We start from the raw sequence: 72,089 nt of genomic DNA, 5'->3' as shown, positions 1-72,089 counted from the left end.
GATATATCTCAAATGCATATAATAAAGCTCCAATTAATGAATTATTATTGCATGTTAAATTATCTCATAAATCTGATTCTTTTGCAAAAATTACAACTAAAGCACTCATTAACAATTAATAAGGAAAAAAACAATTAATAAGTTTCTTTTGTCTTTTCAATTCCAAACAAAAAGAAATTTCTAAATTGAAATAATAAAAATTATTAAATAAAAAATTTATGTTTTAGTACGTAGTCATTGACATAACCTAATAACTAATGATGCACATTTTTCCCATGGGGATGGACCCCCGCGTGGACCTGTCCCTGATGGGACGGGGACAAGGATAATTTTCAATCCCCGAATGTTAAATGAGGCGGGGATGGAGATAGCACTCCCCGCCCCGACGAGTTTGTATTTTATATCTTTCTGTGTGTGTTATTGTAGTATAATAGTAATTTTTTTAATATTTTAAATTTTATTATGATAATCTTTAATATTTTAAATAATAATTATTATGAAATATTTTAATTTATATATAATTTACAATTTTTATTTTAAATTTATTTTTTTAAATAAATTGATTTCCTGTGGAGATTTCCTGCCCCAATAGGGGATTTTTCACCCGCCCCCAACGGAGAATAAGCGGTGATAGGGCAGGGATGGAGGAACACTTCCCGCTAATTCTTCGCCCCGTGTGCATCGCTACTAATAACACTATATCTCTATCGTGAGTCCAAAATTCGAATCCACTCCATCTACCCTAATTCATGCATCTGTCATTATAACATATTATACCTTTCAAATATGTGGCGCATTGGATTGTTTGTAGATATAATATTCAAATATGATCTTTAATTTGTCCACTTTATAGGAAAACTAGTTATCAGGACAACATAGAAAGGGACAACAATAATCATTCTATCCCTATACACTATAAATTAATATAAGAAATAATGTGCAAGTATTTAGATGAATTTAGAATTTAGACACGATTTAAGCAACGCGTTTTCAATAAATTATTAATTTGATTATATTATTTAATTAAGATGATATTTCTTCTACTTAATTAGATCTCATACTAAATCAAAGGGAAGTCTGTATTGATTGTTTCTTATTTCTTGAAGATTCAGAGATTAATTAGTACCTTTGATCAACTTGTTTCTATTGGGATTTTCAGACAACCGGTTGTGAATTCTAGACATCCTTTAATGGATTAATTCCCGAGAAAATCTATATAAAAAATTATCAAAACAAGACCAAATTACAAAATGAGCTTTAAAAAAAGTATGTCCCACCAATTACTCTTGTTACATATACATGTACACACATCATTCTCTACAAGTTTTTTTTTTGTCCTATAAGATTTTTTCTCTCTTAATAATAAAAAGGTGTTTGCAAGATGATCATATATATATTTATGTGTTATAATATTTTGCAAAGCAACAACCTTTCTTGACATGGTATCGAATGTGTTGGGAATACTATTTTGCGAAGAAAAAGTGACATTAGAAAATAGGGCCAGGTATTTGGAAATATAACATTTTCTTTATAGTTATTTTGCAAAATAGCATCTTTTTTATATTTATTTGCAAAATAGTATTCCAGATACATTCACAATCCTGTCAAAAATTCTGAACGCATTATATGGAGACCATTTTGCAATAAAAATAAAAATAAATTAATAAACTAAAGAAAAACATTTTACAAAGTAACTTAAAAAAATGTCTATTTTCAACAATTACGTACTTTAAAAAAATATATCAATTTTGTCAAACATTTTTACCGGAGTAATTTTCTTACTATTGAAAGAATAACAATAATTTACAAAATGATATTAAAATAATATTCATTTTAGTGAATTACTGTAATAATAATCTTCAAGTTGTGTATAAAAATATAGGACTATTATGTGGTAGGGACTTCAAAAAGAACTCCATCGCTAGGGTTTTTTTTGTATTTCTAATTTGTAAATAATTTTTGGCGCAATTTTTTTATGATAGTGTATATTGTAGTTATTTAAATCATCTTGCAAATTTTTAGAAAATTCTGAATAATTTACAATGCCAAAAATCAAGTTTAAACATATTATTTTCCACACGCATAAAAAAAATTAGTCATACATATAATAATTTGTTTTTAAATTAATTTTTGGCACTGTAAATTATTTGAAATTTTCTAAAAATTTACAAAATACTCTAAATAACTACAATATACACAATCATAAAAAATAACACAAAGATTAATTATAAGTGAAGAATACAAAAAAGTTTTACCGATTATCCATAGTACTCTTTTTTAAGCTCTTACCAAACAAATTTACAAAAATATAAAAGTAATAACTTGTTCTTTAGCAGTATATATAATATTGCAATTATTAAAAATCATATAATTCATGACTAATATATTAGTTTTTAATTGATCAAAGAGGTGAAAGGAAGTTTCTCATGCACCAACACACATCGATAATCGTGCATTTATTTCTCTAGAACATAAAATACACTTATTCTTGCAATAAAGTAAACGCGTGCTCTTACATAGTCCAACTCAAAGCTTAAACAGCGAAAAAATACAAATATATATATATATATATAATAAATATTGATTGTGATTGATGATTTGAATGGCTTTCGATTTAAGATAATTATTTTTAAGTAGTACTATTTTTTTTATATGCACTTCACCTTTCACAAGGTTTCTCCATATACATATACATATATTGCTATATACACGTATTATAATGAGTAATATGTATACAAATATATTCATATATTGCAATATGTATATATTGCTATATACACGTATTATAATGAGTAATATGTATACATATACATATATTGCAATATGTATATATTGCTATATACACGTATTATAATGAGTAATAGTCGCAACGAAATAATAAGGTTTTTGGTGATAAGTTTTCACATCATATCTAGCTCAGATGCAAATAAAAACAATTTAGAGACGTAAAGAAAATGCAATTAATGAAACTCCAATTAAATTCATATATGTGCACGCTAACCCTAACCCTAGCTAGCAATATATATATATAAACTAATTATTTATTTATGTATATTCATGGTTGTTGAGTTAGGCCTTAATATATATGCCCTGAAAAGAATTTAATGCTTTTTTATTATAGCCAATTTAGAATAAAGATTGGTCCTTATTTGTCCATCGAACAGAGACATTTTGTTTCAAAACTATTTGTGTTAATAAACAATTTAGATTTTATTTAGACACATTTCTTTTGTCTTTCCTATCTCAACAGAAGAATTTAAGAATTAAAATAAATTTATTATAAAATAACAATTTATGTATATATGTTCAATGGTTCAATTTTAATTGATTATTATTCTCTTTCAACCTTTTAATTAGGTCTCTCTACATTTTGGATTAAATACCAATGCCCTATCTCATAATTCATATGACTATCATAAAATATTATACATCAATCATAAAGTTTAACAGCCTTTTTTTCACTTTGTTTAATGGTTAAATATTTATTTGAATTAAAAACATTATTAGAGATTTTGAAGGCAACCTTTCAAATATGTTACATTGATAAATTTATTTGTTTGTGTAGATATATTATTCAAATATGATCTCTAATACTAAAGCAAAAGAAATAGTCTTTAATTATCGATTGTTTCTTGAAGATTAAGAGATTTATTAGTACCTCGATCAACTTGTTTCCATTGGTCATCATGTAGTAGTTTTACATCATATCGCATTAAAGCAAAAATCTTTATTAATGGATTGTCAAAAGAAACTTATAGTTTTATTAATTATTGTTTCCATAAACTCTATAGCATATGACTATAGTATTCAGCCATGTGCTAATTATTTATTTATTTTTTTGGTTCTTATCTAATTATATATTATAATTCTCCAATTTTTTATTTTAGTAAATATATGAATAGAAATCATTACCACACAATTTTAGTATACATGTGCTAAATATATGAATATGAAATTCCGTATTTTAATATTATACCAAGTGATTTAAAATAAACAACTTAATTAAATGCAGAATACTGATTAAGTTGCTTAGACATATTCAAGTTTTGTTAACACTATTTATGCAACTGTTTAAACAGAAACAGAAAAACAGGTAAAAATTCAACACACAAATTTTTTTACGTAGTTCAGAAATCCTTTCAGATAACCTACATCCATGGGGCTACACCCAGAGAATAAACCAATTAGCAAAGAAATAATGTGTACAAAAGTATTGACGTAAACAATATAAGACTCCCTCTTAAACTATTGTCGCAATATTGTTGTACTAATCTCTACGAATCTAGTTTTGATGAAACGCTGATTTTCTTGCAATCCCTTCAAAGAATAACGAGTGCTCACTTCCTCTCGAAGTAAGACTTAGATAGAATCATCTCCCGAAGTTCCTTATGAACACGTTCACAATAGACACTACATGGTTACAATGGACTAGATAGATATCCACAAGTACACTCAGCACTTTCACAAAGATTAAGGTGAACAAACTTAATCTTTACAAATAAAATACTTTTCAAAATAACATAATGTTTACAAGTTTTCCAAATGAAAGAGGTGAGATTTCCAAAAGCCTTGGCAGGGTATTTATAGGTGTAGAAATCGTTCAAGGCCATCATTTTCTGAGATCTTTGTAATCAATTTGCAAATTCCTTTGATTTAGGAAATCAGCCAGCCAGATGAATTCTGTGTCGACAAATTAGGAAACTGATGAGTCAGCAACACCATCAAATTTATCTGGCAGAACGAACATAGTCATTTCCTTTGATCATGTTCATTTTCGAAACCTTCTTTATTCCAGAATGAACATAATCCCTGAAAATATTCTCACGATAATTGAAATACATATTTTTACCAAATAAAGTTTATTTGTGATAAATATGGTAAAAAATTGTATTCACACTAAAAGATATTTTCACACTAAAAAACAGCTAAATCAATTGATACTTAAATCATGAATCAATAAGGATATGCTACTGATTTTCCTCAATAACTTTAATTCCGGCCCCGCTGCTGTTCTCGGCCTTCGCCGTTCTCGACCTTCGCCGCTCTCGGCTCCTTTGTCGTTCATTTTACTATAATCACATATAGTACAACTCGAAATAATCATTCAAACATATAATAATTCAATTAAGGTTACACCCTAGCATGTAATGCAATATAGGGTCGTGCCTTGCAATAACACTATGGGCCCATGCAGTGATAATCCTATAATTAATTCCCAACATATATATTTATATATGCAAGCGGTTTGTTAGATAATGTTAGTGGTAGTGGAAATAAAGTGTGTGTGAGAGAGAGTGTGCAAGTAATTGACAGTTTTATGGTTAGTTATGTTTTATTAACATAATAAAGTATTTATATTAATAGTAATACATATTTAAAATTATTTAATTTATTTTATACATAGTTAATTTATTTGATCTTATACGAATACAAATTTTTACATGGATACGTATAGATGTATTATTATATATAAATTTAGATGATTAAAATATGGATATATAATTATCTTATAAAAAATTAATTATTAATATGTTCAAAATAAATATGATTTATTAAGTTTTTATATTTTATACTTTTAACTATCGATATTTTAGTAGAATAATATTAGTGGTTAGAATACTTATATTGCTACAAAATAATTAGTAGCAAAATATAATTAAAAAAATTAATTTTTTCTACCAAAAAACTAGTAGCTAAAGATTTGAGTTTTTCTATCAAAATAAAAAGGAAGCAATTAATATATAAAGTTAAAAAATTTATATTTTGGCACCCATATATTTAGCTACCAAAAGAAATTAGTAGCTAAAATTATTCATTAGCTACTAATAATTTTGGTAGTAAAAATAGTTGGTGTTCTACTTTTAGATTTTGCAACTGAATTCTTTTGCTACCATAATTTAGTAGCAAAATATAACTAATTGCTACCAAATATATTTGGTAGCTATAGTAGGTAAAAAATATTTTTCTTGTAGTGAGTAAGTATAGAATAGCATGGCAGGCTAAATATATCATATCCTATCATTTGTTTTAATTGTTGAGGTCATTGGTCAACACAACACATTATGTGGGATGTTAGGTGAGCAAAAGATTACAGCTGGAAAATGTTCATGATAAACTGAAAAAATTCAGTTATCCTATTGTTGTACTCAATAACTATGCCACATGTTCATCCTATACTATCAATATACTATTTTAAATAGACCCTACGCATAGGGTACATATTGGTACCATCATCCTACCTCTCTTCATCAAACCCTCATACTCATAAAATGAAGTTCAGTACTTGCAAATTTCGGCCAAAGCTATTTGCATGAATATTTTTGTTTAAATCTCATATATTCCTATTTAACTATTGTTGCATGTGCAATATAATGGATTGTGATTCATCAACAGAGTCGTGTAATCCCTCGGTTCTCCCTGACGTACAACGACCCCAACCACACCCGCCGGAGTGGGAAGAGTTCATTCATTATAGGATAACAACCCTGCCAGCGGAACCTATACAATACATCAACGATCTTCATGAGAAATTGGAGGTGAAGGCAAGCGAAATATTCTTTATAAATTTAAAGAATTTTAGGTTGGAACAAAGGACCCGTTCATTGAAAGATAGGATATCGCAATTGGAAGCCCAGGTGGAAGAGAAGACCAAGGAATTTGAAGATCATAGGTCGGGTTGTATCACGGCTGATTATCAACGGATGTCCCAGGCTATTGAAGTACTTAAGACAGAAGCCATTACCAGATACCAAGAGTTTCTGGATCTGAAAGTGAAGAAAATCATGGGTGGTGATGTGATAATGGATGGATGTCCGTGCTAAAGAGAGGACTATGTTGTTTCATGTACATGTGGTTCTTCCTTGTTCAAGTTAGATGTGCATTCAGATGCAGTTGGCAGGTTCACGCGACCGATTATATCAAAACTTGTTGTAAATCATAATCTATTCAGTTGAGTACGATTTTGTAACATATTTATCTTATTAGTTCTACCCATGTTGATGATCGACTCTATTGTAACATATTTATCTTAATTTAATAAACTGTCTTTTAGTTGCTTAAACAAAGTGTAAGTAATTATTCTTATACTTGTTCATTGCTCAGGTTCATGTGAATACATTTAGTTTTAGCCAAATGAGTAGCTACTACCAGCCTACTAAACGTAGGAGTCCACAAGCCACCTAATGCAGAAGCATCACTATACCATACACTGCTCAAGGAACTGACAGCCGACTAGACAGAGAATAGAGTTGGATGTTGACCCTTAAGTATGGTAGTTGCATTTTAGTCTATATCTTTTGCTGATGTTGGTGGTCTATCAAAAATGGTTTAGTAGCAGGATTAATTTAAATCGGCTTCGGTTAAACCATTGCGCTATGTTTACAAGGAAAATTTGTCAAATAATGCCAACTCCAATAAAGTGCTACCACACATGCATTAGTATTGGAAAAATAGAGAGGATACAGAAGGTGACATACCAAAAATATTGGATAATGACATACTAAGGTCAACTAAAAGAGAAAAGGTGATAACCCACATACACAACATTCAACTACTAGGTGATACATCTTAAGCTTTGGCTTCTTCCCTGTTGTCAGAACTCGATGTCCTCCAACTCTTGGAAGCAAAGACTCATAGTGTCTAATGTGTCCTGCATTCGACCAATGTTCTTGTAGTTCAATCCTTTCTTTTCAATTTTTGCACGGACGAATTGTGCGTTCTTCATAGCCTCATCAAACTTCTGAATCTCCTCACGAATGAAACGATCAACGTCCAATGCTTCTTTCTTCTCTGGTTCTTTGTACGCTGGTTTAGGAACAACCTCCCGGGGACCCAGGGTAGTTAAATTCATTCCTGGTGCCACTTCGGTCACTTGAAGGTTCAATGACTCGGGTACATGAAGAAGGTAGGCATTCCTGCTACTATCCCAGATTAATTTCACGCGTTCATCGGCCTTTGAGGCAGATTCAGACATGTTGACATCCTTCACCTCAGTTGAATCTTTGTTGGAGCTCGCCATGACGTTCTCCAATGGGAAAATCTTATATTAACCTCTCGGAGTCAGAAAGAAAATGGGAATGGGATGCTTGTGTTGTTTGCGTCCGTGCAGTTAGTGGGGATTGCAAGTTCTTTGGGCATTATATAGAGTACATCGCCAAAGAATAACTTTGTTAATAAAAACAATTCTGAATCATGGAAAAACATGTGTCACCACCTTTTCATTTAAAATTATTGGTGCTTGGAAAGTAATTTTTAGCTTAGCAACTTAATTTTGATTTAAACGGATGTGCCATATAGTCTTAAATATATATATATTATGTTAACCTCTAGTTTGGAGTACGTCCCATCATATAGATACTGAAAATATATATATGTAAGGTTAAATAGTTCATATGGTCGCATTATAATCAAGTATATGATAGTGAACTAGTTTATTAAAGGAAAGTATTAGGTGAACAAAAGATTTTTGTTTCAGTGTTCGATTTTCACTTTCTTATGGAATTCCGAATATTCCACCCATTATTATGGGTGAACTTATTAAGTGTAGTGAGTACTCCAACCAAATAGCCAAATAATGGATGGGGACCAATTTCTTCACTTCAGATACAACAAAATTATGGAAATACTAAAGACTGAAGTATCACTTGTCCATACCCTGAAGATATTGCGGGCCCACATCTTCAATACCCTACGTATTGGACAATAAATGATCATGTACTCCATTCTTCAAAATCTCACCTCCTCCATATTGATTTCTCAGTTAGTTTAACATATTTACCTTCAACTCTCTTTGCAGACGTTGGCAATGGATTCTGATTCATCAATTGACTCATGTAATATTGAGGTGTTCCCTGAGCTCAACCGACAACGTCTAGACCCGCCGGAGTAGGAAGAATTCAGTCACAACAGAGTAACAAACCTACCCCCAGAGCCTATACAGTACATCAATGATCTGCATCAGAAATTGGAGCAAAGGGAAAGCGAATTTTTTTTTATAAATTTCGATAATCGTATGTTGGAACAAAGAAACAATTTCCTGGAAGAGGGGATCACAGAATTGGAAGCAGAGGTGGAAGTTAAGACAAAAAAATTAGAGGAACTTCGGTCGGGTCTTCTCACGCCCGAGTATCAACAGATGTCCCGAGCAGTGGAGGAGCTTAAGAAGGAAGCGGTTAGTAAATACGAACAATATCTTCACATGAAAGTGAAGAATATAGTGGGACGTGATGTGCCAGTGGATCGACGAACATGCTGAAGCTATTCGAGAGAAATTGTAGAGCGTCTAGGTTGGTGACTCTTTGTTGAAGATTGAGAACGAGGGTAGTGGACTCGTTTATTTTTTTCATTTCAACTTCTAGTGAAAGTGAATGAGGAATCTATGTTAATGACTTAATTATTGAAGATACTACCCTTACTAATAATTTTTAATTATGTGTTCCAGAGACTTTAGTTATCGCAGATACATCCTTAATATTGACGAATGAGTATTTTTTTATGTAGTATTTTTAGTTTTGGTATTCAGTACAAAATATCTGTAGTCCAAATAAACTTGGATTAGCTTAATAGACATCATCGCTAGTTTTAGGTAAATGAACACCTATTACGACCCTACTGTCCATAGGTCTGTAGAAGTTACATAATTAATTGAAAATTACATAATTAATTGAAAACTTACATAAACATCGTGTGGTGCAATTTTAAATATTAACTGTTAATGGAACTGATTTCATAGATGAATAGTGGGTGGTACGATAATGTAAGTTAAGTGCCAAAAAACAATTACTCAATCACTGAAAGTGTGTGAGGAGTGATAGAGTTCTTTGTCTAAAAATATGGGCAACCAACGGGTAATCGCGTTAGGTTACTATTAAACATTGAAACATATAACATACACTTTTTCATATATGATTTAATTCACATGCTGACGTGAAGTGACTACTATCATCCTAGTTAGGCCCAATATTAGAACTAGTGGGAATATCACTATACCACTGATGGAATTGAAGATTTTTGTCTTCGGTGAAGCTCAATTGAGACGGCATGAGGTATAGCCACGGTTCTGCTTCAGTGGTTGGACTATTACAAGAAGGTTCGTAATCTTTTTCTATTGTGTGAGCTGCGGGATTAGATTTGCAAGTAGCCTTATTATGCCCTAACTGGTTGCAGTTGCGACACCTATTTTTCTTGGATCTCCCATTTTCTGTGTCCTTCTCTTTTGATTTTGACTTGTTTGTTTCCCTCCCCTTCGTTCTTACCACAGTTAGGTCTCGAATTCCTCTGTTGGCGGGGTGATCGCGGCTGTTAGTAGGAGCCACATTTGAAACTTGGTCTACAGATTGGACCTCCACTGACATTGACTTAAATTTTTGTTCCATACGTGACATTTCATTCATTGCCTCTTCAAAATTTTCATTATGTTTTGTGGCATAGTATCCCATTGCATTGAAACGCAAAGTTAAAGATCCCCATCTTGTACAAACTAGCACATCCGGTGGCACCGTTGAGTGGGATAAATTTTTTAACCCAATCGTGTTTTTCGCATCCTTCTTCCACCAGTCCTTATAAAGAGATTCAGGAATGCATGGTATGTTGAGGTGCTTCATAACTGCAAATATATGTCGACATGGAATTCCATCCGACTCGAACAACATACACGTACAGTTTATATGACCATCGACAATATGGTAGCGCACCCTACTTCGTACAAGTCCCTTTGGAAACCGCGTCAGTGAGTAGAACCTGAAGTCAATGGATACGTTGGTGGATTCCACTGAGTAAGCCAGGGCACTCGTGATCTGCTCCTCAACTTTTTTGTACATGTTCCTTGTCAAAATCGAAGCCACCTGTTCATAGTACTGTCAGAGGATGTTCGATGGTAATTGTGGCGTACTGTGGTTGCTGATGAATTCGTCTTCCCGTTCTGTGTGACGAATACTTTGTATGGCCTTGTCTACTTGGCCAACCAGATCTCTAAGTTTGAGTTTGCTCGTCAGGAAGTGGGACAAGTAGGAATTAATTGACTCTGATCTTTGAGTAGTTCTTAGTCCCCCAAAGAAATGCCCTCGTAGGAAACATTTTACCCAACTCCTCCTACTATTGTAGGTAGTTTTTGCCCATCGACTATCCTCAAATTCGAATTCTGAAACCATTCTATTCCATGTATCCTTGAAATCTTCCTCGGTACAGTATTGATAAAGTAGTTCATTGAACTTGGACTTGAATACAGGATGAGGCGCATTAATAGTTACATTATTCTGAAGATGCCAAGCACACAACCGGTGAACAGAAGTTGGGAAAACTTTTTGTATTGCTTTCGCCATAGCATGATCACCGTCGGTGACCACCACAGGAGGTGGTTTGTTTTTCATGCACTCTAGAAATTCCTCTAAAACTCAAGTATATGTCTCCTCGGTCTCGTCATATAGCAAAGCAACTGCAAAGACTATTGTCCTGTAATGGTGATTCAACCCGACAAAGATAAGCAGGGGCTTATTGTATGAGTTCTTCTTGTAGGTGGAGTCGAAAGCCATAATGTCCCCAAAACAAGCATAATCACGACGGGAAATTCAATCAGCCCAAAATAGGTCTGCCAACCTATTTTCTACATCAATTGTGTGTGTCTCAAAAAAGTCAGCATCAGAGCGGCCCATACATGCCAAGTACCCCAATGCTCCTTCAGCGTCAGTTTCTTCTTCATCTTGAACTAGTCTTTGCCGACCAATCCAATTGTAAAGATCCTTTTTCAGGAAGGGTACATACTCACGTCCTCCTCTTTCTTGTGCTAGGTGGTTGAATATGTGGCAAGTGCGTATACCTGATCGTCGCATAGACATTACCTGGGCTCCGATTGACTCTGGTATGGCTCGATTAGATCGCAAGAAGTGCAATTCCCTTTTCGAAGCTAATTCATGATTATGTTTCGGATTGAAGTCTTTCTCCACCCAAGTGTTTTCTGTCCTATCCAAGTTCACGTGTAGAAGTGCGAGACACCCCGTTCTTGTGATAGGTCTTGGTTTTTTCTTACGGTTTAGAAGGTTTGTCCACTTGTCGCGTCGAAAACCTTGGTTAGAGCAAACCCATTTACGTTGCCACGGGTTGTTTTCATGGTCACGTCGAACATCTTCCTTGCGAACACTAAACCCCATCCATTTCGATTATTCAGAAAAAAATTCTTCCCATTTATCGAGACTTTCGAGGTGTTTGCCTATGATGTCTTCTTTTGACAGATCATGTGGCTGCTTGTTGTAAATTTGAAGTTCTGCAAGTGTTGTGACCATTTTATTCTCCATATCTTACATTTGTATTTGTCTACCTGAGTAATTCAAAAAATTAATAATTGATATGGTAATCAGTTAGAATTTTTGGGGCGGTAAATACAACAAGCAGCAAGCTGCATTAGGTGGTTACTTTTGTTTTTCTTAATAATTAATAAAAAACCAAAAAGATGTAAATGAATACACTGACGAAATTTTTATTTTCATCTTCGTATATTTTGGCCAAATAACTTATTTTATTTAATTACATCATGGGACATGTTATATACAATATTATAATTCAAGGGTTTGACCTACCATTTCACTGCCTCAAAGAAAGAGTTATTTAAGTGTACATTAATTAACATTCAACTTAATATGGTGGATGACGTAAATATACTGCGTACTTATTTTATGGGAAAGTTGTCCTTATGTTTACAAGGCAAACATATCTTTTACTTGACCTTAGTGTAAAGTTATTGTAAAACAATAGAAATAAAGGTCCTTCTAATTTTTATAAAAATGACCATTTTCGGTGGTCATTTAGTTGATCTATATAGGCGGACCCCATTCTTAGTTATGTCACGTAAAATAAAAACAAGGGGTTTGAAAAAGAGAGTTCAATAACATAGTTGAGCCATGTACAGAATGCATAATATGAAATATACATTCATCAAACTTTTAAGGGCATTGATCAGTACGACCATATAATTAAGACACCGACTTCAAAAGACCTTCAATTGGTACTTCCATTACCGAAAACCATTGATTATGGTAATCTCAGTACCTGGAGGTGATAGATACTTAAGCTTATGTGAAAATGCTTACAAGCATTAATAAGAAAGGGGAAATGGACTTAAACATACTACAACATGAAGATGGGACTCATAGTAGTCCAATGTACTAAGGTACTAACACATAACAAAATGCAATACATGTAGAAAAGATTAGTCCAAGAAGATGATGTCTATGTCGTTTGGTGACTGGTTATTAGCTTCAACACATAACTCACTACTTAGTGCCTCTTGGCGTTTCACCATAGAACCAACATGGTCTATGATTTGGCGCTGCTGAAAAAGGAAAGAACTAATGTCCATTGAATCCATCCTTAAAGTGTTGCCTTTCTTAGCAACTACATTTTTTAAAGTTGTTAGCTTCTCAATCTTTAAGTCCTTTTTGAAGCAGTTTTTGCACTTCCCTCTAAACCTGGCCCTTGGTGTTTTCTTCCCTGCATGAGTTGGTGAGATTGTGTCCCCCAGACTTACTGAGGACTGATTTTGGTGGGGTGTGATTTCACTAGTTTGTGTGGATGGAAGTGGAGTGGGTATGGAATTAACAAGGAAGGGAATTGAAAATTGTTTGGTTGGTGATTCAATCTCTGTTTTCACTTTAACATCACCAGGGAATAGATTCACGCATAACTTAGAGGGTGACATGGTTTGGTAATGGTAGGAATGAAGATAGTAGTACGTGGGGGTATATTTTCTCTTAGACTGGTTCACTTAAGCAACTTATAAATACATATATACACATATATATAGTGAGCATTGTGAAAGATCCAGTGTGTTCACTAAATTCCCGCCAAAACACTACCTATGGATCTAGGAAACAGTGAATGAGAATAAATTGATTAACCCTTAATAATGGCCGATTCTTAAATTAACTCTACTAATGTATTGTTTTTAAAGATGTTATATGCAAAACAGATGAAAAGTTGTAATGATTTCGCACATTATCAAGTGGACACCTCACTTGTCGCCTAGGTCATGATTGAATAAAAGTATGGGAACAGTAAGAGAAACTCTGACCTGTATCTCAATGTGGTCCCATGCAATCTTCAATGTGGATATCGGCGACACTATTACAAACTGAGGCTATAATTTGGCGCCTTAACACTTAGTGGAGGGTGTACGGTAAATCATGGCAATAGAGTTTGAGAACATCCTGCAACAAGAGAGGAGGTGATTTTATGTATAAAAAACTAAGAGAGTAGTTCAATGCACTTGTGTCATGAATACGTCCTCCTCGTAGCTTAACATTTTTGCATATGCTCAAGATCAAACCATAGGTTTACTTAGAAAAACCGCAATGAAAATGGCATTTTCATCATACATTTAGTTAGCTAAAATTAAAAATATGATAACTAAAAAATGGAAAAGTATAAGAGTTAGCGAAAGTGTAAGGTTTGAAAAAAAAAAAGCGAAGCGAAGCCAACATAAGTAAGTGTTTTATGTAGCAATGGTTTTTTATGAAAGTTGGTGACATATACCTCTTAATTTATCTTCAACAACTTACAAGTAAAACTGAAGAATAAAAAACAATGGGGCTTCCTATCACACTGCATCAACTAAATCAGAGCAATGGGTTAAACTAGTGTTTTTTGAGATTGAGTTCACGCATGTGACACCTATATATACAATTTATCTTCGTCATTTAATGAGATGGTTGTTGTTTGTTGTGGCCTATTATGTGGCATTAATAATTCATTGAATTGGACAGGCTGATGTATTGGGTGCATTTATTTAAGTAAATAAGTTGAAAAATGTATTCTAAGTAATTTATATAAATTGTGTTAGATGCTATTTTGAGTAAGTAAACATGAAGAAAAAAAAACTTGATTCTTCATAACAAATAGTCACATTAAATACTTACAGTAGTTAAATGACATCATATATTAGGAAGAAGTAAGCATTCACCATGGACAAGGGTTGCAATGGTCTTGCACATCAAGGAAAAGAGTCTTCTGAACTCATTAAAACAGACCAGCAACAGTAGGAGTTGCGAACCCAAAAAGAACATTCTACTAGTGTGGTTGTTCGAGCCATGGACCCAAAATCAAATATAACACATACACACCACTACAACGTACGTAGTATAAAATTATAAATATGTAACTACTGCATGGGTGGCTTCTGACTTGGGACGATAGTTGTGTTCTTTGCCATGTACCCGGTACGGAGCTCCTCGATCGTGGCAACCATGGCTTGGAGGTCTTTTCTCCATTCACTTGCCATTTCCATGGACTTCTTCTGCATCACCCCTAAAGCCATTTCTAGCCCATGTATCTTTGAATTTAGCATAGAGTACTGCATGTTTGTGGCGTTGTACATATTCTCCAACTCACTCCGCTCGGTTGCCAACCTTAAGTTCTCCAACAATATGTAGTTGATGTATTCCATTTGCTCAAGTCGTAATTCATCAAAGTATGGGCACCCAAATACATTACCATCTCCACGGGGTGTATGATCCATGGTAGATAGAAAACTAAAATTGAAAAGAGGAGAGGGTAATATGATTCAGATAAAAGGTGAGCATAACACAAGGGCTACACGTATATATATATAACTTGTGTCCTACGGAGTTGATGTAGTGCATGCTAGTATATGGTAACGTGTGTACAAGTTATACTTGGTAGTGATATTTGATTTATCAGTAAACGAGGCACTACAGATTGCATATGATCTAAATTAGGTGATAACACACAGGTAATAAGTCAGTTACTTGAATATTTAACATGTTGACTTGTCCGTATGTCTTACTTACTTCCATAAGGTATGACATTACTTGACAAAAAAATTCTGAAACACGTAACCCGTTAAGGGAGTGAGTCAAACGTTGATTGGCATTTAACTTTTAATATGTACAGTTAAAGTAATTAGCACATCGTTAAGTTTTTTTTTCTTATATAAAAGGCTGCCCTTATGGACCCAATATATATAAAAATGGCCGCTAAATCTCTTCTCTTCCATCATTAAACTAAATTCTCAATAACACCTTATGGAGGCAGACATAGCTGGGTCCACCCAGCCAATAAACTAATATGGTTCTATGTGTTGTATCTTTCTCTCCCTTTACAAGTTACGTGTGCTATAAGAAGAAGTTCAATAGTACACAAGGGCCCACATAATGGATCTAATTGAGATGTGTCATCAGATTCATCATTACAAGATATAGAGCAGGTAGTTGGAGTAGACCCTTTATTGAACATTTCTCACTTGATAAAAAGAATTTAATTTCGGAACCAAATATCAATATTATTTTTTTGTTTTGGTTACAGGAATTTGTTATGGATTCTTACTCTACTGTCAATTCGTGCAATGTGAAGGTGGTAGCCGACTTACGATGGGGAGAAGCATATCTCTCGGATTTGGAACATTCAAGTGAGTACAGACTCACAACCCTCCCACCTGACCCAATTAGATACATTAATAATCTAAAGAAGACATTACACGAGAAGGAGCACGAGATTTTCTCAATCAACTAGGGCAAGCACCTATTGGAGGAACACAACAAGTCAGTCAAAGAGAAGATATTGCAGTTGGAGGCAAAGCTTGGTGAGAAGACGAACAAGCTACAAGAATTGATCCATGATGCAGTGTACTCATATGAGGAGTGGAAGATAGATTATGAACGACTTTCGCAAGTGATCCACCACCTGATGGAGGAGCCTATAAATCGATACCAAGAATACCTAGAGCAAAGAGTAAATAACATTGTCGGCCATGAGGTGTCCATGGATAATGGAAGGGGATAACCACAAATATTATCTACCTCGGGACGATTACTTTTTTAATATTGAGGTAATTAGAAACACTTGGTAATCTTATTGTTGCTTGTTAAGTCCTTGCTTTAAGTTAGATGTTGTAACTAAGTTATTGTAAATTATAAATTAGTCTACAACATGGAGTTTTAGGACTACTATAGGGCGGTGTTGAAGTGGTCAGAGTACGATAATGAGCTATATTTTTTATTAGGAAGACAAAAATTAGATTTTGGCTAGGTCATAACTTATTGAAGATGAGATTTTCTTTTAGAAATTTTTAAAAAAAATTTTTGGAGTAGTTCATTTGCCACCTTACCTTGTACTGTTCCAATTCGTAGCACATATCAATACATTAGGAGGCTATTGTAGTAGTGGCTGGACCTAACACAAAATAACAAGGGTTTTTACTCAATGTCAGGAATATATTTACTCTTCATGGTGTACCTGATTTTGTGGGATACACTGGCAAATCAATGGATTTGGGTGCAAATCTAACATTTTCATATTCTTCTGTGGGGGCCACCAAAGTGATGTACAATTGAAGGACAAATCCTTCATACTACACGTTTACCATGTCAAAAAAATTAAAAAATAAGAAATTTTAAGATATCAATTTTGAGTCAGAGATTGAACCTTCAATTTTGTTATATTATCTGGTATAAAATCTTACAAACTCTTGTGTTTCGGATGGAACCAATAATAACTGTTTTTTATTAAATTTTATTATTGTTCATTCATATAACCTTAACTAAAGAAGTGGTTTGTTTTGACTTCAAAAATTAAAATGCAAACATTACCATTATTAAAAGTTAAAGAGACGAATGCCTTGCCATTATAATTTCCAAGAAGTTCCATATTATCATCACATAACCCCAATCTGGGCTATTTCTTCAACTATAGGCATTGTAGGAGTCAAAGGAGGTCACCTATATTGTTAGTTTTTGTTGATGACCTCAATTCAAATATTGTGACACTCTTCTTTATGCTCATTATCCCTCCTAGATTTGTGAAGGAAAAATATGTGCAGGAAAGAGTAAATTGTTTGTAAACAAATACTAAAGTAATAAAGTTTTAAATTTGATGGTTGTGCCTACGAAATATAGTTAATTTAATGGTAAATGAAAGTAGTGCCAAAATTGTAGAAGGCAGGCGGATGGTGGTTAAGTTCAATCAGTTCTTCCTCTTTCTCTTACCCAACTTGGACCAGTGTTTGTCTCTAGCCTTTTTCGTTGATAGCATGGGAGGTACAGCCGAAACTTTTGGAGGATAACAAGACCGTTCTTTAAGTCAGGGGATTTCTCAACGCTACTTAAACAAGCTTTATAATAAGTCGCTGCGTTATCTTTCACTCCCAATCGAAGCCTATTGGACTCACAGGTCAAGATATCGATTGCAATGTCGAGTCTAGCAGCATCCTCAACTTTCTGCAAAATCAGAACAAGGCGCATAAAAACTAAAATCTAAAACTGCAATTTTAGGACTTATTTAATAAAGCGTTTATAAAATATTAATTAACTAGTAAAAACTTACATAGGACTTCGGGGGTGATTCCCCATCCACAATCCACTCCATAAACTTCATGACAAAAACACCACAGTCATGACCATTATCTTGCTGAGGTACTTGACCAGAGGGCACTACACTAAAAAGGGAAAAAACGGGACCACCAACACGAGCACTACCCATGGTCGTATGAAGCAACACGTCAAGCTTCTTTAACTATATCAAAGAAGTATATATAGATTTAATATAATGAAAAACGACATGTCACAAGACTATTAGTATACTCAGGAGACACCCATACCAGTTCGCTTAGTATATGTGTCCTGACCCGTGTCCTATATCGACCAGACACTGAGTCCCACACGCTTGCACAACCTTTCTGGCAGTGTATAACGGCTAGTATCCAATGATTGTTTTCGACACCCTTCATTGGCACTAGGATCTAACAAGAAGACAATAAAACTCAATTAGCTAACTCACTTTGACAAGGCACTAAGTGGTAAAATAAATCTAATATAACTACCTTCTGCACTTTCTTGAGCAGCATATCAAGATTTACATTGGTACCAAGAAAGGCAGTGTTTCCGGTGTCCCAAAAATGTGCACCATTATGACATCGCTGTTTCAAGTTATTTTATTGAAATAACTTTTTAAATTCAAAACAAAAAAAATGGAATATTGAACCCAGGAAATTCAAATTTGTATTACAACATACCAGGCTGGGCCAATAGGTTGGGAAAATCAAAGTTTGAGCATCGTCATCTATTACACCATCAGGGTTGTCTCTATATCTTAATACACACCCAAAAGCATCAATAATCTGCAAAGCAGTATGAAGTGTCAAATATTTTTCTCAACTTCTTCATATTGAAGAAAAAAAGATTTGGGCAATGTGCTACAAGATCATAATTTTGTTACTTCAACAAAGGTGAACTTTAAATAGAACAGTATTTACCTTCATGTCCACCTCGGCTTCAGGTCTAAGGCTTCTGAAGTACCACCGCTCCAACTGTCCCATTACATTATCGACCAACACATCTCTGAAAATTATTGACTTCATTAATGAACAAAAGTGTCCTAACATGATTGAAACAAAGGAAAAATGGTGATGTCAATAGCGAAAAAAATTATTCACATAAGAATTTATCACCTACCACAACGACAAACTAAAGTCAAATAGGAAAAGTCCAAGTTCGAACTTGGACTGTGGTAGGGCTACTTTCAAATTGAATGCACCAATCTGCCTGCCTTTGCTTTTGTTATACTTAAAAATCATATCCTGAAATGATTTGTCCATTTTGCAAAGCTCTTTGTCTCTCCTTAAAATAGTAGGATCGATCTTCACGTTGTCATCGTCCTCTATTTTGTGAATAACAGGAGTGTCTGTGGTACCATACACACTGGCTTCGTATGGAATGACATCTTCTGGTATAACTTCAAAATTCAAAATACCCAAGTCCTCCTTCTCCTTCTCCTTCCCTTCCATGCGAAATTTAGAAGCATCATCTTCCAAACCAATCTCATTCTCAACATCTATCTTCTCATTCCCTGAACATGATAGTACACCATCAACGTTCTGGATATCATTGTAAGGCCCAACATCAACATTGTACTTGTCTGAGGGTAAAGCAGTTGGTTCATAATCATTGAAATCATTTTCTATTGCCCCTTTTTCCCTCTCAATATTAGAAATTGAACCCTTTCTATAAGAATCTTCAAACTCATTTGGACGACCTATGCCGCACTCCAAAAGCATGGGGTCAATTGTCATCTTATGATGGCTCAACTTTGTTTTCTCATGCAAGTAAATGGTTGGCTCGATTGGGTCTTTAGTCAACTTCCCAAACTGCACACACTTAGCAGCCTCTTCCTTGCTAATATGGGGGGAAGCATTCCCAGGAACCATTGAACTTATCGTAGTATTGAAACTTTGATGTAATCGTTCGAATCCTTTGTCGAAATACAATTTCATCTCCTCTTTAAAATTGTCAATTTGAATGATGTGATGATTTGGAGTACTCAAACTTTGTTGTAAGCGTTAAAATCCCATGTCCAGTTCAATCTTCATCTCCTCTTTAAATTTATCCATTTCATTCTCCTTAGCAATCAATTTCTTCTCCAAAGATTCAACCATTACACACAAAGACGATATCGTGGCGGGTAACTTCAATTGATCGACCCCTTCTTGCAATTCTAACATGGGGATCTGAAAAAAAAAAATTACATAATATTATTAACTCCGACATATTATAGACTTTGCCATCATAACAACAAAGAAAAAAATGACTAAATTTTATCCCATGCTTATTGTATTTGACTCAAACCCCCCTTCCTCTTCAACCCAGTCAAGCAAAGCCTTGGTATCATCGTCACACCAAACACCAATAGGGCATAGGGACCTATCTACATACCCTTCCTTCCAAATAATATGATGACAGTAAAATACCTACAAAATGCAAAGACATACAAAATTATTATGCACCATTCACCAATGCCAACATTATTGCAAAAAACTAAAAAGAAAAAAGTACCTGTAAAAAATAGACGCATCCTCCAACGAACTTCGATGCTTTGCCATGATACCGTCTTATGTTTTTCCATAGATGCGTATATGCCATTGACGCCCAATTAACACGACAAACAGCAGCAACGTCAGTTAAGGACATTATAGGACCCTCAACCTCTCGAGCAACATGGAGAGACATATTAGGCAGCAAAAAAACACTAACAAAAAATAACAAAAATTTCCGAACAAAGGACATGTCGGCCAATTCACGATGCCTCAATTTCTCCTCCAACAAACTAACAATATTCTTCTCACCTTTCTTGTAAAAAGGTTGTTCAACAGGGTTACCATGTTTTTGTAAATCTTCGACACCATCATTAACACCCATGGTAGCACTAAAAAATTTACTGTCCAGTTTGAAGTGCTTCCCATGAACATCCAAAGATCCATCATCTACGTTGAACCTACTCAACAACCAAAATATAAGATTTCTTCTCAAGTTACAATCTTTCATTCCTAATAGTGCCCCGAATCCCAACTCTTTGAGCATCTCTTTTTGACCCCCATTCATATGGGAAATAAGGGTGAAGATCCTATGAGGAGAGCATCTATAGTCTAATTTATCAGGTTCAGCCATTTTGAAATCCACTTTAGAAGAAAATGTTCACCTGCCATTAAAATAATAAAAGAGAACACAATGATATATGGCAACAAAATTCTTTTCAATCAATGGGGAAAAAAAAATAAATACACAAAGCACCAATGATCTACAGTGGAAATTAATTCAAACTCAGGTACTGCAATTGGTTATCATTAACTTGTGTATATATATTTCAAACATTGAAAAATATAACAACTATGGCAATCAACTATATCAATGCTTCATTCCATGAATTCCCACAAGTAAGAACGACTAGATGTTTTTAAATCCTACAAGTAAGACTCAGTCCAGTTTAAATCCTAGAAAAGTTCATAGTACTGAAAGTGTACAGTTTGAGGTGGAGCGTAATGGAAAACTTGAAGAAGAACAAACTAGAAGTTGGTTACTTGGATAGGAGGAACCAGATAAAGAGCAGCAAAGAACTGATAGCTATTGGTTACCACGTGATACAAGCAGAAGAGAGATTAAGCCTCCTGAAAGATATGGATATGCAGATTTAATTGCATTCTCTTTGATTGCTGCAAGTGAAGTGCTAGAAGAAGAATCAAGAAGTTTAAAGGCAGCTTTAGCTAGTAAGGAGAGGCATGAATGGTTCAAGGCTATGAATGAAGAAATAAAGTCCCTGCATGACAACCATAATTGGGACTTGATTGTAAACCCTACGAACTTTAGAATAGAAAGCTGCAAGTGGATTTTCAAAAGGAAGGAATGGATTCCTGGAGTTGAACCAGCTCGGTTTAAACCAAGACTTGTTGCTTGTGGCTTCACTAAAAAAGAGGGTATCGATTTTAATGATGTTTTTTCACATGTGGTTAATCATAGATCAATATGAATTATTTTGGCAATGGTAGCAGAATTTAATCTACAATTGGAACAGATGGAAGTAAAAACTGCATTCTTATATGGTGAGCTTGATGAAAACATTTTAATGGCTCAACCTGAAGGATTTAAGGTCAGAGGAAAAGAAGATCATGTATGCAAGTTAAATAAGTCCTTATATGGATTAAAGCAATCCCTTAGATAGTGGAATAGGAGATTTGATGACTTCATCACCAAAATCAGGTTTCAGAGAAGCAGGTATGATAATTGTGTATATTTCAAGTTCCTTTCTAACAATGATTTTGTTATATTACTGTTATATGTTGATGATATTCTAATAACAAGTAATAGTAAGTATGAGATAGAAAAGGTAAAAGAAAATCTAAGAAGGGAATTTGAGATGAAGGATCTTGGAGCTGCAAAGAAGATCCTGGAATTGAGATTAGCCGAGATAGGGAAAGGAAACTACTGTATTTGTCTCAGGAAATATATCTCAAGAAGATCCTTAGTAAGTTTGGTATGTTTAATTCCAAACCTGTAATAACTCCAATATCTCAGCAGTATAAACTGAGTGTGTATCAAGCACCAAAGACCAATGAAGATAAGGAATATATGGATAGTATACCATATGCAAATATTGTGGGATCTCTAATGTATGCTATGGTTTGTACTCGTCCAGACATAGCTTATGCAGTGAGTATTGTCAATAGATTTATGTCAAATCCTGGAAACTCTCATTGGCAAGCTCTAAAGTGGATTCTTAGGTATATCAAAGGATCACTTGGAAGAGTTTTAGTTTATGGTGGAGCTACAGAGAAGAGCAGAACAACTATTATTGAAGGGTTTGTCGACTCAGACTATGCTGCCTGTCTTGATACAAGGAAGTCACTCCTGGCTATGTTTTTACTGCTTTTGGCACTGCTATCAGCTGGAAAGCAAACTTGCAAAAGGTTGTAGCCTTATCTACCACTGAGGCAGAATACATGGCACTCACCGAAGTTGTTAAGGAAGCTCTATGGTTAGGAGGCATTGCTAGAGAATTGAAGCTGCAAAACCAAGTCATCACAGTTCATTGTGATAACCAAAGTGCCATTCACCTGTCCAACAACCAAGTCTATCATGAAAGGACAAAGCAGGTACACATTAAACTACACTTTGTCAGGGAAGTTATAGCTCGTGGATCAATTATAGTTCAGAAGATTTCTATTGATCATAACCCTTCAGATATGATCACCAAACTTCTTCCAAGCAGTAAGTTCTTTCACTTCTTGGATCTGATTCAGCTGAAAGGAGATTAAGCCCTTTAGGGGGCTTGAAGTGCAGTCACTAAATCTGGAAGTGTTACTAATCCAAGGTGGAGATTTGTTACTTATTTGGCTCACTCAACATTCTGTTATAACAGCCTACTATCATTTGTAAATCTTTTTTGACAGTTAATAGTCGGTTGCTATTACTATATATATAGTTTTTATTGTATAGTTTTATATGATTTCCAGAAACAGAGAAAAAACTTGTAATTTGAGACATTCTATACTAGAAGAGAGAGTAGAGACATCTGTACTCAAATAAAGTTGAAGATCAAGTTCTAATAAAAGTGACTGCCCCTGGATGTAAGTTAGAGTTGTCTTGCCTCTAATTCCAACCACGTAAAAGATTGTGTTTTGCATTGTGTTTTTCCACCTCTGTTTTACTGATTGGTTTGTGAGTTATTGTGACTTTTAACTTGGTTGTTTAGTTGTGATTCTTGGAGGTTCGTTTTCTGTGGTGAAGTTCTTAATTGAGCCCTACAATCTTAGCATTACCGAACTCCGAAAATGCATCTCAAACTTCACAACTCAAAAAATTTCATAAATTGAAGCAATGCCCACTGCAAATTTCACTAATTTCTACATTTCAAAAAAAAAAAAATTGCCCGAATAAATTCCAAACATCAGAAGTTTCATAAATACCCAAACTCAAGATTCATGCAAATATCTTAACTAGTAATTACAAAAAGAGGATTTTTGCCAAAAAAAAACAAAACAACTGAGAGAGATAACAACTTACCAGTAACAGAACACCTCTTTTCTCCAACTCCGACACTGCAAAATGCGAAACTCACGTAGCCGAACCCTTTAAACAGTAGGTAACTACGCTCCACCGACAACCCACTCCAATGATATAGCAATGGCAGAAAGAACCAGGACGTTACTCAGTAATACTCGGTTGAAGAGGAAGAAGTTTTTTTTTTTTTTTTTTTTCTTGTTTGCTTAAGGGTAAATGACAATCGGTACCCGGTTAAAGGGGGTCCCTAAGGGTATATGTGTATTTTTGTATCATTCAATCAACAAATTCAAATCTAACCATTCACTCTAAAAACTAACATATCATATGGCTGATAATCAATGTTGAACTAAGTCCTGAAAATGGGAACTGAGGGACTAAAGAAGTCCCTATATATATTTTATATAATAAAAGTGTAGATATCATATTTAACCGATTTTATTTTTTTTAATGGAATATTTTTATATTTAACATAATATTCTTATATTTAAAAAAAATAAAATAATAATAATTAAAAAATTAAAATAAGATATTTTAAAAATATTTTACAATGATAATTTTTTAAAATAATAAATAATTAAAAAAATTAAAATAATATATTTTTGAGATATTTTATAATGATAATTATTTAAAAATAATAAAATTATTTTATAACTTAAATAAAATTTAATTAAACTTAAATTCACCTATTAGAATAATATCATATTAAATATATAATATAATTTACTGTCAATTAGTAACAAATTGATATTTTTTTTTTTAAACTAGCAAGAAACTTAAATTTAAAATACATATATAATATTTAATATTACATTAAACATATAATATATAATTATTACTCCCAAATTTAAAAACTAGAAAAAATATAAATTTAAACAAAAATAAATAAATTATTTAATTAAAATATAATATTTATTTAAATTTTATATGATATTAATATAAATTTAATAAAAATAATTAATAAATTTTATAAATAAAATTAAGTAATTGTGTATATGATAAAGTTATTTATATATAATATAAATTTACACATTACGTATAAAATCAGAATTGATGACGTCACTACTTTTTGGATCCTTGACCTGGCGGCCATGCCTTTGAATTGACCCATTTGTGGAAATGAGATTTTTATCCTTATTATTTGTTAAAATTGCAATGGGCCCTACAAAAATATGAATATTTTCATATTAACCCTACTTGCCTTGTCTTATTCTTTACGTTATGAAAAAATATATAAAGGCACAACGTCCTCCGACTGTTGCTTACTCAAAATACGGGACCAAAAACTGAACACCTGAGAAACAGAGTAATCATAAAACAACAAAAGAAAAGAAAGAACATATATGTACTAGCCACCATGCAAATGGAGTCCTCTTTCTTGACCTCTCAATCTTCCGATTTATTGCCGGAATCTTCCTTCGGTTCACCGAAACCATTCGGGTGGGATTTGGCCCAGAATTTTCTCCCTTTCAATGAGAATGATTCGGAGGAAATGTTCCTGTATGGACTACTTTCAAACACTATCCAAGAAACATGTTCAAACGGAGTTATGGAGAGTCCACTCAAGGAAGAAGATGAGATGAATATTACAAAGAAGGAGAAGTCGTATCGGGGCGTTCGGCGCAGGCCATGGGGGAAGTTCGCGGCCGAGATCAGGGACTCGACGCGGCACGGCATAAGAGTGTGGCTTGGCACGTTTGATAGCGCCGAGGAAGCCGCTTTGGCCTATGATCAAGCTGCTTTTTCTACGCGTGGTCCTACGGCTATCCTCAATTTTGCTGTCGAAACGGTTAGAGAGTCTCTGCGAGAGTTGATTTCTTGCAGCGGCGACGGAGGAGCCCTTGTTGAAGATTGCTCGCCGCTGATGGCTCTCAAAAGAACACACTCCATCAGAAGGAAACTAGTGATCAGGAAGAGCAAAGAGAAGGATTTGACACTAAACAATGTGGTGGTGTTTGAAGATTTGGGTGCAGAGTACTTAGAGCACCTTTTAGCTACTACAATCTAAGTATAAATTTATATAATTATATCTATATATCTATCCAAACACTACCCCCGAAATATCTTATCTATATCTATATATGATCTACTATTTTAATTAATTAACCAAACTACTGATGTTGCTTATTATTACGTACCTTATACTTTGTATGAACTGGTATTTTTTACGGGGGGTTTATCGTTTTTGGACATGTGTTTTTCCCCATTATCTGTCTGGATCATGTGTTTTAAAAAATTACTTTTTGGACCCTATGTTTTGCAAAATAGAACTATAAACTCAATTTTGATGAAGAAAAAATTGAATATAACAATACAGATTTTAACCAGAATGATTTTATTTTTGTTCTAAATTGTTAGTTTGGTAAATTATTTGTGATTTTAGTTGAGAAAACATTGACCAAAATTGGGTTTAAGGTTCTATTTTAACCATTTTACAAAACATAGATGTTGGGAATCTGCAGCTTCCAACTCCAAGATACAAATTAATACACAAATAAAGTTTATGGTATTTTTGCAATTAATTCATGCGTCCATGAAAAATGGCAAAATTGAAAAACCCAAAAATGTTTAAGGCCCAGTCCAGCCCAATAACGATTTCACAAGCAAAACAAACACTGAGTTTTTAACTCAGAATTTCATAAATCAATAAAACCATTTATCTCAAGAACACGGGCACACACACAAGAATAACAAAAATTAAGGCTAGAGTTTAAGAGAAACAAACAGAGAGTGAGAGCCAAAAACACCAGAAATTGATCTCGGAGTTCACCCTAGAACGATGGGCTACGTCTCCGTCAAGCTACCTCAGAGTGCTTGAGCATTCACTAATCACAACAAGTATTACACAGTGTTTACTTTAGATTTCGAATCACAATCTTTGATTGATAATCTGATCTTTCTATCTCTCTGACTTTTCTTTCTTTTTCCTCACTCTTTCTAACTCTGTTTCTGTTCTTTCTTTTGCATGTACAAAACAACTGAGCTCCTCGGAGCTTCTCTCTCTAGACTCTCTCACTAGCTCAGCAAAGGAATGGACAATATGAAGCTTCGTATCTGGTGGTTCTTCTTTCTGACCTGATCTTCTAAATATATAGATGTATATATACTGAAGAGTTAGTTTAAGTTGCTGAGTTGTAATTAGTTAGGCTTTCTTGATTCTGATAATTCTTGTTGTAACTGAAAGCTGTTGATGTTCGAGTCTTTCTGATGAGTCTGTACTGATATTTGGCCTAAGGGCAAACTTGTAAATTTTTCTGTTGTAACTTGAACTGAGCTTATTTATAAGGAGATTTACTTAACAATAGGATTCAAAAAGTAATTTATCAAAATACAGGATCCAAATAAGTAATGAAAAAAAATACAGATCCAAAAAAATATAAATCCTTTTTTAAGTTATGTGTAGTGAATGATAATATATAGTGAAAAAGGATTCATAACATATAGGGACTAAGATAATATTCCATTCGTTAAAATATATTGTTAACACGTTTATTCTCTTATTTTTATTTGTCCACATACATGAAAAAAAATGTCACATAAATCTAACCCTTACTATAATAAAAATTCAAACTTTTCTTGTGGATTGTTTTTTTGATCGATATTTTCTTGTGGATTGTTCTTGGTCACACTCTAACAAATTGAGCAGCTAACTTTCTTATTCAAATGGTCTTATTCATCACTAAAATTGAATCATTTCATTGTCATGCTAAATAAACCAATTATTGTTTCTCCATAGAATTTTTTTTCTAGAATTATTATAATTTTTTAAACAAAAATCCTTGCTTATATAATAGTGATAAAACAAGCTCTGTCCATTCTTGGAAGGTATTAGAATAGTGAAACTAATAGCTATAGATTCTATAAGAGCATTTACAGCAGCTGCTGTAAAAGCAGCTCTTCTCAATTTTGGAAAAGAGACATCAAAATGAGTCAAAATAAGGCATACATCTTTTTTTGTGTGTAAGACAAATAAGGCATATATACATTAGATACTCTATATATTACCGTATTTTTTTACATTAGTGAATAGTAACTGCTGAGAAACACTAAGAGCACTTTCAATGGGTGCTCTACATCATCTTTTACAATACCTCTAAACACACATTTTTATATTTTACCTCTAAGTTTTACATTATACCATACATCATATTCTCTATTTTTTTTCTCTATATCATTTAAATATTATATTTTCAAATTTTTTTATTCATTTCAAATTTTTTCTATAACTATTAATCTATATATTTTTCAATATCAATCTATATTTTTTTATTCTAATTATTAATATTATAAAATATATGATCAACTTACACATATGTCATATTTTATATTAAGTATATGTAATATTGTGCTAAAATGAAAATAAAATATAATAATAGTATAAAATATAAATAAAATTCTTTTAATAGGTATATAAATATATAATATATATATAGAAAGAAAATAAAGAAAAGATGATGAAATCTATATATAAATATATTAATTTTATTTATGTTTATATATATATAAAGAGAGATAATAATGTAATATATTTACATAATGAATAGTGTAACATAAATCTAGCTAAACACTATAGACAAAGGTAAACAAATTTAAAGGATAAAACTTCTATTGTATGGCTTTTTTAGTACTCCTTAGTTATAATTTAGGTATATAGTAAATATAGCTACTCCATTGGGAGTGCTCTAATCATCGATTTAAATTGCATGCAATTTTTACACATAATGTTGTGTATTTAACTTTAACCATATATATTTTTAAGTAGGGACCACGCCACTTTTAATTATGTGATTGAGATTAATTATACATTATTTGTGTATAAATAGTGTGTGCAATTTAAGTGTATCCCAATTATTACTCATATTTTATTAGTTTTTTTTTTGCGTGTGTATATATTAATATTATGAATAAAATATATAAAAAGATTGAATATTTAAATGATGCAAAGAAGAAAGAGAGAAATTCGTCATGTATAGTGTAATGTAAAATAAAGAAAGTAGAATTTTAGTGATGTACATTTTAAAGGATAGAGAATGTCATCTATTAGGAGTGCTATAATGGGAAAGTGAAATCAAAACTTGCTTTGTAGTAAATTTAAAAAATACCCTCAATTCTTTGAATAAGAAACAACATAAAGATTCAGCTTAAGCACTCTCATTAACTTTTCTACTTTATCTTTCAAAATACATTATAAAAACCCTACTTTCTCTATTTTACATTACACCATACAGAACCATACATGCATATACCGTACATCAACTTTTTTTATTTTATATTTTTTATCTATATCATTTAAATGTCATATTTTTAATCATTTCAAATATAAAATAATAAAAAAAGATAAAGAAAAAGATATTATTTTTTTTTCATAAATATACTTTTTACTTTTTGACAGTCCTTAAAATTGCTATTTTTAAAAATACGGACTTAAGTTTACAAAAATAAAATTTTTAAAGTTTTATTATTTAAAAATACGGTGTCTTAGTCTTCAACTAAAAAATAGCCCATAACATACTAAAAAATGCCAAAAATATATTCAAAATATACCTCAGAACAACTAGACGTATATCTAAATATTACCAAAAAACACAACAACGAAAAAAAATTAAATATACCCAAAATAAACTAAAAATATAACCAACCATACTAAAGTATCCCAAAAATAAACCAAAATTAAACTAACAAATAGAATTGATAAAACAACTCAAATTATACCTAATATGAATTAAAAGTGTCTCAATAAATATATATATATATACTCAAAGAATAGCAAAAATATAGCTGAAATAAATTAAAATACTAAAAAATAATCAAAAAAATTTATTGTAACCTATACCAACATATCATGTATTTCTAATATTGTAAACACTTGCTCATCTTACTAGTCCAAGTATCACTTTCTCTTTTAGAGTACGCACTTCTCTTTGTTACTGGATAATTAAAATATATAGTTAAATGGAAGCACTTTGTTCTTAGTTTTAAATGAAAAGAGAAGCACATTAGTTGAAGCTTTAGCTATTCATCATGATCAAGATCCTCAATTTTATGCTACAACAACAACTTAAACCGCTGAGATTATGTAAGAACCAAAGCATACTTAAGTATACAAAAAAAATATATATATACTCATAGGGTCGGCCCTGGCCATAGGCGGGCTAGGCTCGTGCCTAGGGCTCACCCCTACCCAGGGCCCAAAAATATCATGTAAACTCTTAAGTGTGTTCAAAGAAAAAAAAAATTTAAATAAGGCCCGCCCAGCTGCCTTTCCCCTTCCTAGCTGGTGTTCAAGAAAAAAAAAATTTAAATAAGGCACAGCAGCCTTTCCTTCCCAGCCGGCCCAATTAGTTTAAATAAATATAAATGTAGTAGTCCAACTGGACCAAAACGTGTGAGGCAATTCAAAGAAAAAAAAAAAAGGAAAGCTGAAAAGTCTCTTTGACTCTCTCTCTCTCCCTTCTCTCTCACAATCTCACTCTCAATTCACATCCTTTCAAAAAAAAAAAAAAAAAACCTCAAACTCCCATTTCAATTTTTCCCACCTACCTTCCATAACCCTAAGAGTTCTCTCTCCTCTCTATACTCTAGTCTCTCCAAAACCACCATTATAATTTACAATTTTACCAACTATCCTCTTCAATTCTCATCACTCATCAATCATCATATTAATATACAATATTCAAAGAAAAAAGCAATCTATTCTTCTTGTATTGTAATGGTAAGCTTTCAAAGTTAATCTTTTATTACTTTTTATTAATTTAATTGCTATGTTTATTTAAAATTAATAATTATTTACTTATCATACACATATTTTTTTTATCACCATTGATTCACATTCACACAAAAAAATAAGGTCACCATTGGAAAAAAAAAAAAAACCTTTTTATTGGTCTCATTTGATTTATAAAGTTATGTGACTTGTGTCTTGCAATTTTTTTTTTATTTTTTTTTATAGTTTTGCTATATTATTGTACTCATATCATTAATTTTGTTTGCAATTTTTATAGGATCCTATTAGAAATTACAAATACAAATCAGGAGCCCAAAAAAGAAATGAGAAATTAAGGAAGGAACTCTTGCAAAAAAGTCAGGTTGGTTCTCTTAATAAGTATTTTAATACAAATAATGTAGACAATTTTGTAGTGAATGAGAATGACATTGAGAATCAATTTGCTATATTATGTAATGAATTATTGGTTTGGAATGTATTTATATTACTAAATATTAGTTTAATTTTATTTAAAATTACATAAAAAAATTACATATACAAAAGGGCCCATTTTTTTAAAATTTATTAAAACCGTCTTAGGCCCACTTTTTTTCAGGGCCGGCCATGTATACTCAGAATTTACCTAAGAGAAAAACTAAACATATATACAAAATAAACTATTATATAATTACTAAAACTCAACCAAAAAATATATACCTAAAGTATACCCAAAATAACTAAAACTATATCTAATATATATCCAAAGTATACCAAAAATATAACTAAATTAAATTAAAATAAAAACAGAATTTCACTATTCTTTTTTTACCAAAATTATACTAAATAACATAAATATATCAAACATATGCAAAAGAAAATGAACTAAACAAATACTAAAAAGCAACCATTGTTTTAATATTTTTCCAAGTGTTATGAATTGAAACTTTAGACAGAAAAAAAACCATGTGAAAGTATATAAACATTAGGCATAAACTAACTAAAATATACCTAATATAAACCTAAACTAAAGTAAAAAAAATCAACCAAATAATTTAAAAATACCAAATAACATAAATATAGACCAACATACAGTGACAAAAATTTGTTTACCGGGGATGAAAGTTAAAAAAAAATATTAAGAAGGGCGTAAATGTAAAAATTTACACAAAAAGGGACATAAATACAAAAATTTACATTAAAGAATTGACATAAATGCAAAAATTTACATAAAATGGACTAAGATGTAAAAACATATACATATACTCAAAATAAAATAACAGATCCTTGTTTATAATTTATGTTCCAATTGTCTCGTCATTATTTGAATGTTGAAGACAACCCACATATCCCCTCGAAATATATATAAATATATATATATATATATATTTATTTATTTATATATACTAGTGAATAGCTCTTGCTTAAGGCACGAGCAACCCGTTAACATTGTTACTCTTTCTCTAACGTTTTGTTTCTTGCCAAAAAAACTAAAAGTGATTTAAAAATGAATAAGTGAAAAAATATATTTTTTTTTTGAATTCTTGTAGGTGAAGAATTTAAATAATAATTGTAACGACCTGGTTACTCCAGAACAGTTACGGTGAACCGGAAATTTGACCCGATACCTGAGTCCTTTGGTTAAAAATGTGCTCTAAGTGTAATTAACAGGTTAAGGTGTAAAACCAATAAAAAGAAAATGATATATTATATTATAAACTGCTCATGACCTATTCAAAACATTTACAAGTTGTTTACAGTATAAAAGGGTCACTACAATTTCAAATTTACAATCCCGCCGACCTAAGCGGCAAAAATAGGGTAAACCCCCTAATTCCTCTGAGAACTCCTTGGCCGTGGTGGTCGAGTGGCCGCATATGTACACATCACCACCTAAGCTCTCCACTCAAGGCTGGGTGAGCTTTTCTTTCCCTTTACCTGCACCACATAAGCCAAGGCCCAGCAAGAAAACACAATATAGCATGATATAATATCAACAATTATCATAATAATCATTCAGGACTATCAGTCCAAAACAGATAGATGACAGTCGCAAAAGTCACAAAAGTGGGTACAACCCCCTCTAGCCATGTGACGATAGTGGGTACAACAGATAAGTGAACCTTCCATAGCTTAAACAGGATAGGTGCATGGTGATTAGTCACCAACATAACCTTCCTCATGACCATAGAGTCATAACCTTGGAACATCGTTCCCTAGCCATGTGACAAACAGTCACTTGGGCCCTAGGCCCCCGGCTCTAGTAACTAGTCTTAGACTAGACAATTGCTTATAAGTTCATCGACTTTAGAGTCGGTCCAGCGTTAATGCCTTAGAGCCATTCAACGCTGATATCGATTAGATCTAATCTTCATTTGGCTCAGCGTTCATGACGCTATGCCATTTCTGACTCTTAGGTCAATGTCCCTAACTAGTCAGTACATGTACATGTATACAACATTCGCTAGCATTTAATAGGCAATCCATGTCTGCATTTATCAATCAACATGCCTCAGTACAATCACGCATGTCACATATACACAGGGTGCGGTTTTCTTACACTGTTTTCTTACCTCAGATTCGAGCTGGAACGATTAAAAGAACGACCCTTGAGAACGATCAACCTTTAGTCCTTTAGCGGTCACCTAATCATAATCAAACACGGGATATCATTAATAATAATGATCAACATAGGTTTCCAAACCAATATCTAGCCTCCGGGACATCAATCCAAACTAATCCAAGTAGTAGGAACACTCCCGAGGCCTATAACTAAGTTCCCGGGGTCAAAACATGCAAACGGGGTGAAAATTGGGCAAGGGTTGCAGCCCTAGAACCTTGGGCCGCGGCCCCCAGAACTTCCTGAAGCAAGGGCTGCGACGCCCTTCATCAAGGGCCACGGCGCCCAGCAGGCACAAAGAGCCCCACTTGCTTCTTCAAAGCAGGGCCGCGGCACCCCAAGAACAGGGTCGCGGCCCCCAACTCTGGGCCATTCCAAAACACGTTTTTAACACTCCAAAGCCTCAAAAATCATACCTAAACATTTCCCAATCATCAAATCAAAGTTCCCAAGCTTCCCAATGCTCCAAAACCCTCAAAACCCAAGGTTCTAACGAACCGAAAACTCAACAATTTACAAAATCTAATTCAAAGCTTAGAAACTCGAAAAACTCAAAACTTAAACTTCGATTACCTTCGATTGGGTTATTTTCCGTCAAATCCTTCGGTTAAGAAGCTTCTAATCTTTCCTAAGATCGCTATGCCTCGATCCTCGCTTGATTCCGACTCCTAGAACTCGAGCTTTCTTCGAAAAGGCTCAAACGGTAAAACGAACTGACGAAAGGGAGAACGAGAGGTTTTCTAACGTACGTTCTATCTGATAAGCTACTTCAAGCTTAAGTAACCTCAAATAAAACCTAGTGCTTGGGGTCCCAAAAACACCCCCGGGGACATTATAGTCAAAACTTCCAGAATTCCATCCTGATCTCAAATACTCCCAATTTATCATCAAATAAACATTCCTATTACCCAATAATTGACCACATTATGATAAAACCGCTAATCCATTATATATGACCGTCTCATGCCGAATAGCTCAAATATATCTCCATAATAATGGAATCTCATTCATAAATCACATTATGCACCCAAATACACAAATATACCCTTAACGGGTCAAATGATCAAAACAGCATAATATTCAAATGTGGACCCACATGCATACACATATTATCATATAATAATATAATTCACATAAACATGCATATTATCATTTAATGTGATAATTAAACAAGTATGGCCCTCCCGGCCTACTAATCTCGTCATTAAACCACATCAGAGAATTCGGGGCATTACAATAATATAAACAAATAGTTCATAATTAATATTTTTTTTCTCTTGGCTTGGAAATTGAATTGATTGTATAATTATTATTATTATTACTATGTATTTTGCCACTCCTCTGATCTATGACAATTTTTTTTTTGTTTAATAAATTGATATTTTGTGAGAAGATAACTTAGTTATAAACTAATATTTTTCTAAATATTTAATTCAATTATTTACAACATCACAAACAGTTTATTAATTTGGAAGAAATAAAGAGGTCATTCTCCCATTAAAAAAAATAATGATGAATACCTTACAAATCAATAAATTATAGATATAATTATTCTTAAAAACTCCAATAAGGTGTAAAGGAAAAATTAAACGAGGATATTCAATAGAAAAGAAAACTAACACACTTATTACATTAAGTAGTTTTTTTTAAAAAAAAAACTAACTATATACATTGGAAAAACTTCATAATAATATATTGAAAAGGAAACACCAAGTAAAATATCAAAAGAAAACTAACACACTTATCACACTGATCTAGTATGTAAAGAATATATTTCAAATTAATTTATATATATGTCACATAACAGTGTATAAACATACAATGACTCTTTAACTAAAATCTTAATTAGTGAAAATATATTTTTTTAATGTTTTTTTAAAAAATATATTTGATTTGATAATTTTACAAAGTTAATAATACAAATACAATAACATACATATCCAACAAAAGTTAATACACATCCATAATTTTAATAATGTAACAACAATTAAATTAAAAGAAAAAGAAAACAATATCAAATAAATAAAATAAATGATCACATTTGTCTTAAAAAAATAATCATAAAATATTGTTTCTTCTTTATTATTTTGAAAATAATTCTATAAAGTTGTAATATATTTGTTTATAATTAATATGAAACTAATATATTTTTTTTTGTACAAATAATATGATTTTACTTACAATAATCTTAAACAAAATTATGTTTGGTGGATATCTTTTTATAATTTGACTAGATATTGTAATATGATATTTTTAAAATTTTTAAATATGATAGTAAATAATTAAATAACATATATCATTTCATAATGTTGATATGTTTTTTTTAATATGACATAAAAAGTACAGATTTTATTTATTAAATTTAAAAAAAATATATTATAAAAAAATAATATGATATTTTGAAAAATATATAATATGATATTAAATAATTAACTAATATATATCATATTATAATGTTAATATTTATTTAAATGATGAAAAGACAACACATTTTAATTACTTAATTCTAAAAAATACTATTAAAAAATAAACCTCAATACAAAATAAAAGAAGAAAGGGAATAAAAATAATAATAGAAAATAGAAAATTTGGCAAAACAAAAAAATGTAACAAAAAATATAATAAGTAAATAACATTAATAATAAAATATAAGTGTCAAATATTTATTTATTTAATAAAAAAATAAAATAATGTAATGTAGATGTGTGATGAATTTTAGGATTAAAAAAATATAAAAATAATTGAAAAGAAAAAACAAAACAGAAAAGAAGGATCACGGACACACTAGCGAGTCTCACTATATATACATCCAATCCAACTACTCTAACTTGTTTGATTTGGCACAGCGTCACAGACCCTACTATGCGCAAGTAGCTTATTACATCACACACCGACTAATAACTTTAAGTACTGTTATCACTTCAAATGAAATCAATCCACAGAATTTGTTGACACAAAGTTGACCGTGCAAATCTCTTAAAAGAAAGGAAAAAAATATATATTGGAGAATGCACTAAAATCTCCCCAAGTTTCCACCAATTACACAGTTCTGATCTTTTTCCCCACTTGTCTATAAATATTAATGGCTAGCTGCTATACGTCTACATATGAAGACATATGTTCTTCTTCGTGTATATATATATATACATTAGTGAATTACACGAGCAACTCGTTAATATTATTACTCTTTTTTTAATATTTTGCTTCTCGTTAAAAGACTAAAAGTAATTTAAAAATAAATAAGTAAATAACTATTTTTTTGTTTTGAATTCTTGTAAGTGAAGAAAATAAATAATAATATAAACAAATAGTTCATAATTAATAATTTTTTTCTTTTGGGCTTGAAAATTGAATTGACTGTTACTTATTGAATTTAAGATTTTTTTATCATTATTATTATTATGTATTTTGCCACTCCTCCGATTTTATGATACACATACAACATACATATCCATCAAAAGTTAATACACATACATAGTTTTAATAATATAAAAACAATTTGTTGATGCCGTTTTTCGTCAACTTAAAATGTAGAGCAATTAAACAATAAGAACTATGGCGCAGATGAATAATATGGTAGAACAACAAGAATTTTACGTGGTTCAGCAGTTAACTCTGCCTAGTCCACAAGTCTATTTTATTAAGACTTTGAGTTTTCTGGAAATCCTTCAAGGATGAATTCTCCATAATTTCTCTCAGTATATCAAAAGATTCGTCCTTTACAAATGTTCATGAACTCTTTATTTATAGAGAGTTTTCAGAGTTCATTCCCACATATTTCGGGAAGATACTTCTTCTTATTAATTAAAATAATGATATTAAATATTGTAACTCCTATATACAAGGAACTGTCCCCTGAAGACCAGGGGCGAATAACAGACTTGTTAATATCCCTTTAATGTTGGGATGTTACAACAATAAATATCTTTAAATGTACAAAGCGTGTTACATCAAATGACTCATTAAATCTTTCGAGGTCAGCAACCAGCATCATGTCGGTCAAGGTTTATAGATAAGTTACGAACTAGCCGCCTTACTCCAAGACCAGCTCGGAGCAGGTAGATACCATTGAGGCTATTACATTTCGAGCTTGTACTCTTAAAGCATCGGGCTACTTGATCCGAAGACACTCGACAACAGATATACCCCGATGCTATGTCTTTCAAGCTTAGAAAGAACTTCGAGGTTGCCATCTTGATTCGAGGGTTTAACATCTGGACCACGAACATGCGTTTTAGACATCTCGAGCTCACACTTGACGAGTCCAGCTTTCGAGGTCACAATCTCTAGTCTCGAAATCTGGGTGTAACACAATTCAATTAAAAGAAGAAAAAAACAATAACAGATAAATAAAATGAATGATCACATTTGCCTTAAAAAAATAATCATAAAATACTATTTCTTCTTTATTATTTTGAAAATAATTCTATAAAGTTGTAATATATTTGTTTATAATTAATATGAAACTAATTTTTTTTTTTTTACAAATAGTATGATTTTATTTAAAATAATCCTAAATAAAATTACTTTTGATGGATATCTTTTTATAATTTTGCTAGATATTGTAATATGATATTTTTAAAAATATAAAATATGATAGTAAATAATTAAATAACATATATCATTTCATAATGTTAATTTTTTAAAAAAAATATGACATATAGAGTACAAATTTTATTTATTAAATTTAAAAAGAAAATATTATAAAAAAAATAATATGATATTTTTTAAAATATATAATATGATATTAACTAATATATATCATATTATAATGTTAATATTTATTTAAATGATGAAAAGAGAACACATTTGAATTAATTAATTTTAAAAAAATACTATTAAAAAATAAATCTCAATACAAAATAGGGAATAAAAATAATAATGAAAAATAAAAATATTCGAATAAATTTTAGTGAGTAATTAATTTAAGAAAAATCAAAAGTATACAATGATAGTATAAAAAATTTACATGATGGATGATGATTCTCTAGAAAGAAAAAAAACTTAGACAAAACAAAACAAAAAAAAAAAAAAATATAACAAGTAAATAATATTAATAATAAAATATAAGTGTCAAATTTTTATTTATTTAGTAAAAGATAAAATAATGTAATACATAGTGTCTACACGTGTGATAGTTTTAGGATTAAAGAAATATAAAAAAAAATTTGAAAGGCAAAAACAAAATAAGAAAAAAATAAAAAAGAAGGATGGCCGTATATGTGATCCACACACTAGCATAGTATAACTCAAGCAACAAGTCTATCAATACGTGTAACTTTCTCATGCATTAAACCACATGGCTTTCGTATATATTAATATTCAACAAATAATGATAGACTTTTATAAAATTACTATATAAATGCAATGGACTTAATACAATATAATCATACATATTAAATTTTTATATATATAGATACTATATTGTATATTATGCATATACAACTATGAATGAACATGATATAATTAGTGTATATTATATATATACTGTTTAATAGAAAAAACAAATTAAGGAAAAAATAAAAAAGAAAGATGACTACGTATACTTAATACAATATAATGTATATTGTGCATATACAATTACGAATGAATATGATATAATTATTGTATATATACTATTTTTTATTTCCTACAAAATGAAAAGTGAGTTGAGTGATTTAATTATAAATGTATTATTTTAATAAAGGTAAAATATTATGACTAATTGTTTTTTAAGAATAAATATATCTTAAAAGATGATATATGTCATCAAAATAAAGAGATTAGTTAGAGAATTTTCTTAACTCTCCTTAAATATATTTTATCGAGGGATTGGATGAAAGAAAGTAGGATAATTAAATCTCACAATAATATATATCATAACAGTTTTAATTTACTGTTACGAACACATTCTAAAATTGCTGACTATCTCCCCTTAATTAGACATAAAAAAATAAAATAAGAATAAAAAAAAAAAGATGACATCATCCGAGCATATATATATATATATAGTAGAGATATAAGTAAATTGAGATGATTTGAAGATTCTCTAAACCTCATGATGATGATGATTTGACTCATTCTTAACTAATAAATATCCTCATCAATTCAAATATTTTATTATTGGTTTTTTTATTTGAATTTAGTATTGACTTGGGTCATGCTTTCTTCAATTGTGGGAGCACATAACACAAAAGTTCTAGACTCTTAGTTTTCCTTCATTATTTGTTTGAATTCTGTGTTTTAATAAATTATTTTTTAGATTCTGTATTTTATAAAATAGTTCAAATGGACTTTTAAACGTAATTTTGATGAACAAAAAATTGAATATAAAAATACAGTTCTTAGGCAGAATGATTGTATTTTTGTTCTAGGTTGTTAGTTTGATAAATTATTTGTGATTTTAGTTCAAAAAACTTTGATCAAAATCGTGTTTAGGGATTTATTTGAAATATTTTAGAAAATACAGAGTCTAAAAAATAATTTTTTTAAATATAGAGTTCAAACAAATAATGAGCCAAAATATAAGATGTAAAAATGGATAAACCCATATTTAAATATAGAGAGAACATCTAATAGAGTGCATTTTTAGATTTTTTTTTCTTCTAAATTTTGAAGGTGTCTTTATTTTATATCATTTATTGTGAGTGGTTATTTAGTGATAGAAATCGAATGAAAAGATATCTTTTAATATATAGCTTTGAACACGATAGTCCTAGACCAAGTTCAAACCAAGTGAATCTCTTCTTATAATTTTGGTCTTTCTAATTTATTGACCGAACCAAAAGAAAAATTTATTGACCCAATATCTACTACTTATGGCCAGTGTAATCCAGCTAATTTCTTGTAATTAAATGAATACAATTATCTTAACAAATTACCTTACGTGAACCATTAAGCTAATATAATATGTCATTATCCTTAATTATTTATTTTCTACTTAATGGCCAAATAATCCATCCACTATTATAATATCATATATATATATATATATAAAGGGAGCGACTACAACGCATCCTTTTTTTTTTGCAACACCGGTGCATCATTTTTCTATTTCGGTACTTGAATAGTTATAATCCCAAATTTTTTTACATGATAGTGTACATTATACCTATCTAGAATATCCTACAAATTTTCAAGAAATTATGAATAAATTATGGTACCGAAACAAGGTCTAAACTGTCTGTTTCGTGCCTGTTTTTTTTGTGTACACGTATAAAATTTGACAGTTTGAACTCTATTTTCGACTTCGTAAACTATTCAGAATTTCTTGAAAATTTGCAGGATATTCTAAATACCTACAATGTACACTGTCATATAAAAAAATTTGAGATTATATTTATCCAAATACCGAAATAGAAAAAGGATGCACCGGTGTTGCAAAAAAAATAAAGATACATTGTAGTCGTTCCCTATATATATATATATATCTTATATTAAAGTGGCCACCGGGCGACATGAGTAACCCATACAAATATGTTATCGTACATTTAGAGAAATGAACATATAAATTAGGAATATTTGCGGTGAAAGTACTTAAGTCATACAAAATGTTGCACTTAAGTATAAAAGTTATTTTTTTGACAGTAAAAGTACCAAAGTTTAATTTTTACTTGCACCATTAGTACCCACCGTGAATTTTAATTATAAAAATTGATTAATTTTCACTAATTTCTTGAAAGCAAAGTTAAAATTTTCACATATTGATTTTTATTCTTGGATACTAACGGTGCAAGTAAAAGTTAAACTTGAGTACTTTTGCCATAAAAAAATAACTTGGGTACTTAAGTGCAATATTTTGTATAATTTTGATACTTTTACCGTAAAAAAAATAACTTAAGTACTTAAGTGCAATATTTTGTATAACTAAAATACTTTCGCCGAAAATATCCCTATAAATTGTAAATGATATCATTATAGCGCCTTATGAGTAATCCATATATATTTTTATAAATGATCCAAACTTTTGCTTGATATTATAATTGAGAGACTCGTTACATTCAATAGAAAATTCAAACACGGTCATATATATATATATAATATCATATATTTTTTTTAATATCATAATGAATGGAACTATGATTGTTCCATCTACTCTTTACAATAATAAACTTCACATATTTAGTTATTATAGATGAGAGTCCTTTATTATACAGATTATAAAATTGAGTCATGAAAACCTTATGAAACTGAAAATTAAGTAATATAATACCAAGTCATCAAAATTAAAAGATTTGATTTCATTAACTCTCCGTCAAACTCTTTATTATAAAATAAATTAAATTAAAAAACCTTAAAATATATAAAAAAAAAATCATCATTTCCAAAATTAAAAACCTTAAAATTTAAGAATTCAAAATAGAAATTAAAGTATATATCTCTCCATTTCTTTATTAACTCTAAAAGTATACTTTATCATTATACAATAATAAACTTTACATGTTTCGTTTTTAATTACGCATTATACAAAAAATATAATGATAATTGTCTTTATTTTTTTTTAAAGTTTGATAACAATGTCTAAATAAAATCTATATTTTTTTCCGAATAAACCAAATCAATATAAAGTTAAATATTATTATTAGATATGCATGTCCGTTGGTCTAGTGCTTTGAATTATTTTTAAACACGTAATTAAGAAAGTGTCAACACGTGTATGTAATTTGGAAGAGTACTGTAAGAACGTTCTCAGTATATGACACTACATACATATATGTGGTTGTGTTTCTTTATTCTTTTCTTTATCTTATTGATTATAATAATTATAATTATAATTTGCGACAAAAAAATAATTATAATTATAATATTAATTTTTTGCGTCATTTTTATATGTGACGTGGAATTCCATGACGCAAATCAGGCTGACATTTGCGTCAATAGGGAATTGTCACAAATCTGGCGTTTGTGGCAGTTCCCCACTGACGCAAACGCCTAGCATTTGTGTTGGTGGGGAACTGTCACAAATATTAAAAAACGTGTTTTTTGCGTCAGTTAGGAACTGTCACATAAAATATTAACCATGGAAATTGGAAATGTTTATGCCAATTTCTCTGGCCTATTTTAATAAAAAAAAAAACCGCAGCAGAAAAACAGCCGCAGAAACAGAAAAACAACGGCATAAACAAAATAACAACATCATAATTTTTTTAAACATTTATATAAAGTTAACATTTGTGATCAAATCTACAAAAGTAATTCAGATTTCAAAGTCAATCTATGTATATAGTTATAACTTGTGTTTTAAATTTCGAAGTATTAAACACTTAAACTAAAATTTCCTCACCAACTTGCTCATTTGCTAACTGAGATACCTCATAATTGATTCAGTCCACTATCCTGTATCTCGTTAATTTCGTCAGCCGAATGTAGTGTCGTATTCGTAAACTAATTAGAAAATATTTAAAATAATAAGTTATAAATTATCCAAATAAAATCATGAGCGATAGTTTAAATTAACATTAAAAGGTAAAACAATACCTCATTTTTCAAGTAGGTCTTTGGTCTAGGCTGTGAAATCAACTCTCTAGCAAACTTCATAATGTAAAAGTCACACTCGGTGGCCTAGTTTGGTTTCGATACTATTACAATATAGTTATCCAAATGTAAGTATTATATTTAGCAAGTTATTATAATAAAAATATGTCAAAAACTTTAATACGATAAGTAATAATTTACTTACCTTAGGAACACAAACTTTTAGTTTGATGGACTCTTTTTGTCTTCGGTGTGTATCATATATTTCACTGATAACCTATCCGCTGACATCCAATCTCTATCCATTGTCAAACTTCACAAAAAAAAAACCAAACAAACAAACAAAGCAACGAACATTAATAATTAGGTTCGTGAATTACCTAATTGACAAGTAAATAAAGGAAACAATATGTCCAAAAAAATTTGGGCAGCATTTTTCCTATTTCTATTACATCTCCCAAATTTAAAACGTACATGTATACAACACATAATATACACAAAAGTGCTCAACAAATCAATCAACACATGCATAATTCTCATATAAAAAATCTAAAAAAAATGGGCAACATTTCCCCTATTTCTATCACATTTCCCAAATTTAAATGAACATATATTCATCACATAAACACAACAAACCAATTAATCAAACAGGCATAATTCCAGCCTTATATCACCGCAGCACATAGTCCCAAAACCTATCTTCACTAATTTATAATTCCTACATTCTACTAAGTTCAATATCTTAATTATATATTAAGGTAAAAAATATTACCTCCAATATAAAATCCTCTAAAGCTTGATCTCATCAACAAAGTCGTCAACAAAAAACCTATTCAAATATACCAATAAACAACAAAAAAGAAAAAGTTAACAAAATATAAAGAAAAATATACTAAAACTATTCTAACTAAATAAACAATAAAGTAAAAACTTAAAGAAAACACATAATTTATTACACATACCCATTTAAATACTTAAACCCGAAATTAAATAATTATTTTTAAAAAAGTTAACAAAACATAAACAAAAATATACTACAAATATACTAACTAAATAAATAATAAAATAGAACTTGTTGATGCAATTTTTCGTCAACTTAAATAGTAGAGCAATTAAACAATCAAATATTGGTGCAAATGAATAAAGAGGAAAACAAGAGGATTTTTACGTGGTTCAGCAGTTAACTCTGCCTAGTCCACGAGTCTGTGTTATTAAGACTTAGGAGTTTTCTAGAAACTTTTCAGAGAAGAGTTGCCCAGAGTTTTCTCTCCATAAATCTATAAAATCCTTTACAAATGGTACTTTCTTCTCTATTTATAGAGAAGGTTGCAGAATTCATTCCCACATATCTCGGGAAGATATTTTGTAAATCAATTAATATAATACTAATCAATGCATTATTTCCTTTATACACGAAAATGTCCCATGAAGATTGGAAAGGATAACAGATTAAATGATATCCCTTAAATATTGGGATTGTACAACAATAAACATATTCACACATAACTGATTAACCCAAATGATTCATCAAATCTTCGATATCAGCAATTGGTATTGAACTTGCCGAGACCATGAGTCAATCACGAGCCCGTCACCTAGCTTCGCGCTATACTCGGAACAAATAAATATATTGACGATGCTGTCATATTCGAGCTTGAACTTCTCGAGCTTGAGCCATCTCGCCTGAAAGCATCAAGGAAAAATATATACAAGTGTCATTCCATGGCCATTGCGAGCTCAGAGCACATCCTCGAGGTCGTTGTTTACTTCAAAGAGGTCTGATGGTTGGGTCATATGATGACCGCCTATGTTTCAAGCTCACACCTGACAAGCCCAATTTTTTGGGCCATAACTTCTTATCTCGAAATCTGGGTGTACCATTTTGCCCCCTCAAAAGTATTAGTTCGAATCCCATGAGAAGGAAACTTTTGAACTGCCCTTCTTGGAAACTGTACCATCAATTGCACTCGAGTGTGGACACGCGTCAGGCAGGTATTGGATGATCAGGGTACTTAACTATGTTTGCACCATGCCCACGTCTTCTCATCTACCACCTTTTTGCCACCATTGCCACGCTTGTACCCATTTGTTCGATCAGATACCAAACCTGACCAAGGGCCCAGATTAATTCGTCGTTTGACATCCTTTTGTTGCCTATAAATAAGTCCGTCGTCTTCCTCCTTTCATTTTTACGTCTTTGTGCTTTCAAAAAAAGGAGAAGGAAAACCAGAACCCGATTTGCCCAGTTCTTGCATGTTCTCCAAACCAAGAAAACAGAACAACGTTGACCTGTTCGACTCCGTGAGATCGTTTTCGAAACCTCTTCTTCGGTCATCGATTTTTCTATACCCACCAGCCACACTGTGTAAGTATCTGTTCTTGATCTCATATGTTTATGTACATTCTGTTTTTCCATGCATGTTTATGTTGTAGCACTTTATGCACATTTACTAGTTTCGTACTAGAATGCTTTTGCACATTTACGGATTTCCAAGCCCAGAAAATTGCAAATATGGCTTTTACTGTGTTATTTAGATTTCGAACATCATATCATGTAGACCAAGAAACGGGTTATAGGATTAGGGTTTTCAAATTGCACATTTCCCAAAAATATCAATTTTTGAGTAACCGCCAACTTTTTCCCTAAAAATTCGGGATCTTTTTAAAAATAAATCCACTTTCCTCCCTTCGTGTCAAATACACGCTCTGAGCCTGATCTCGTTCTTTTGATCGAGCTTGTTTCATAGTCTCGAGCATTCGAGCTCAGGCCGTCTTGATTTTTATCCTTGATCTTTTGTTCGTCTGGCCCTCACCCTTTTTCTTTCTTGTTAGATGTCGCAAAATTTGGAAAAAGTGGTGGGGGTCAATACTTGCAATTCCTTATTCACCGACAACTCCGAGCCCAGAGTCACCCTTTACTCGGAACCAGCGGCTGATTCGGGAGCACGAATTGAAGTGTGAGCAAGAGGACACCCGAGCTAACTTTCGACGCCAAATCGATGAGGTCGAGGAGAGAAAGAGGAAGAAACTTAGGGTCGCAATCTATCCAGACCCGGACCCCGAGCCCAGACCAATTCCTCTCGACCCTACTCTCAAAGTGACGGTCGCATTTAAACCGGGCGAACTCAAATTCTCATTGATGGAGGAATCAGCGAATCACCCATCCACCTCCCAGCCAACCGCCATTCCCACCTCCAGGGGAGAATTTTTTGAGGCCGAGCATTATTGGAGCTCAGTCTCCTCATTGGGGCAGATAACCAACATCCTGGCTCATCACAGCCTAGGATTATTAGGCTCGCTAAGGTGTCTTTAAATAGGCTGGTACAAGCTATAAAGAAATCTGTACAAATATGCTATTAACTATCAAATATTCTAGGTCAACACTAAACCTAAGAATCAAGAAAGAAAAATAAAAATAAAAAGGAAACAAACTATTTGGTTTCCCTAAAGGAAGCTACCGAGTAAATGTACAAAATATCTACAAAGATATTATAATCAATAATATAATATTACTAATTTTTCCCCCTTTTTCAACACTCCCCCTCAAGTTGGTTTGAAAATATCCTTCATGGCCAGCTTATCCATCAATTTGTCAAACTGTCTCGTAGGAAGCCCCTTTGTAAGTATGTCAGCTATCTGTTCCGTTGTAGGAATTCAAGGCATGCATATAAGACCAGATTCAAGTTTCTCCTTAATGAAATGTTTGTCCACTTCCACGTGCTTCGTTCTATCATGGAGCACTGGATTGTGAGCAATAGAAATGGTAGCTTTATTGTCACAATACACTTTCATAGGCAATGGATGAAAGACTTTCTACTCTTCCAGAAGTCTTTTAATCCACAAAACTTCACATACTCCAAGTGCAACTGATCTGAACTCAGCCTCTGCACTACTTCTTTGTAACGACCCAAATTTACTAATTAGGCTTAAGGGCCTTGATTAGTGTGCCTGGAGGGCATAATGGGAATTATGTGTGATTTTAATGATTAAGATGCATGATTATGATTTAAAGCATGTTATATGACTATGTGATAATTATGTTATGTGATTTGTACCACGTGGGTGTGGTGATATCAATGTGATGCACGTGCCGAGACGGTCCTAGAAAGCTAGATAATGGTAACTGGTGATTTGGTAACTTGTGTAACTGTTAGTAACCATAAAGAGTAATAGGTTTTGTTGGAGAAGTGGTAGAATTGTAATGTAAGTAAAAGGACAAGTGTGCCCTTGAGGTTTAGTTAGGAAAGGGTATTAGTGGAGGGATAAGGTAGTCTTTTGGCAGTGGTTTAGATGAGTTTCAGCTGAAGGAAAATGTAATCACGTATAACACTTTGGAAATTGATTTATGCTGAATTTTGGAGACCTAGAAATAGAGTAAAAGAAAAGTAGAAGAAGGAAGCTGAATTTGAGTCTTGGAAGGAGAATCAAGGGGTTTGAAGTAATCAAATCAAGCCTAGGCCAAGATTACTCAGAGGTAAGGATTTGTCTATGATTTGTTTAAGTTTCAAGTATGGTTTTTAGAGGATAAGCATGAATTGAAACAAGTTAGTGGCTGGTTTTGCATGAATTCAGAGTTGAAATAATCAAAAGAGAAGGTGATTTGAAGCTAGAGCTGAAGAGAATTCAAGCTGGGTTCTTGACTGAGGTAAGAGTGTATCATGTTTAATTTTCGTAACTGTTATGGTTTAAGAATCTAAAGGTTTGGTTTGCACTTTTCTCAAGTTTTGGTTCAAGGGTTTGAATCTGAAATTTAAGTATGAATTCTGTGAGTGGTTGTGTAATTGAGCTAGATTATAATGTTTATAGGTTGTTGAATGGTCTATTTGGGGTTTTGAATTGGTTTTGGGGCTTAGGTATGAATTTGGGATGATTTGGAGAGATTTGGGTTCGGGAAAAACGCAAGGGAAAACCCAAAAATCTGGGTTCGTGAAGGAGCGCCGCGGCGCGAGGCTATTTCTGGGCAGAGCAAGCTCTCTGACTTGCTGGGCGCCGCGGCGCTAGGCCAATTTCAGAACATGGGATTTTGCGATTTTGAGCCTTTGCTCTGGGGGTTCGGGGGATGTCTTCGGTGCATTGTTTTAGGGATTTGGGGGATTCCGAGAGTGTGGGATTGGTTCCGGGAAGTAGTTTTGGATTGATTAGTGACAAAGGATGTTTCATTTGTGTTGTGACTAGGTCTTTGGAGAGGCTCGGGGTAGAGGACCGTGCTCGCGGCTTTGAGGCATCGGAAACTAGTGAATTGAAAGGTAAGAAAACTGCACCCGGTTGTATGATTGTGATGGGACTAAGTGCTCCCGAGAGTTCTATCGTGTCAATGTTGGTATTACGCCACGGGACATGTAAAAGCGGTCTAAGAGTGTCGTACATGATTTTAGCGCACAGGGCGCGGATTGGCCACTGGTAGCCAAGGACAACGGGATAACGGAGGGAGCAGCCTGAGGGCGCTAGCCCTAGTTATCATTTGTGTACTGTATATGTTATGAATTGATATGCCTAGTATGTGGAATACTTGATTATACTGATTGATGATATGGCTGAGTTTATGTGATGCAATGTGAGATGTTGACTTGTCTGCTAATTGTTTATGCTCTATTGTTGTTGTGTTTTCTTGTTGGTCCTTGGCTCACGGGTGCTACGTGGTGCAGGTAAAGGTAAGGGCAAGCTGGACCAAGCCTGAGGTGGAGAGCTCCGAGGTGGAATGTACATAGCCAGTGGTTCGACCGCCACGGTCGAGGAGTGGACCAGGACAGGGATCACCTAACTGCTTGTTTTGCCTTAGTATGGCCGGTTGTTGTACATAAACCTTGTGTCTTTTGTAAACGGTCTTTGTTTTTGGGATCCCATGTAACAGATGATGCTTTTTAATGAAAATGTGGCTTTTGAGACCAAAACGCTTTTAACCCTAGTTCCTTTATAGTTTCAATAACACGATTTTATTTAAATGACTTGATTAGCAAGTCTGGCACTTTATAAACACACAGTGTAACGGTCTTGGCTATCCAGGGCGTTACATTCTTGCTACTACATTTTGTTTTTTACTACGCCAAGTGACGAGATTTCCTCCAACAAAGGTACAACAACCTGACGTTGAACGTCTATCAACTGAACTCCCAACCCAGTCTGCATCTGTATAGGCTCCCACTTGTAAATGGCCATGATTGCTGAATAATAGGCCTTTTCTAGGTGATCCTTTTAGATATATGAGAATTCTATAAACGGCATCAAAGTGTACTTGTCATAGAGAGTGCATGAATTGACTTACCATGCTCACAACAAATTTTATATCCGGACGAGTATGTGACAAGTAGACCAGTCTTCCAACTAGCCTTTGGTACTGCTCTTTATTTATGACTTCTTCTTCTTTAGAAGGTTGAAGTTTCAAGTTGGGTTCAATAGGTGAATCTGGTTTACATCCTGTCATTCCTGTCTCATTAAGCAAATCAATAACATATTTACATTGACTTACCAAAATACCTTCTTTGGACCTAACAAACTCCATTCCAAGAAAGTATTTGAGTATACCCAAATCTTTGATCTCAAACTCAACAGCCATTTTGGTTTTCAGTTTTTGTAATTCTTCACTGTCATCTCCAGTCAAAATTATGTCATCAACATAGACAATCAATATAGCTACCTTGCCTTCTTTCCCATGTTTGTAGAACATGGTATGATCAACTTGACTCTGAGTGTAACCACAACTCCTTACAGTTTTCCCATATCTCTCAAACCAAGCTCTAGAAGATTGTTTAAGGCCCTATAAAGATTTCTTTAATCTACAAACTGTGTTAGAACCCATTTTTTCCTCAAAGTCGAGTGGTAGATTCATAAATACTTCTTCTTCTAGATCTCCATTAAGAAAGACATTCTTTACATCTAATTGGTGTAGCTGCCAATTAAAATTTACAAGTAGAGATAACAAGATTCGTATGGAGTTTACCTTAGCTATTGGGGCAAAGGTTTCTTGGTAGTCAATCCCATGTGTTTGAGTAAACCCCTTAGCCACTAATCTTGCCTTATACCTTTCTATACTGCCATCAGCCTTGCATTTTACCGTAAAAATCCATCTACCCACTACTGTCATTTTTCCATTTAGTAAACTAACAACCTCTCAAGTACCACTTCTCCTAAGAGCATTCATGTAACACCCCAATTTGCTAATAAGGTTTAGGACCTTGATTAGCGTGCTTGGAGGGCAATAAGTGAATTATCATGATAATATATGAATTTGAATGAATATGTGATTAGAATGCATGTTTAAACTGGTAATTTTAGCCCGCTGAGGGCATAAACGTGATAATTGTATTATGTGATTTGTACCACGTGGGTATGGTGATATTTATGTGATGCACATGCCGAGACGGTCCTAGGGAGCTAGTTAACATAAAAGTCACAACGGGATTTTATACCCGGCTCAGGAGGAGCCTAGGGGTATTTTGGGAATTTTGTAATTGGGTTGAGAATAAGTGGTTAATGGTTATTGGTGATTGAGTAACTTGAGTAATCATTGGTAATTAGCAAGGGTAACAAGTTTAGATGAAAGAAGTGGTAGAATTGTAAGAAAGTAGAAATGATAAAAAGGGCCTTGGGGTTTAGTTAGAAGGGGAAATAGATGGAAGGGTAAAGTGGTCATTAGGCAAGGGTTAGATAAGGTTCAGCTGAGGGAAAAAGGATTCACGTTTTACACTTAGTCACAATTGGGGTTTATGCTGAAATTTGAGGAAAAAGCCAGAAGAAAAGGGAAGAAGAGGAAGGCTGAAGTTGGGAGACCTAGGAGGAGAATCAAGGTGGTTTAAGGTGATCAAGTTGATCATAAATCAAGATTGTTCTGAGGTAAGAATTCTCCCTGTTTTACTGAGTTTTAAGTTTGATTTTAGAAAGTAAGAATGAGAATTGAAAGATAGTTATGGCTGGTTTATCATGGAAAATTCAGTTTGGATAATCAAGGGGGAAGTGGCTTGAAGCTGGGTTTAAGGTGAATTCAAGCTAAATTCTTGATTGAGGTAAGAGTTTTTATGATGTTTGAATTTCGTATCTGATATGGTTTGAGATTTTAGAGGCATGGTTTATATTTTTCAAGCTCTGGTTTAGGTCTTAGAAGCCATGGTTTGAGTTTCTGAAAACTGAAACTCAAGAATGGATTTTGAGTGTGATTGTGTAATTGAGTTTGTTTTTGATGTTTATAGGTTGTTAAAGGGTTCATTTGGGGTTTTAAATTGATTTTGGGGCTTAGGTATTTGTTTGGGTTGAATTGGAGTTGTTTTGGCTCGGGAAAAATGCAGGAGAAAACCTAGAAATCTGGGTTCGCGTAGGGGCGCCGCAACCCTGTTCTTTGGTGCTGCGGCGCAGGCTTGCATCAGGATCAGGGAAAAGCTTTTGGGCGCCGCGGCCCTTGATGGGAGTGTCGCGGCCCTAGGCTATTTTTGACAGTCAAATATTGCATTTTTAGGGCTTTTGCTCGGGAGCTCGAGGGATGGTTCCAATACATTGTTTTAGGGAATTAGAGGTTCCGAGAGTGTGGGATTGGTCCCGGGAAGTGGTTTTGGATTTGTTAGTATTAAAGGATGTTTTATATGTGTTGTGACTAGGTCTTCGGAGAGGCTCGGGATAGAGAACCGTGCTCGTGACTTTGATGCATTGTGAAGCTCGGGATACAAGTAAGAAAACTGTAGCACCCGTAGAGCAGGGCGTGGGCCCATAGTGTTGTTGCAGGGCACGACCCTAGATTGCATTATTGTTAGGGTGTAGTTTTGATTGAATTACTATATGCTTGAATGCCATTTAGGTATGCTATGTGTGTGGATATAGTAGGATGAACGGCGAAGGCCGAGAATGGCAGTGGGGCCGGGAATACCACTTAGCACATGGAGTGCTTATGGTCAGGGTGAGACCCCAATGGATACATGGGATATCCTTATGGTGTGGACCGTGAACCCAGGCTTTGGTAACGCTTCTGGGACGGCATGGCCGTACATGTGTTTAAATCTTATGGACTGTCTGTTTATCTGTGAGTTATCTGTTATAGTGATGGTTATGTTATGCGTATGTCATGTGCTGTATGAGTTTTCTTGCTGGGCTTCGGCTCACGGGTGCTCTGTGTTGCAGGTAAGGGCAGGGAGAAAGTCAACCAGCCATGAGTACGAAGAGCGTGGGGGCGACGCGTACATGTTTGGCCTGCCTGACTTCTTTGGTTGGGGGCATTTTGAGAAATGGCTGTATTAAACTATGTTTTTGATAACTAGTCATCTGTAAACCTATTTAGAATTTGTAAATATTTTACAAACCTCATTTTGGGATCCCGAATGTTAAACTCTTGAACTTTTAATGAAATAGAGTACTTTTTAAAGATTACAGCCTTGACTTCTTGTTTAATCACACTTTTGTTCTAAAAACCTCGCTTAGCGAGTTATTTGCACGTTTTAAACTCACTTAGTAACGACTCTAAGGTAGTAGGACGTTACAATTCATCTCTTCCATCATTGCTAATTTCCAATTTGGATCATCAAGAGCTTCCTGAATGTTTCTCGGGACAAACAAGTTTGAGATTTTTGAAGTAAATGCTTTATGGTTGGATGAGAGTTTTGTATATGAGAGATATTTAGCTAAGGGATATTTGATGTACGTACGAGTACCCTTTCTAATGGCTATAGGAATGTCAAGGTCAAATGTCTCTTGGCTAGAAGGTGGCACAGGAATAGAACATGATGGATTAGAGTTACTTGTGATATTTGGAGGTCCAATTCCCAAAGGTTGAGATTGGTCAGTGCTAAGAGGAGTAGGCTGACTTTGATGATGAGTCCTTCTCCGAGTGCAAACCCTAAGTTCAGGATTAGTTTGTAGTGTTTCTCCCCCTGTTTTAGATACAATAATACTTGGCACTATAGTTCTAGAATTTTCTACATTATCTTTGTTAATTGTAACACGTTGTTCCATACCTTGATTAGAAATAATCAAAGTAAGCAAAGGATTAGACGATAAATGCCAAAAATTATCTTCCTCTTCCATTTTATTCTCCCCATGAAGAGGATGTTTTTCAAAATAGGGTTGATTTTCATAGAATGTAACATCCATACTGACATAAATTTTTTACGTTTGGGGATTATAGCATTTGTAGCCCCGTTTATTAGAAGCATACCCTATAAAAACACATTTAGTAGCCTTAGGATCAAGTTTGGATTGATTATTATTAGGGATATGAACAAAGACAATGCAGCCAAAAAAAATTTAAGGCAAATTTGAATACATTCGTGATGAAGGAAATTATTTTTGAAAACATTCTATTGGTGTGCTATATTATAGAGCGAGTGTAGGCAATCTATTAATTAAATAAGTAGCTGTTAAAATAGTTTCTCCCCAAAGATACTTGGAGACATGCATAGAAAACATTAAAGCACGTGCTACTTCAAGTAAATTCCTATTTTTTCTTTCAACAATTCCGTTTTGTTGAGGGGTGTCAACAAAAGTAGATTGATGTAGAATTCCTTTTTCTTTCAGAAAATCACTCAAAAAATTATTAAAATATTCAGTGCCATTATCAATGCAAAAGATGCTAATTTTCGTTTGAAATTGAGTTTCAATCATCATGTAAAAATCTTGGAACAATTTTTCAACATCAGATTTTTCAGTCTTCAAGTAAATCCAACATAAACGAGTATGATCATTAATAAAGGTCACAAACCATTTTTTTCTAGATATAGTAGCAACTCTAAATGGTCCCCAAACATCATTATGAATTAAGTAAAATGGTTTTGAAGACGTATATGGTTTTGGACGATAAGAATTGGGATGACTTTTAGTCAAACAACAACTTTCACAATATCTCTTCTATATAATAAGTGCGTAGATAACGGAAATTCTTGGTTTTAACAGTTTTTTATTTTTTTTAATGTTAACTTTAACAAATTATTCTTATATTTAACGGTAGTTTGTAAACACTTAAACTTAAATAAAATAAAATAAAATAAATAATTAAAAAAAATTAAAATAAGATATTTTACAATGATAATTATTTAAAAATAATAAATAAGTAAACAAATTAAAATATGATATTTTTGAGATAATTATTTAAAAATAATAAAAGCATACGTTTTATAACTTAAATAAAATTGAATTAAACTTAAACTCATTAGAATAATATCATATTAAACATAAAATATAATCTGTGAATTAGTAACAAATTGTTTTTTTTTTTAAAAACTAGCAAGAAACTTAAATTTAAAATTCATGTATAATATTTAATATTACATTAAATATATAATATACAATCTCTTGTTGTCACTCTCAAATTAAAAAACTAGAACAAACATAAACTTAAACAAAAATAAATAAATTATTTAATTAAAATAGGATATTTATTTGAAATTTATATGACATTAATATAAATTTAATAAAAATAATTAATAAATTCTATAAATAAAACTAAGCAAACGTGTATATTGCACATTGTTTATATCTAGTAAATATGAAATATGCTAACCTTTAAATAAAGTAGGAAACGAGTGTTTAAGATAAAGAAAACTAGGATGTCCAAGTCTTAAGTGTCAAAGCATTATTTGTTCAGAAACAGAAATAGAACTAACACTACTAAGGCCCTGAGCTTGTTTATTGCTAGAGTTGTTGTCATCAAAATAGTAGAGTCCATCAATCAACTTAGCACTGCCAATCATCTTCCCAAAGTTCCAGTCCTGAAATTCACAGTAGGAATCATAGAAAATGACAAAACAATTAGAATCTTTTGTTAACGAACTAACAGAAAGAAGATTGCAGGCTAATTTAAGGACATGAAGTACAAATTTAAGATCTATATTCTGAGTTAATTTTATTAAGCATTTTCCGACAATAGGTGACAAACTACCATCGACGATTCTAATTATTAGAACCTGAACATGGTGAATAAGTATGAAATAAATTGGATGAACTAGTATTAGAAGCTCTAGAATCAATAATCCATGGAGTAGAATGTAAATGGCTAGAAAAAGCATTGGGAATACTACTTGTTTGTGCCAGAGAAGCACTAGGAATACTAGATGAGGAATTGGATTTCAACAGCTTCAGAAGGTGATCCATCTGCTCCTTGTTGAAAGGACTTGTCTCAGCTTCATTTGCAATGGGGATGGAGCAGTTGTTTCAATCACCAGATCTACTGATTTTCCAATTCGGTGGTTTGCCATGAATCCTCCAATAGGTTTCATGTGTATGGCGTGGTTTGTTGCAAAAATCACACCATACTCGTGGTTTCTCCTCAGTTTTCGGTGGATAACCAGCAACTTTATGGGTTGTGGCATCAATCCCAACAAGGGCAGAATTTTCAATGTTTCCCATAGGATTTTTTCCAAGTATTACATGACAACGACTCTCTTCCCTTCGAACCTCAGCAAACACCTCACCAATTGAGGGTAGAGGAGTCCTACCAATAATCCGACCTCGAACCTCATCAAATTCAACATTAAGTCCTGCAAGAAATTTATAGATACGATATGCCTCCATTGTTTTCTTGTTGTGTGCAGCACCATCAGTAGATTTCCATTCATAGTCATTAAAGAGATACAAGTCTTGCCAAAGACGTTTCAAAGAATTAAAATACCTGGTAACAGAATTGTCCCCATTTCGAATTTCACCAAGCTTCAAAATCAATTCATACACTTGGGATTGATTCCCTAAGTCAGAGTACATCTCATTCACATTGTCCCAAAGATCCATAGTCATGGAGTAGCACATGTAGTTCGAACTAATATCCTCATCCATTGCATTCACGAGCCAAGTCATCACCATCGAGTTTTCTACGTCCCAGGTCGAATAAGGCGGATCCTCAGGTGCTAGTTTCTTCGTTTCTCCTGTCAGGTACCCAATCTTTCCCCTCCCCCTGATGTACATCCGAACAGACTACGACCAACGTAAAAAATTATCCCCATTTAGACAAATAGTGGTGATTTGAACTAGGTGGGAATCAGTATTGGATAAATGAGTGGTGTTCTTTGTGGCAGGTGGGTTTGGAGGAATGAGAGTAGTTTCAGATGATTCTTCAGACATGGCCAACTGCTGGAATGAAAAAAGGATTTGGTAGTGAAAAAAAAATGAGGTACAATGGTTGTTTTAGGGTGGCTTAGATACCATGTGAATTAGGGTAATTTTTTGTATATTATTGATAGAGAAAAGAGCCTTTAATTAGGTTGGTACAAGCTATAAACAAATTTGTACAAATCTGCTATTAACTATCAAATATTCTAGGTCAACACTAAACCTAAGAATCTGGAAAGAAAAATAAATAGGAAACAAACTATTCGGTTTCCCTAAAGGAAGATACCGAGTAAATGTACAAAATATCTACAAAGATATTATAATCAATAATATAATATTACTGATATTTTTCCCTTTTTCAACAACTAGTGAACTGTACAAACCTTTAATTTTAAATTCGGTGGTGATCATTTAAAAAAAAAGTGATGGTTATGAAATTAACCCCATATAGTCCAAAACTTAATTGAGATTGATGACTAAACAAGTTGCCTTTCACAATTATCAGTGTCACAAAAACCATTCCTTCCTTTATATTATAACATATGTTAGTTAAATGTCTTGGCTCTATTTTGGAATCCAAGGAGAGCAACTGAAATTAACCCCATATAATCCAAAACTTAAATGCTTTATATTGCGTTGATTCTATTACCATGTAATGTGTCAGTGTCACTCCTTGAACTCTTCGAAATATGTACCATTGTATCCTACGAGACATTGGAATGTGTAATTATCATAGTACATAAGAACTACAAGATGAAACTTTTGAAAACACACAAATTCAACTTGAAAGTGCAATGGAGAAGCTTGGTTACAAAGAGCAGCAATTTCATCAGGTTCCAACTCTTCAGAAGTATGGTTCAGATTTGACCAAAATGGCCCAGGAGGTAATCCCAAATGAATTTCAGCATTATTCTTTGATGTATTTATAGTATTTAGTATATAAATGTTTGTCATTCAGGGTAAGCTTGAGCCATTAATTGGAAGAAAACAAGAAGTGGAAAGTGTAGTGCAGATACTATGTAAGAGAAGTAAAAACAACCCTTGCCTTATTGGCGAACCTGGTGTAGGGAAGACTGTAATTGCAGAAGGCCTAGCTCAGGCCATTGTTAAAGCTCAAGTTCCAAATAAACTTCAGGGAAAAAAGGTATGAACAGTTTAAACATAATGGGAGTTGAAACATTAGAGCTGCCATTTTTCTTGAGAAAATTGCTTTGATGCAGGTATTTTCTCTGGAAATGGGTTGACTCATTGCTGGTGCTATATATCGTGGAGAATTTGAGGAGAGATTGATTAAGGTTGTTGATGAGGTTGAGAACAATAAAGGGGCAATAATCCTCTTCATTGATGAGCTTCACACTCTTATTGGAGGATATGCTCTTGATGCTGCTAACATCTTAAAACCTGCTCTAGCAAGAGGGGTTCTAAAGGTTAGTCATTTTAAGGTTTTAAGCACGTGTATTTTTCTTTAGAATTATATGCAAATTCTTCTATCTTGGTGCAGTGTATTGGTGCTACTACTCTGGATGAATATAGGAAGTATATTGAAAAAGACTCAGCTTTAAAGAGAAGGTTTCAAACAGTTGAAGTAACAGAACCATCCGTTGATGATACAATCGAAATATTGAAAGGTTTACAAGAGAAGTATGAGAGTTTTCATAATGTTGAGTATTCACGAAAGGCAATAGTTGCAGCTGCTTGTTTGTCAAAACAGTACATCAAGTAATTGTTTTTCACTGCTTTTTTTTTTTTTTTTCAAGTGAATAGGTAGATATTTTGTTTTGTGGGTTCATTTCAAACATTTGCTTTCAGGGATAGATTTCTCCCTGATAAGGCAATAGACTTGATTGACCACGCTGGTTCCCGAGCTCAACTTCAGAAAACAGAAGTAACAACCAATGGTCATGCGATGGTTACAGAGGAAGATATCCAACATTTGGTTTCTTCCTGGACAGGAATTCCATTGGAGAAACTCTCACCCTCTGAATCAGAAAAGTTGCTCAACATGGAGAAAACATTACACAAAAGAGTTATAGGACAACATGAAGCTGTGGAGGCAATTAGCCGTGCCATTCGCCGATCTCGTGCTGGAATAAGAGACCCCAGCCGGCCAGCAAGCTTCTTGTTCACAGGTCCAACTGGGGTTGGCAAAACTGAGTTGGCCAATACATTGGCTGTTGAGTATTTTGGCTCAAAAGAATCCATTGTCAGGCTTGACATGAGCGAGTACATGGAAAAGCATAATGTTGCCAAGCTTATAGGATGACCCCCTGGCTATATAGGCCATAATGAAGGTGGACAACTGACAGAAACTGTTCGGCGCAGGGCACACTCTCTGATCCTCTTCGATGAGATTGAAAAGGCTCACACAGACATTTTTAACGTTCTACTTCAGATTTTGGAAGACGGCAGGCTCACAGATGGTAAGGGTAAAACAGTGGATTTTAAAAATACTCTTATCATATTGACCTCAAATATTGGCAACAAAGTGATTGTTCATGGGGATCAGTTTGATTTTGGGCAAGTGAAGATGGCAGTTGCAGATGAGCTTAGAAAAAAATCCAGGCCTGAGTTCTTGAACAGGCTTGATGAAGTGGTGGTATTTAAGCAACTTGATGATGTTCAGCTGAAACAGATAATGGACATTATGCTGAAAGATGTTATTCAAAGACTTGAAGAAAAGAACATTTTCCTGGTGGTGACGTCTGAGTTCAAAGAGAAGTTGGTTAAGGAGGGAACTAATCCAATGTATGGTGCTAGGTCATTGAGAAGAGCAATTGTGAGTCTCTTGGAAGATAGCTTGGCTGAGAAAATTCTGAGAGGAGACATTAAAGAAGGGGACACAGTAACCGTGAGTCTTGACAAGACGGGAAATGTGGTAGTGACTTAAATTGTTGTCAAAATGGTGATCAAGTTGCTAATGTTCAAGAAGTTTACTCTACTTAATGGAAAAATGGTTTTCTTTTATCAATTTCCTTCTATAGAAACCTACTTTGTTCTTTATATGTGATTTTATGACAGCAAGTGAAAGCAGAATGACCGAATTCATTGAGGAAAAAACAAACATATTAATTAAACACAAGGCTCGAATTTGTTTTGAGACATGCCACAAAAGTAAAGGGAAAGCCTGAAATATTTGCAGTCAAACAAATACGCCATTTCATTGAATTTATAAGTTTTTGATCTACCTTGACTTGTATAATGGCGAAATCCTCTGCGAAACAATATCTTGAATCTGCTCTTCTGACAAAACTGATACCTCAAAATCAAAGTCAGCATTTTTCATCTGCTGATGCAACTTTAGAGAACATAATAGAGAACTTAAAATTAAATTTGGATTATGATAAAGTCACTACTAAACTATGTAAAACATGCCAATGACCTCGAGAATTGTAAGATTGATCATTAAGGTCCAACTTGCGCATAAGCTTTAGAATCTCAAGTTGCTGAAATAAGATTCACTCTACTTCAGAAAAATCAATCATTTTTATCAGTGCAGATTTTGCGAAATTTGGTCATGTTTACCTGCTCTTGTAGTAGTTCTTGACGATGCATTCTTTCAGCATATTGATCTGGTCCAAACAGTGCTTCGTCGCAGACCCTGTAATTCATTTGATTGGTAGTTTAGTATTGCTAGCAAAATTAGGCTTGGCTTAAAAAACAAAAGGCGGGAACTTTTTCTTGGACACATTGATTGAATTTCATAGTTGACCAAATGATAAACGCTTGAAAGATTGTACAAGATCAAATGGAAGCAGTAAATAAACACACAAGCAACCAAGAGAAAGAGCTTACTTTGCAAAGAATTTATAAAATTGAATCGTCAATTGCTGATCACTTTGATAATTCACAAGTCATATTCACCATTCCTGGGCATGGTATGCCGAAGGGAGGATCTGCAATAAAGAAAGCTAAAACATTCAACAACAAATTTCCTGAAGACTGAAGCTTATTATTTTGCCATAAATATAATAAATCTGCAAGGATTATAGGATCACCCCTGGCTAATCTAAGCCATGATTTAAGAGCAAAAATACCCAAATTAGTCCTAACTGGAAGATTTGCAATAGCAACGAAAGGGAAAGAGAAAAAGAAAACCAAATTACCATAGCAACTGTTTGGTAATTAGATTTAACTTTCCTTTTTCAAATAGAACAACCGAATTCAACTGAAATTAACAAATGGTTGCTAAGAACATCATCAACTTTGAATATAACATTCACTGACAATCAACATATACATAAATATATATATATATAACATTTACTGACAATCAACACTGCAAGAGGAAACTTCATAGGCTCAATAGAGAAAATACAGAAAGGAAAATACATGGGATAGCATGTATGTATGATGAAAATACACAAGGAAAATGGAATACACTCGATAGCAAATAATTACTCTCTACACATACTATAACTCTGTAGTAACAATCTAATCTGTTCTAATTTCGTTTAATTACTATGCAATGATCATATTTCATAAGATTTTCACCTTATCGACTTGAATAATATCATGATAATTCATAGGAACATCGTTGCTTCGTCGATGCTGCTCAAACTCCTTTATAGCATGTTGTCGAAGCACTTCAATCTTATAACTAAAGACCATTTCAGCAAAAGTGCTAATCAAATTTTCTAAAGTCAGAGGCTTCTCGGTGATATTTTTGAAAAAAATCATAAATTTGGCCTTCAAAGATTGAGCTTGGGCGCTTGAACGAATCCCAGTCTTGCAGTAGACTGCGAAAGACTCGCAGTTGTTGTTGAGAATATCGTATTGGCCGAACTTGCCTCCTCTGTTATCGTTGTGTTCGACCAGCATCCGAGTGGCTCGATGGATGACCAGATCTGGGGGGTCGCATACGTCAAGGCTACATGTTCCGATGTTTTTGACCCAAAAGTGGACGGGCGAGACGCCGTAGTCGAAGCGGAGGAGCCTGTGGAAGCGGTTGATGAGAAAGCAATCCAAGCACGATTTCACCACTCCTCGTTGCGCTTTTGGTTGGTAACCACATACTTTGCAGCCTCCTGCCGCTTGGTGAATTGGATCGGGTTCGGGTTCGGTCTTGGTATAGTGGATTACCATATCATTTCCTACATATATTCCTGCATATGTATATATACAAGATAGAAATTAAATTACTATAAAAAACAAATGAAATTATAAAGTACTCATTTTTATTTTTATTTTTATTTTAGACAAATACAAATACAAATATATTCCTGCATATAGTGAAGATAGAAATGAAATTATCAAGTATTTATTTTGTTTTTTATTTTAATACTATATAGTTACAAATATATTATAAAACGACACTATAATGGCCTGAATTAAATTTTTGGTGGGGCTAATACTATTTTTAATTTATTGGATCTTTTTTACTAATTGGGTTTCAAATTTTGTTAAGGATATATTAATCTTGTGGGTTGTGGCTGATTCTAATGTATTCACGATACATAATATAATATAATATTTATGAAATTAGTTTATTATTTTTTATTTTATTTTTTTTAAAATAGAAGGATGGGTGAATAATAAGTTTGTATTTCAATAAGAAAATTAATGAATAATATAGTATAAGAATTGAAAATTTAAAATCTAAAATTATTTTAGTAATGAGAAATTATATATTCAATGAAAATTAAAATATATATGAGAATTGTTTTGAAAGAAAAAAAAAACATAATATTTTTTTAGTAGCTTAATTAATAAGAAAAATAGTTAGAATAATTGGTGTATTCTGACTGACCGTGGTGAGCATAAGTGTGGAAGGCTCTGTAAGAGTATATGTGCTGTCCCACCTTAAGATCTCTCCTATAAATGCTATTTGAGACTATTCCCATCTCATCTTCCAAGTTGTATATGAAAACTTTTAAAAATCAATCATATAAATACACCCCAACCCGGAATATTGGGCATGGTACTGTTTACCTTTTCTCTTCTCGTAGCTGAATAGGAAATCCAATTACCTTTTCTCTTCTTCTCATAGATGAATAGGATATCCAAACCGTGTTTGCTTTTTTTCTTTTTCTCGTAGGACTCAATTTTATGATTCCAAAAACTAAAAATAAGTGGACCAATTCATGAATGATTGGTTATTTCCTAACAAAATCTTAAATATGATTTTTAGCTTTTACCTATAAAATTGAAAACGAGAAAACATGTCTTCTCTGTTTTCCGATTTCTTCACTACGACTTACTTTTATTGTGTGTTAGTATATATAATATATATTTATATATAAGTGTGTTTTTAATAGTTAATATTGATGATTATTTTAATATTATTATATTAAAATTAATTATCTATATTTATAATTGTTAATTAATATTTCTAAAAATAAATTTTAATTTTTTCAAATTTTTAGAAGAGTTATCTGACGAAAAACATGTATTTATTATAAAATTATAATATTGTAAATTTTTCATTTTTCAAATGCATGTCAATTTCTAAATATGGTTAGTGTCTCTCATTAGTTGGAAACAACATTAATTATGACAAAAAAAATTAAATTCGAAATTAATGTAGAAAAAAAATATTTATTTGTTAGTGACTTAGTATTGCCACATCATCATAATTGTTAGTACACATTTATGAGTATTAACTATTGAGAAGTTTTCTATATATATATAAATATACTAGGTAAATGCAACGTGCAATGCACGTTGTTTAGTTTTAAAGTTGTAAACATTGTATATAATTTTAATAAAAACTGGTTCACCATCTTTTTAAAAAAATCTCCAATCACTTGATAAAAACAAACTATCACACAAATTTATAAGATAAAAAAATAATATGCATGTCTTTATTATTTTTAAATAAATATGATTTAATTATTTAAATTATCATAAAATATCTTATTTTAATTAAATTTTTTTTGTTTAAGTTTATATTTGTTCTAGGTTTTGAATTTGGCAGTGACAACAAATGATTATATATTATATGTTTAATATAACATTAAATTTTATTTAAGTTATAAAATATATAATTTTATTATTTTTAAATAATTATTATTGCGCTCCAACAAATCTCTATTTCCATAACACATTAATACATGCTATTTTTTTTTAAGTATTATAATTAGTAAGATTAAAAAAGGTAAAATTTGATTATAGGCGCGGGACAAAAAAAATTAACCGCCAAATGAAAAAATGGGTTAACTTTTTGCCCAAATCCAATTTTTCTTTCTCTCTGCCCAAATCACTTTGACAAGGGCTCCATCGCACAACTCCACACCCCATCTCCATCACAACCTTTCTTTCTTCTCTCCCCTAATTTGAAAAATTGACCTTCCCTATCATCGGCAAACGGCGCAAATGACAGGGGCTCTTGGGTCTTGTCAAAACGACGGGCTCAGGGTCGTGGGTGGCTCGGTCTCACGGAGGGGGTTTCAGTCAGTTTTGCTCAGAGCTGTCTTCTTCAATGGCGGCTCTTAACATTTCGACAAGAATGTCTCTCCTCGAATCCGAGAGGACCCCTGATTTTCTACCATCCTCCAAGAGCCTTAGCGATTTCCTTGCATTTCAATCCAGACCCAGAAAGAAACGTGCCCAAAAGAGCCATGCATTCACTGTTAGATCCATGACGATAGCCAAGGAGAGATACCGAGGCCAGCTCAACTCGCCTAATGGCCTTGCGGGGAGCCCTGTATGTATACTTTCCGTTCTGGGTTTTGGTTTTGAGTGGCTATGACTTTGTTTGTTTTTGCTGTTTGGTTGCTGGGAAATTTGGGAAGCCTCGTGTTAAGTAAATCCCCTTATAAGCTCAGTTCATATTACAACATAAATTACAAGTTTGCCCTTAGGCCAAATATCAGTACAGACTCTTTTTCAAAGACTCGAACAACTTCAACAACTTTCAGTTACAAACAAGAATCATCAGAATCAAGAAAGCATAACCAACTTACAACTCAACAACTTAAACTTAACCTCTAGTATTTTACATCTATAATATATATACTAAGGAGATCAAGTCAAAAAACTACCAGATACGAAGCTTCCTTTTTTGTCCATTCCTTGCTGAGCTAGTGAGAGAGTCTAGAGAGAGAAGCTCAGTTGTTTTGTACATGCAAAAGAAAGAAAAGAAACAGAGTTAGCAAGAGTGAAGAAAAGAAAGAAAAATAAGAGAGATACAAATATCAGATTATCAATCAAATACTGTGATTCGAAATCTGAAGCATATACTGTGTAATACCTGTTGTGATTAGTGAAATCTCAAGCACTCTGAGGTAGCTTGACGGAGACGTAGCCCATCGTTCTGGGGTGAACTCCGAGATCAATTTCTGGTGTTTCGGCTCACACTCTCTGTTTGTTTTCTCTGAACTCTAGCCCTAATTTTGCACTGCTGTTTGTGTGTGTGTGCCCGTGTTCTTGTGATAAAGGTCTTTTATTGTTTTATGAATGTCTGAGTTGATAACTCAGTATATGTTTTAGCTTGTGAAATCGTTATTGGGCTGGACTAGGCCTTAAACTTTTTCTGTTTTTCAATTTTGCCATTTTTCATGGACGCATGATTTAATTGCAAAAATACCATAAACATAATTTGTGTATTAATTTGTTTCTTGGAGTTGGAAGCTGCAGATTCCCAACAGTGGTATCAGAGCCAGGTTTCTTGGCAAGATTCAAGACACAAATTGATACAATTAACAAGCAAGACTGGAAGAAATTGATAATCAAGAACAGGAGGAAGTTAATCCTCAAAATCAAGGGGGTTTCAATCCACAAGAATCTGACAGCGATATTGGAGATTTAGTGGATGTGTCACTGAATGATCCTCCTGAGATTCCTAATCCTATCTCTGATTTAAATTCTAATATAAACAATATGAGTAGTTTTAAGACTGACATTGATAAGTTCGATGGCTCAGGTGACTATAGGATTTGGAGGAGAAAAATCAGGTCTTTGTTGGCACAACAAAAGCTGCTAAGAGTTTTGGAAGAACCCATTGAATGGCCAGAAAATACAACCAAAATCCAGCAGGAAGAATACTTGGAAACAGCCACTGGAATAATCATTTTTAATTTGAGTGATGCAATCATCAGATTAGTGGACAAAGAAGAGACTCCAGCAGGAATATGGAGAAAGCTAGAAGAACAATTCCAACAGAAGTCTTTAACCAATAAGATTTTTCTCAAGGAAAGAATCTTTGGTTTCAAGATGAACAGATCCAAGAATCTTGAACAGAATCTAGATGAGTTTCTGAGAATGCATATAGAATTAGCTAATTCTGGTGAAGATGAGTCTTTAAGTGATGAAAATCAGGCAATCATCATCTTAAATTCTCTGCCAGAATCTTACAGGGAAGTTAAAACAGCCATCAAATATGGAAGGACTTCTATAACCCTGGATGAAGTTATCTCTGCCCTAAAATCGATGGACTTAGAATTGAAGAATGATAAGCTAGGTAGTTCTAGTGGGGAACTAAACCTAAGCAGAGGAAGGTCTCATCAAAGGAAGCCATGGAACAATAGAGGGAGAAGTCACAGCCGAGATCCTAATAGAGGTGGAAAACTAGGAAGAGGCAGGTCTCAATCTAGGGGTCCTAAGGATTCTAATGGCTGCTTTCACTGTGGAAAACCAGGACATTTCAAAAGGGATTGCTACTTATGGAAAAGAATTAATAAGAATAAGTCTGATGACCAAAACAGTGATGTGAATCATGGAGAGAACTACTTCTCAAAACAGAAGGAAAAACAAACAACAGCAAACTTGAGTGATGGCTATGAAAGTGGAGATGTTGCTTCTAATTTTAAAAATGAATGGATTCTTTATTCAGGTTGTACTTTTCACATGACTAATGATAAATCTTTACTTACTGATTTCAGGGAATCTAAAGGTGGAAAGGTCATTCTAGGCAGCAATCAAACATGTCACATTGAAGGTTCTGGTACTGTTAATTTCAGAATGTTTGATGGTGTGGTAAGGTCTTTGACAGGGGTAAGACTTGTACCTAATCTAACCAGAAATCTAATCTCTATAAGTGTTCTAGATAACCTTGGTGTTGTGAGTAAAATTGAAACAGGTACTATGAAACTAAGCAAAGGTTCTATGACCATAATAAAAGGCTACAAGGAGGGAGGTCTTTACTATCTAAAAGGGGAACCAGTTTCAAATTGCCACAACACAGTAGAAAATTCACCTGAGGATTCTAAAGCTACTCTATGGCATAGGAGGCTGGGACATATCAGTGAAAGAGGTTTGAAATTAATGAGTGATCAGAATCTTTTATGCAAAGATAAAGTAAGTAAAGTTGATTTTTGTGAGCATTGCATTTTGGGTAAGCATCATAGACTTAAGTTTAAAATTGGGACACATAAATCTAAAGATATACTAGAATATGTACACTCTGACTTATGGGGTCCAGAAAAGGTTACTACACATGGTGGCTGTAGTTATTTATTGTCTATAGTTGATGATTACTCTAGGAAGGTTTGGATATTTCTTTTAAAACATAAAAATGATGCATTTGCCAAGTTTCAGGATTGGAAAATTTTAATGGAAAATCTGACTAACAAAAAGGTCAAGACTCTAAGGACAGATAATGGCCTAGAGTTTTGCAATGATATATTTGACTCTTACTGTAGGAAAACAGGTATTCAAAGGCACAGAACAGTGAGACTAACACCACAACAGAATGGTGTGGCAGAAAGAATGAACAGAACTATCCTAAACAAAGCAAGATGCATGTTGTTTCAAGCTGGATTAGCTACTGGTTTCTGGGGAGAAGCTATGCTCACAGCAGCTTACTTGATCAACAGATGTCCATCAAGTGCTGTGGAATTTAAAACGCCAGAAGAAAGGTGGTCTGGTAAACCACCAGACTTATCACATCTGAAAGTCTTTGGATGTGCAGCATATGCACACCAAAGCACTGGTAAGTTAGAGCCTAGAGCTCTAAAATGTGTTTTCTTGGGTTATCCTGAAGGTACTAAGGGCTACAGACTATGGGTAAGGGAGAAACCTGGTTTAAAAACTATAAACAGTAGGGATGTAATTTTTAATGAAAATATTTTTCCATGCACTACTACTAACTCTAATGTTTCAGGAAATAGCACTAATATTAATTCAGCAGGAAACACCATCAGTTTTGATTTAAGGCCAGCTGTTTCAGGAGATGCTTATGATTCAGGACATGCTGAATTAGAGGAACCAGACCAGGATACGGGTCAGGTGGAACAAGGAAGTGATATTGTTCAGATGGAACAGCATGAAAACCAAGAGGAAATCCCAACTGAGAACATGGCAGAATATCAATTGGCCAGGGACAGGGTTAGAAGGGTTCCCAAACCTAATCCTAAGTACAGTTTTAATATTTGGAATGAGGATACAGCTTATGCATTATTAAGTACTCTAGAAGGGCAGAAGATAGAACCAGAAACTTATGAAGAAGCTATTAAATGCAAGGATGCAACTAAATGGAGTAAGGCAATGGATGAGGAAATGGACTCCTTAAAGAAGAGCAAGACCTGGATATATGTTTCTAGACCTAAAGAGAAGAGTATAGTGCAATGCAAGTGGCTGTTCAAACAGAAAGAAGGGAGGAGCAAGGATGAACCAGTGAGGTACAAGGCCAGATTAGTGGCTAAAGGGTTCACTCAGAAGGAAGGAGTTGACTACACAGAGATTTTTTCCCCTGTAGTCAAGTACAAAACGATAAGACTAATGCTTGCTCTAGCAAATCAATTCAACATGGTGATTGATCAGATGGATGTCACTACTGCGTTCCTACATGGTGAACTAGAGGAAGATATTTACATGGAACAGCCTAAGGGATATATAGAAAAGGGAAAAGGACATATGATATGCAAGCTAATTAAATCCCTATATGGACTAAAACAATCTCCCAGACAATGGAATAAGAGGTTTGATGCCTTCATGACTAAGCAATGTTTTTCTAAGAGCTATTATGATACTTGTCTATATTTCCATGGAAGTAATATCAAGGATGTCATCTACTTACTGTTATATGTAGATGACATGTTGATAATCAGCAAAGAAAAATCTAAGGTAGACCTGGTTAAGGAAATGCTTAAATCTGAGTTTGAGATGAAGGATCTAGGTACTGCTACTAAAATCCTAGGGATCACTATTGTAAGGGACAGAGGTAAAGGGGTTTTAAAGCTGTGCCAGGAAGACTACATACAGAAAATTATTGAAAAATTTCATATGACTAATGCTAAGAAGACCAGTCAGCCTATTACTAGCCAATACAAGATTTCTAGAGATGAATGCCCTAAGACAGATAAAGAGACAGAAGAGATGAGCAGAGTACCCTACTCTAATGCTGTTGGGTCTATTATGTACCTAATGGTAAGTACTAGACCTGAGATTGCCTATGCTATAAGTGTGCTAAGTAAGTATATGGCTAACCCTGGAAAATTACACTGGCTGGCTATGAAATGGATATTCAGGTACCTAATGGGAACTACAGATGTTGGTTTAGTTTTTAAACAGTCACAAAACCCAACTCTAGTAGAAGGATTTTGTGACTCTGACTATGCTGGTGATAGGGACACTAGAAGATCTACCTCTGCTTATTACTTCCTAGTTGGGGGGAGCTGTATAAGTTGGAAAGTTCAATTACAATCAGTGGTTGCTCTATCGACTACAGAGGCAGAATATATTTCTACAACAGAAGCTATTAAGGAGGCTGTTTGGATTAAAGGTGTGCTAAAGGAACTGAATTTACTAAAAAGTATCCCTATAGTCTATTCTGACAACCAAAGCAGTATTCATCTCTGTAAGAATCCTGTCTTTCACGACAGAACCAAACATGTTGAGATTAAATACCACTTTATCAGAGATAAGGTGACTCAGGGAGAGGTCACAGTGGAAAAGGTTCCCACTGAGCACAATCCTGCTGATATGGGAACTAAAGTGGTACCCCTAGCTAAGTTCAAGCATTGTATGAACTTGCTAGGAATCGACAAAGGAGACTGACCTTAAGGGTCATCAAGCTATGACCCTCAGAGTGCTATAAACCATCATTGCTCATAAGGAGATTTAGGTGGAATTTGTTAAGTAAATCCCCTTATAAGCTCAGTTCATATTACAACAGAAATTACAAGTTTGCCCTTAGGCCAAATATCAGTACAGACTCTTTTTCAAAGACTCGAACAACTTCAACAACTTTCAGTTACAAACAAGAATCATCAGAATCAAGAAAGCATAACCAACTTACAACTCAGCAACTTAAACTTAACCTCCAGTATTTTACATCTATAATATATATACTAAGGAGATCAAGTCAAAAAACTACCAGATACGAAGCTTCCTTTTTTGTCCATTCCTTGCTGAGCTAGTGAGAGAGTCTAGAGAGAGAAGCTCAGTTGTTTTGTACATGCAAAAGAAAGAAAAGAAACAGAGTTAGCAAGAGTGAAGAAAAGAAAGAAAAATCAGAGAGATACAAATATCAGATTATCAATCAAATACTGTGATTCGAAGTCTGAAGCATATACTGTGTAATACCTGTTGTGATTAGTGAAATCTCAAGCACTCTGAGGTAGCTTGACGGAGACGTAGCCCATCGTTCTGGGGTGAACTCCGAGATCAATTTCTGGTGTTTCGGCTCACACTCTCTGTTTGTTTTCTCTGAACTCTAGCCCTAATTTTGCACTGTTGTTTGTGTGTGTGTGCCCGTGTTCTTGTGATAAAGGTCTTTTATTGTTTTATGAATGTCTGAGTTGATAACTCAGTATATGTTTTAGCTTGTGAAATCGTTATTGGGCTGGACTAGGCCTTAAACTTTTTCTGTTTTTCAATTTTGCCATTTTTCATGGACGCATGATTTAATTGCAAAAATACCATAAACATAATTTGTGTATTAATTTGTTTCTTGGAGTTGGAAGCTGCAGATTCCCAACACCTCGTAATAACGTAAACGAAGATGAGCTATGCCTGTTTCCATTTTTTGAATTGATTCTTTAACTTTGGTCATTCCGTTTCGTTTTTGGAGTTGTTTAATTCACCATATTGGGGTTTTGTTTTATGGAAATGTTCTCTATATGGTAATTGTACAACTTTAAGGGACTGTTATAAGGTTACATCTGTATATATATTCTTTCCCTTGCATGGTTTCCGGAAACATATAAAGCCATGGTGAATTTTCGAAGTGGATGTGCATATTATTATTCATGTTGTTAATTCTTATTTAAAAAAGCATTATGTAAAATTGAAGTATTCATAATTTATGTTTTTTTCTTTTGGTTTTCTTCTTTTTCAGGACAAGTACTCTCTTTATGATGATCAGTCCATTGAATATTACTCTATGGGCCAGGCAAGGGCGACTTCGAACAGTCGAAGAAAAATGAAGATAGTTTGTACAATTGGTCCCTCCACAAGTACAGATAAAGACTGGGAAGATATCAAGTTTGGAGTGGACAACCAAGTCGATTTCTATGCTGTCTCTTTTGTAAAAGATGCTAGAGTGGTTCATGAGTTGAAAGATTATCTTAAAAGTAAAATATCATTTCTATCATCAGTTTGTTCAGTACCAGTTATTTGACTCCAGATACTTGTTTAGAACTAATTTTTTAAAATCTCTTTTCTAGGTTGCAATGCAGACATTCACGTGATTGTAAAAATTGAAAATGCAGACTCTATCCCAAATCTTCATTCAATTATTCCTGCATCTGATGGGTTAGTTCCAGTGTCTCTTTGTGAATCAGTGGTCACTTATTTAGTCATAGATTATATCTTTAGTACACCTATCCACCCATCAGTGATCATTGTTGGTACCGTACCCCCTCTCTCTCTCTCATTATTTTATTCAAACATTATCCAAATCATCGAGAAGGACAAGGAATTACAGAAAAAGAGCTAAACCACATGTTCAGTTCTGCTAAAGAACAGAAGAATTCATATCTTTTTATTCATCATATTAACAAGTTTATTACTAGGAAATGGTTGCTCGTGGGGACCTTGGAGCTGAACTTCCGATTGAGGATGTTGTCGAAGCACTTCAATCTTATAACTAAAGACCATTTCAGCAAAAGTGCTAATCAAATTTTGTAAAGTCAGAGGCTTCTCGGTGATATTTTTGAAAAAAATCATAAATTTGGTCTTCAAAGATTGAGCTTGGGCGCTTGAACGAATCCCAATCTTGCAGTAGACTGCGAAAGACTCGCAGTTGTTGTTGAGAATATCGTATTGGCCGAACTTGCCTCCTCTGTTATCGTTGTCTTCGACCAGCATCCGAGTGGCTCGATGGATGACGAGATCTGGGGGGTCGCATACGTCAAGGCTACATGTTCCGATGTTTTTGACCCAAAAGTGGACGGGCGAGACGCCGTAGTCGAAGCGGAAGAGCCTGTGGAAGCGGTTGATGAGAAAGCCATCCAAGCATGATATCACCACCCCTCGCTGCGCTTTTGGTTGGTAGCCACACTTTTTGCAGCCGCCTGCCGCTTGGTGAATTGGGTCGGGTTTGGGTTCGGTCTTGGTATAGTGGATTACCATACCATTTTCTGCATATGTACACATACAAGATAGAAATGAAATTATAAAGTAGTCATTTTTATTTTTATTTTTATTTTAGACAAATACAAATACAAATATAGTCCTGCATATAGTGAAGATAGAAATGAAATTATAGAGTATTTATTTTAATACTATATAATTACAAATATAGTATAAAAGGATGAATTAAATTTTTGGTGGGGGCAAATACTATTTTTAATTAATTGAATTTTTTTTAGTAGCTTAATTAATTACTGAGAAAATAGATAGAATAATTGGTGTATTCTGACTGACCGTGGTGAGCGTAAGTGTGGAAGGCTCTATAAGAGTATATGTGCTGTCCCACCTTCAGATCTCTCCTATAAATGTTGTTTGAGAGTATACCCATCTCACCTCTTTAGTGTTTGCTCAATCTATATGAAAACTTTTAAAAATCATTCATATAAATACTAAGACCCCAGCAGCAGCAGAAAAATGAAATCCCTAATATTTTGTTTGTTAGTGGGTGTATGGAAACGCCAAAAGG

At 33.3% G+C, this 72,089-nt stretch overlaps 5 protein-coding genes, 1 long non-coding RNA gene and 1 pseudogene across 8 annotated transcripts; 3 read left to right on the top strand and 4 right to left on the bottom strand.

The window, feature by feature from the left end:
• Positions 1-9,944: 9,944 nt before the first annotated feature.
• On the bottom strand, positions 9,945-11,366 carry LOC133813852 (protein FAR1-RELATED SEQUENCE 5-like). Its single transcript, XM_062246887.1, has 2 exons — positions 11,079-11,366; positions 9,945-10,841 (listed from the first exon to the last, which is right to left on the bottom strand). Exons 1-2 carry the CDS (start codon positions 11,364-11,366, stop codon positions 9,945-9,947), a joined length of 1,185 nt encoding a protein of 394 aa, XP_062102871.1.
• Positions 11,367-11,564: 198 nt separating this feature from the next.
• Positions 11,565-12,143, bottom strand: LOC133813851 (protein FAR1-RELATED SEQUENCE 5-like). The gene has a single exon (XM_062246886.1). It carries the CDS (start codon positions 12,141-12,143, stop codon positions 11,565-11,567), a length of 579 nt encoding a protein of 192 aa, XP_062102870.1.
• Positions 12,144-17,775: 5,632 nt separating this feature from the next.
• On the bottom strand, positions 17,776-18,735 carry LOC133815797 (uncharacterized). The gene is made up of 3 exons (XM_062248594.1): positions 18,599-18,735; positions 18,325-18,513; positions 17,776-18,218 (listed from the first exon to the last, which is right to left on the bottom strand). Exons 1-3 carry the CDS (start codon positions 18,725-18,727, stop codon positions 17,961-17,963), a joined length of 576 nt encoding a protein of 191 aa, XP_062104578.1. The 5' UTR covers positions 18,728-18,735; the 3' UTR covers positions 17,776-17,960.
• Positions 18,736-25,689: 6,954 nt separating this feature from the next.
• LOC133815796 (ethylene-responsive transcription factor 1B-like) lies at positions 25,690-26,334 on the top strand. Its single transcript, XM_062248593.1, has one exon. It carries the CDS (start codon positions 25,690-25,692, stop codon positions 26,332-26,334), a length of 645 nt encoding a protein of 214 aa, XP_062104577.1.
• A 16,436-nt stretch (positions 26,335-42,770) lies between these two features.
• On the bottom strand, positions 42,771-61,874 carry LOC133817063 (uncharacterized). 3 transcript variants are annotated; one of them, XR_009885496.1, is made up of 8 exons: positions 60,605-61,199; positions 59,906-60,006; positions 59,636-59,711; positions 59,299-59,556; positions 43,872-43,928; positions 43,305-43,412; positions 43,103-43,203; positions 42,771-43,009 (listed from the first exon to the last, which is right to left on the bottom strand). It is a non-coding gene; the product is annotated as an uncharacterized LOC133817063 (long non-coding RNA). The 3 variants fall into 3 exon arrangements; XR_009885494.1 differs by lacking the exons at positions 42,771-43,009; positions 43,103-43,203; positions 43,305-43,412; positions 43,872-43,928 and adding exons at positions 54,580-54,780; positions 61,860-61,874 and having other exon boundaries at positions 60,605-61,215; XR_009885495.1 differs by lacking the exons at positions 42,771-43,009; positions 43,103-43,203; positions 43,305-43,412; positions 43,872-43,928 and adding an exon at positions 55,162-56,817 and having other exon boundaries at positions 60,605-61,196.
• LOC133817062 (chaperone protein ClpC1, chloroplastic-like) lies at positions 57,876-59,067 on the top strand (annotated as a pseudogene).
• Positions 61,875-63,289: 1,415 nt separating the features above from the next.
• Positions 63,290-71,452, top strand: LOC133813850 (pyruvate kinase isozyme G, chloroplastic-like). The gene is made up of 5 exons (XM_062246885.1): positions 63,290-63,755; positions 70,329-70,563; positions 70,657-70,744; positions 71,005-71,099; positions 71,214-71,452. The coding sequence occupies exons 1-5, from the start codon at positions 63,531-63,533 to the stop codon at positions 71,450-71,452; spliced, it is 882 nt and encodes a 293-aa protein (XP_062102869.1). The 5' UTR covers positions 63,290-63,530.
• Positions 71,453-72,089: the final 637 nt, after the last annotated feature.

Source organism: Humulus lupulus, chromosome 2, assembly GCF_963169125.1.
Source record: "Humulus lupulus chromosome 2, drHumLupu1.1, whole genome shotgun sequence".
Taxonomy (NCBI): domain Eukaryota; kingdom Viridiplantae; phylum Streptophyta; class Magnoliopsida; order Rosales; family Cannabaceae; genus Humulus; species Humulus lupulus.
The sequence above is the reverse complement of the archived record's forward strand: the minus strand, read 5'-3'. Positions and strand labels throughout refer to the sequence as shown.

Excerpts from the sequence above, each read along its gene's own strand:
- LOC133813852 (XM_062246887.1), bottom strand. The coding sequence starts at position 11,366 with ATGAAAAACAAACCACCTCCTGTGGTGGTCACCGACGGTGATCATGCT. Across the intron at positions 10,842-11,078 it reads ACAATAGTAGGAGGAGTTGG|GTGGCTTCGATTTTGACAAG; the intron begins GTAAAATGTTTC and ends TACTATGAACAG.
- LOC133813851 (XM_062246886.1), bottom strand. The coding sequence starts at position 12,143 with ATGGGGTTTAGTGTTCGCAAGGAAGATGTTCGACGTGACCATGAAAAC.
- LOC133815797 (XM_062248594.1), bottom strand. The coding sequence starts at position 18,727 with ATGAAGGGTGTCGAAAACAATCATTGGATACTAGCCGTTATACACTGC. Across the intron at positions 18,514-18,598 it reads CACATATACTAAGCGAACTG|TTAAAGAAGCTTGACGTGTT; the intron begins GTATGGGTGTCT and ends TCTTTGATATAG. Across the intron at positions 18,219-18,324 it reads AATCACCCCCGAAGTCCTAT|AAAGTTGAGGATGCTGCTAG; the intron begins GTAAGTTTTTAC and ends CTGATTTTGCAG.
- LOC133815796 (XM_062248593.1), top strand. The coding sequence starts at position 25,690 with ATGGAGTCCTCTTTCTTGACCTCTCAATCTTCCGATTTATTGCCGGAA.
- LOC133813850 (XM_062246885.1), top strand. The coding sequence starts at position 63,531 with ATGGCGGCTCTTAACATTTCGACAAGAATGTCTCTCCTCGAATCCGAG. Across the intron at positions 70,564-70,656 it reads GTTGAAAGATTATCTTAAAA|GTTGCAATGCAGACATTCAC; the intron begins GTAAAATATCAT and ends TCTCTTTTCTAG. Across the intron at positions 70,745-71,004 it reads ATTATTCCTGCATCTGATGG|GAAATGGTTGCTCGTGGGGA; the intron begins GTTAGTTCCAGT and ends GTTTATTACTAG.